The sequence below is a fragment of the Dermacentor andersoni genome, chromosome 1 (genome assembly GCF_023375885.2).
Source record: "Dermacentor andersoni chromosome 1, qqDerAnde1_hic_scaffold, whole genome shotgun sequence".
NCBI classification, from domain to species: domain Eukaryota; kingdom Metazoa; phylum Arthropoda; class Arachnida; order Ixodida; family Ixodidae; genus Dermacentor; species Dermacentor andersoni.
Genome location: NC_092814.1, coordinates 124,903,545 through 124,975,633, shown reverse-complemented (window position 1 = coordinate 124,975,633; position 72,089 = coordinate 124,903,545). Strand labels below are relative to the sequence as shown.

At 46.1% G+C, this 72,089-nt stretch overlaps 1 long non-coding RNA gene across 1 annotated transcript; it reads left to right on the top strand.

Moving 5' to 3' along the window:
• The first annotated feature begins 38,087 nt into the window (after window positions 1-38,087).
• On the top strand, window positions 38,088-64,778 carry LOC129380581 (uncharacterized). The gene is made up of 3 exons (XR_008608726.2): window positions 38,088-38,244; window positions 53,081-53,174; window positions 64,628-64,778. It is a non-coding gene; the product is annotated as an uncharacterized lncRNA (long non-coding RNA).
• Window positions 64,779-72,089: the final 7,311 nt, after the last annotated feature.

The window sequence follows — 72,089 nt, the reverse complement described above, 5'->3', positions numbered from 1 at the left end:
TTTGTTCATAAGAGCGATTTGTTGTTAGTCGGTTACTTGTTTCGTGGATATTACACCCTCTTGGATGATGGAATGGTTGCTTGGGTTTATCGTCCCATATGAACTCTTGATCTATTAGAGACACCTTAGTGAAGAGATGCGAGTCAATATTGACATCATGGGGTTCTTTAACGCACACATAGATCTGAATGAACGAGCATTCTTGCACTGCGCCCTCATCGGAATGCGGCCGCCACGGCCGGAATTCGAACCCGCCACCTCGTGCTAATCAGCGGAACGCCATAATTATTGAAGCACTATGGCTGGTTCCGACCCACTAATACGCACACCATGCACTTCATCCACTGTTGGCTAATTTACCTTTAATTCTTGACTTGCTTAACGTTTTCTTGTGGGTTAATATGGCCTACAAGTTCTTCAAAGTCTTTAGTACGTTTTAAGCAATGAGGCATCGCACCTAAAGGGTCAGAAGATTTTCAAGCACAATATCCCTGCTATATTTTTATAGACCCCACTGTTTCATACTCTTTTACCGCCTTTTCCCCTGAACATATCTGCAAGGCCCTTTTAACTTCATCCCTAGTTACAATTGGAACTTACGTAAAAATGAACTTCCACGAGTGATAAGGTTGTCCTGTCTAAACATGAAAAAAAAAAGACTTCCAGATTGTTCTTCTTCACTGAAACTTCTGAACGTAAATAGTAGGAGCGTTGTGCGCAAGTGTCTTGGCTTAGATCGCATATCTTCAATCCAGGATCCTGACGTCGTCGCTCATCGAAACATGGCTTCACGGTGCTGTCTCTGATTACGAATTTATGCCTCCCCAGGCGAGTAGGAATTCTTGGTGTTGGGGTGTAGCACTGCTCTTTAGGAAGGATCTAAAAAAAATTCGTGGAGACCTAAGCACTTTTAATGAGTTGTGAATGTGAACTCATTAATGCCCAATTGAATGGCACAGAGGGGGCATTCGAGTTTTGCGCTGCGAATAATGTACATAGCGACAGGTGCTGCCCGAGCCAGCAAGTAGCAGCAGCCTGCGGTGCCAACGCTGCATGCCACCGACGCAGCGATGCCCATCGGGCGACACGTCGCGGCGATGCCCTTTCCCCTCATGCAAAACCTCCGGTGCAAGCGCCACCGCAGGCGTTCCCTTTCGCTCGCTCTGCCAACGCTTCCGAGATAGCACAAGGCCTGTGCACTTCAATCCATGACATCATGCTATCTTGCCCGAGCGACGTAGAATCTAATGGGGATGCTCCCGAGTAAGCCGCGGTGATTTCGACGTCACGGCTTTCGTCACGTCTGGCTTGACAGGAGAAATTTCGGTCCAAGTAGCATGACGTCATGAAGCAGAGTGCACAGGTTATCTGGGAGGTGTTGGCTCTGCTTCGTTGAGGAGCGCTCGTGCCGAGAGAGAGGTTCATGAATACACACGTGTGCATGGTGAAGTTCAGTCTATTATTGATCTTGTTTTGATCGGAGCTCTTAAGCGCCCGCTCCTGCGTGAAGCGTCGGTGTACCTCGGCAGCGCCGGCGTAACCGAGCGAACGAGCAGAGCGAAGGATGAAATATTGAACGCTGAGCGCAGCGGGGAATGAAAAAAAGAGACCTTTCGCCCCCACGAGAGCGCTCTTTGCTCTCGCGGGGGCGAGAGCGAAAAAAGCGCAAGGAGGAAAGTGTAGGAGGAGGCTACAGTGAAAGCATGGGGCGGAAAGCGGAGGAGGACTGGAGGGGAGACGGCCTGCGCATGCGCTGAGTTGCTGGCGGCCACAGCGTCCGCAGCCGCGTGGGCGATTTCATCTGCGCTTCCAAGGGGGCCCAGGGTGGCGTGAGGTGGGGAGGGCTACGCTCGTCCGCGGCGTCAGCTGCTGCGGTCAGTCTGCGGTACCAGAGTGTGTAACGGGGATCACTGCTCCTGCAAGGGGCGATGGCGAGCGGCTACGAGTAAGGCTCGCTCCGTTGGGTGTTGTCACCGACACTGGTGGCACGATTTCCCCCCGATGAAGGGCCGCTCTCGTCGTCGGCATTATACTTTTCATGCTATTGTAATTGCCAAAACGAACATTTTAGGTCAGCGTTTATAACCAATAATAGAAACTTACCTTTTTATGACAGTTTCAAAGACCTGCTCCCTATTGAAAACTATGAAGTACCATAACTTGGAATACTTAGTTTACTTCTAAATTTGTGAACAAGAAATCTCCTTGTCTGGATGAAATCCCTAACGTATTTATAAAGCCGTGGACGGAATGGTGTTCAAAATATCTCGTAATAATCTTTAGTGAGTCGCTTTCTAGTGGTATTTTACCAAATGTCTGGAAACTGTGAAAAGTAAAGCCCCTAGATAAATAAGGTGACCAACATCATACATCTAACTATACGCCGATAGCTCTGATATATACATGTTGCACGGTACTGGAACACATGATATACGAGCCTGTTACTGAATTCCTGGATGCTAACTCAGTTCTATCACCGGTGCAGTATAGTATAAAGCGTCCTTATCTCACTGTTATACAGCTAGTTGGTTCAAATCATGAGTTCGCTTTAGCTATAAATTACACGTAGAAGTCAAGTCGAAGCTATTTTCATGAAGTTTGCCAAGTGTTTGGTAAGCTGTCGCACCACAAACTACTCTTTAAGTTATTGTGAATAAAAATATAGTACTATTCTTAATTGGATTCAATGGTGGGTAACATCTAGATATTTATATGTCATTTTTAATGAAGTCTCTTCAGATCTGCTTCCAGTTGCCTCAGGCGTTGCCCAAGGTTCCGTGTTGGGTCCGTTATTGTTCTTTTTATGCATAAATTACATTGCCGATGGACGTAATGTTCGCGGCAAACCTCCTTGACTGGCTGCTTTTTGCAGCTGCCGGCAGCCGGCGACACAAATTTATGCTAACGCCGTTGCTGCAGCAGCTCGCATCCCTATAAGTGAAGGCAAATTCGCGCTTTTTCTTAAAAACCATGCAATTAACTGTGGTAAGTGTTACGCTAATAGGCGTAGGCTCGAAAATGCAATCTTTCAGCAAAATTTGAGCAAGAACAGTGCAGCGGTGAGCGCAAAACCTTTTTTAGATCAGGCGCAATGAAATATGCAGGACCCTATGTGGTTATATGCTTCGTGGTTGGTGAAATGAACAAGCAGACGACGAAGACGATGACATGTCAAGAAGAGCGGCTACAGCGCATTCATGTTTTGAAACAACAAGAACGACAACAACAACAACACCACCACCAACAACACCCGCCGTGGTTGCTCAGTGGCTATGGTGTTGGGCTGCTGAGCACGAGGTCGCGGGATCGAATCCCTGCCACGGCGGCCGCATTTCGATGGGGGCGAAATGCGAAAACACTCGTGTGCTTAGATTTAGGTGCACGTTAAAGAACCCCAGGTGGTCAAAATTTCCGGAGTCCTCCACTACGGCGTGCCTCATAATCAGAAAGTGGTTTTGGCACGTAAAACCCCAAATATTATTATTATTATTACCACCAACAACAACAATGGACAGATGCCATGCGCACTTGGCCAAGGCAGTGAAGAAAAAGGAGCAGGCCGAAGTGCGCGTGAGAGGACTCGGAGGGAGAGGGCGCGCATGGTATTCGTGGTGGGAGTCTAGCTTGCGGGACTATAGCGGCCAGCTGAATTGCTGGCCAAAGGTCGCTGCAGGCTCCCACCTGGGCCACACGCACCTCATCGAGATCCTTCCTGTAGCCCGGGTTTGGCGAACGTCGCAAGCACGTCCAACCCAGGCCAAGCCAGCGTCTGCATGGGCGCTCGCCCAAGCTCCGGCTGGCGAACGCCGAAGCAACGTGTGCGGACGTTGCTTTCTCCATCAAGCCCGACGCTCTACATCGACTGTCGCTGCCTCCTCAGGGCTGCACTAGCGTCGAAGCTCGCTGCCAGCATCTCCGTTAGACCCACAATGTGCCCGCCTTATGCACTATGATCCGGCGACACTTTTCTATTATACATTATTGTGCTCTTTGAACTTGAACATTAACGCCTAGCTTGTTCTCTACCTTGTATATTATTGTGTCCTTGAGTTATTATACAGTTTGTTCTGCTGCATGTCAGTATAGACTTCCTATACGCTGCCCTTATTATGTCATAAACATTGCTGATTACGTTACCCTGCTTATGTTCGACAGAATGCGTCCTGTACCGGCCAATACGAAGCCTCCTTCTTGCTGATTTGATGCTCAATCTTTCTACTGTGTGTGATAATTTCGGATGTCACCAATTCTTCTCTTCCCCTTGTTTATCAGTTTCTCCAGTTCAATGAATTCGGCCTGATGACTATCGTGTCCTGTCGTTAATCAGGTTCGAAGATTATCATGCAAAATATTAAAGTAATATTCAGTAGCCTGACAAGGAAGCACGAGTACATCATTGGTGGTCAGCTTATGACAACGGTGAAGGACGTATATATTTATCTATGTCAGTTGGTCACAGGAGACACAAATTATGGGAATGAAATAAAACTGGGCGTGCAGTGCTTACGGCAAGCATTCACTGGGATCGAACGGCACTTTAACTGCTATCCTTTAAGAGGAAAATATACCATGTGTCCCAGCCAACATGGGCCAAGCTGTTTAAAAAAAATGAAATACGCACGGGATGCGAACACAGGACCAGCGGTGTTTGTTAACAATCACCTTGAGCACGTTCGTGAGTTTTTGTTATAATTGGTTGCTGATTAGCCAAAAGTAATTGCCTATATATAAAATTACTTGCATAATCGTGTAAGCTAAAATGTAAAATTGTCTATCGAATTTGAAAATATCATGTTCAACAATTTCCAACTCTCTACTTTTACCCCAATCATTTTTTCCGCGTTTCAAAGCTTTGGCGCAAAAGGCGAAAGGGAATAATAATAATAATAATAATAATAATAATAATAATAATAATAATAATAATAATAATAATAATAATAATAATAATAATAATCAACAACAACAATATTGAATGGATTATTTCTGGTGACCGCGGAAAGGTGACAAGGCGGCGTACTTGTTGGTTGCTGCTACTAGCAAGGAGCCGGGGCTCGCCATATTTTTAATTTTTTTTTATTTTGTTTAGCTTTAGTCATTTCTTATTGCCGCCCTAAGCCTAAGACTTTTTGGTCCTAGTTAATTAATCAGCCTAAACTTATTGCGTACGCAGTGGCGCCATCTATGGGCAGTCGGCATGCTAGTTTGGGCGAGCGCTCCGTCTTGTAGGTCAGGTACATGCTCGGCGGCAGTTTCCGGCGTTTGTTTTCGCGCTCGTGCGGTCTATTTAGTATGAAGCGGTGTCTTCTACGTGGAAAAAATTTCTGTGAGACGTACTGAAGGGGTTGAAGTCGGCATGGCCGGAGTTTCTGCTGGCGTTGAGGCGGACGGGGCACGCAGCGCGATGTGTGCGCGCGTGTTCGAGCCTACAATCAGCCTCGGAGATCAGTTGTGCACTTCTGAAAATCACATTCACTAATGTCACCTTATTGCAATATTCTGCTTTAGTTCCAAGCTGCGATTTAGGAGCAATGAAACATATGCGACGATCGTAACAGCGTGGGTACCGTTCTGCTACGATAGAAGTTGTGCTGTTATACTTTGACAAGCGTTCAAACTGTTAGCTGCAGATTAAATCGCGTGACTAATTGGTTCGGTGGACGAGGTTTCCACCCATGAATGAAATAATTTTGGTTAGTAATAACAGCATACCTTACAGTGTGAATTATACTTGTCCAGAAAAGCTACCGTTTACGAACTGCGCGAGCGTCCTAAGGAGTGGTAGGCGCTGGACTACAGATATCTTTGTTCTATATAGCGCATGGTCCAAGCATGCAGCATCAACATTTATATATCTACAAACGTTGTGCGGCGTGACTATGCGAGGTCGTATCGCGGCGTTAGTCCGTTCCCTATTTTTTGTTTGTTCCTTCGAAAATGGCTCATCATACTCCCTATTTTTTTTTTTTTCGAGAAAGAGGATGATAACCGATTTTTTTTTTTTTTTTGGTTGTGTTCGTCCCTCTCTCTACGACGCACTCATCCGCATTACGGAAATTTTGTCCTAAAAAATAACCGTCGCATTCTTTTTATGCGATCCCTCTGGGATATTATGACGGCTTGGTCAGCTGGTATTGGGGGCGAGCTCCATCACTGGAAAAGCTAGCGCCACCGTCGGCGTGACATGGCTTGAGGGATCACGTGGACACAGCGGCCGCGTCGGCTGCTTCGGAAGGGCCGAAGCAAGCTGAAAACGAAAGTTTAATGTCGCACCTGCGCTGCTGTTCTGATTAAGTGGTTTGGCTTTCCCGCCTTGGGTATCTGCTTAACAACATTTGAAAGTACTGTAATAGGAAGTGGCTGCCTTTGGAGGCGTGCAGCATGGTAGGCTACTGCTCGGTGCCGCAGTGCCGGACGTACGCAACGGAGCCCGGTGTTAGCCTTATTCACACGTAGCCGCCGGACAAGAAGCTGCGTGAAGCTTGGCTCGCGAAACTTAGAACCGGCAAACAGCCATCGGCTACAACTAAAGTATGCAGCAAGCACAGACGCGAGGAAGATTTCTGCTACGGCGTCGGGACTGCGATGTTCGGTGAGTAGCAGAAAACGCGCACTGAGACGCTCGTCCGCGCCCGCTGCCCGGCTAATGTCATAACGCTTTGCTCTGTGAAGCTGTTGATGCTAGATACTGGCAAGTTCACTAGAATGGAGAGGGAGTAGTAAGAAGCACATTTAAAAAAATTCATGGCATATGGTCATATTTTTGTTATGAATTAATGTACTGGATTACGAAAAAGAAGCATCGGGAAATCCACGCCGAGAAGACTGATAAACATACAGTGTGCGGCAACTTGAGAAATAATATTGAAACGTCCAAGAATTTAGAAAAAAAAAAAGATTGAATCGTCGCGACGGCACATCACAGTCGCCTCAGGCGTCGAAGTCTCTATAAAGAAATTATTTTTGAACGCAACAATGGTTGCTCGTGTACTGTCAAATGCTAATATTGCCACGTGGTAGTGACTGTGAAGAAAGCAGCCAAAGTGAGAAAGACGAAACTAGCGTTTTATTGGGCGAACTTGTGCCCTCAAGAACAGGCTACACTCAAAGAATGGCGACAGCGGCGAACACAGTCGGCGATCGTCGAAAATCTGATCAGCGGGTCAAGCGCGTCGGCTTTTATACACCAGTTGTCGAATGTTCTAGAGTAATCGCTGGGACCCGCGTGTCTTCCACAAAGTTCTACATTATTCGCGTCGTGCACACATGCGATCAGATTACACAAGGTTCGGTCACAGACTGCGGATGGAAGCATCGATAGCATTCCAGAAACTTCGATACATGCAGGCGCGTCCTGCGCTGTGCGATAATATTTGTTAGGCGGTGAAACGTGTCGCCCGATAAAGACAAACAAGTACACGTGTCAATATTCTGCTGCCTAAAGCTCGCGGCACGGTGCGAAAACGCGGTCGCAGCGAAAGCGAAACATTGTGCCGGACATGCATGCAGACGCGCGGTCGGTCACTGCGAACCCGTGCGATCACTGCATTGAGGCTTCATTCTGTTATGCTCCATTTGATTATGCAGACAGCCCACTATAAGAGCATATTTCACATAGTTTGCTCTCAGCATCTGCCTACCTTTCACGCAAGAAGCCGGTTCGGGAGACTCCGTCGCGGCGACCGCACGCAGTGGCGTTCACTGTACGTATTCGGTAAAGAAATAGCGTCTGTAAAGGGTTCTGTGCTTTCAGTTTGCCCAAGATTATTATTTGAAAGTAAAAAAAAAAAAAAGCTTCCCTCGTTTCGGGAGTACGTACATAAATGTCGAGGAGGGCTTCCGCGTGGTGTTTTTATTGAGCGCCGTAAGCTAAACCTATGAGGAGCGCGCCGCGTTATCCCTCATATACTATACGCAAGGGAGGCGCATTCCACAGATGTCGACTCCGTAAGTTCTCGCCCCCAATACCCCCCAGGTAAACGGGAATTGCGACACGAGTGCCAATTTCTCCCCTTGCGCTTCGTAGGCCAAACTCCGTGAAAAAAAAAAAATAAACTGAGAAAAAAATGAAGCCTGCTTCCATGGCAACTGTTTTGTTGATGCGCGAGGGGGTACCTGCATTCCGCTTGTCGTCTGTTATGCGCTCGACGAGCACACGGCTATCTCTGCAGGCGGCAACGGAAACCAACTCCGCTTGCATTAATTTTTTCACACTGTTTTCCTATTTCATATGTCGTTTCCAATGCCCTTCGGCTTCTAATTTTCTTTTCTTACTCACAACATAAGTGCATCGCAAAAATGTGAAAATTTATCTTTCTATGTTCAAGATGCGCGAGCCTGCATGCCATGCCACGCGGCTATTTTGTTTCGGCAATACATAAGTAGGCAGAAAATTGTGGTTTATTCACTGTTTTTATTAGCAGCCTATCGCACAGCAAGACATTCAGTATACAATACAATAATGTAGAGCCGAGTATCTCATTAGTCAGTACAAATGGGCGCATTCTGTACTACGATATCATGCATACGTAAGACAGCTTCCTAGATTTTCTCATAGACAGAAAATTGCTACAGAGGTCATATTTGCTTTGCTGTGCACAACACAACTCTACCAAAGCAATTTGTCGCAACAGTTAGTTGTGAATAATAAAAAAAATTATCAAGAGCTGCAGGTCCACATTTTTCACGCATACCAGTAAAAAAACTTCATTTTTTATTCTATACAACGGGTATACCTGCTAATTCAAACAACATGCTATACCTAGTCAATTTTCTGCATAGCTCTCCTTGTGCTAAGGTGCCGATAAATATCCAGCAAACTATATTGGAAATGTCTATAGTCTTTTTTTATATGTGGTTTTGTTTCGCAATACAACATGTAAGATCACTATAGCGTCACTCAGATCTGTGACATTGCCAACAAGGTATCGATACGAAATTCCTCACAAGCATACTTCAGATGTTTCTTAATATTTGTCATCATCATCATCATCATCAGCCTGGTTACGCCCACTGCAGGGCAAAGGCCTCTCCCATACTTCTCCAACTACCCCGGTCATGTACTAATTGTGGCCATGTTGTCCCTGCAAACTTGATAATCTCATCCGCCCACCTAACTTTCTGCCGCCCTCTGCTACGCTTCCCTTCCCTTGGAATCCATTCCGTAACTCTTAATGACCATCGGTTATCTTCCCTCCTCATTACGTGTCCTGCCCACGCCCATTTCTTTTTCTTGATTTCAACTAAGATATCATTAACTCGCGTTTGTTCCCTCACCCAATCTGCCCTTTTCTTATCCCTTAACGTTACACCTATCATTCTTCTTTCCATAGCTCGTTGCGTCGTCCTCAATTTAAGTAGAACCCTTCTCGTAAGCCTCCATGTTTCTGCCCCGTACGTGAGTACTGGTAAGACACAGCTGTTATAAACTTTTCTCTTGAGGGATAATGGCAATCTGCTGTTCATGATATGAGAATGCCTGCCCATTCTTATTCTTCTGATTATTTCAGTCTCATGATCCGGATCCGCAGTCACTACCTGTCCTAAGTAGATGTTTTCCCTTACCACTTCCAGTGCCTCACTACCTATCGTAAACTGCTGTTCTCTTCCGAGACTGTTAAACATTACTTTAGTTTTCTGCAGATTAATTTTTAGACCCACCCTTCGGCTTTGCCTCTCCAGATCAGTGAGCATGCATTGCAGTTGGTCTCCTGAGTTACTAAGCAAGGCAATATCATCAGCGAATCGCAAGTTACTAAGGTATTCTCCATTAACTCTTATCCCCAATTCTTCCCAATTCAGGTCTCTGAATACCTCCTGTAAACACGCTGTGAATAGCATTGGAGAGATCGTATCTCCCTGCCTGACGCCTTTCTTTATTGGGATTTTGTTGCTTTCTTTATGGAGGACTACGGTGGCTGTGGAGCCGCTATAGATATCTTTCAGTATTTTTACATACGGCTCGTCTACACCCTGATTCCGCAATGCCTCCATGACTGCTGAGGTTTCGACTGAATCAAACGCTTTCTCGTAATCAATGAAAGCTATATACAAAGGTTGGTTATATTCCGCACATTTTTCTATCACCTGATTGATAGTGTGAATATGGTCTATTGTTGAGTAGCATTTACGGAATCCTGCCTGGTCCTTTGGTTGACGGAAGTCTAAGGTGTTCCGGATTCTATTTGCAATTACCTTAGTAAATACTTTGTAGGCAACGGACAGTAAGCTGATCGGTCTATAATTTTTCATGTCTTTGGCGTCCCCTTTCTTATGGATTAGGATTATGTTAGAGTTTTTCCAAGATTCCGGTACGCTCGAAGTAATGAGGCATTCCGTATACAGCGTGGCCAGTTTCTCTAGAACAATCTGCCCACCATCCTTCAACAAATCTGCTGTTACCTGATCCTCCCCAGCTGCCTTCCCCCTTTGCATAGCTCCCAAGGCTTTCTTTACTTCTTCCGGCGTTACCTGTGGGATTTCGAATTCCGTTAGACTATTCTCTCTTCCATTATCGTTGTGGGTGCCACTGGTACTGTATAAATCTCTATAGAACTCCTCAGCCACTTGAACTATCTCATCCATATTACTCATGATATTGCCGGCTTTGTCTCTTAACGCATACATCTGATTCTTGCCAATCCCTAGTTTCTTATTCACTGCTTTTAATCTTCCTCCGTTCCTGAGAGCATCTTCAATTCTATCCATATTATACTTCCTTATGTCAGCTGTCATACGCTTGTTGATTAATTTCGAAAGTTCGGCCAGTTCTATTCTAGCTGTAGGGTTAGAGGCTTTCATACATTGGCGTTTCTTGATCAGATCTTTCGTCTCCTGCGATAGCTTACTGGTATCCTGTCTAACGGAGTTACCACCTACTTATATTGCGCACTCCTTAATGATGCCCACAAGACTGTCGTTCATTGCTTCAACACTAAGGTCTTCTTCCTGAGTTAAAGCCGAATACCTGTTCTGTAGCTTGATCTGGAATTCGTCTATTTTCCCTCTTACCGCTAGCTCATTTATCGGCTTCTTATGTACTAGTTTCTTCCGTTCCCTCCTCAGGTCTAGGCTAATTCGAGTTCTTACCATCCTATGGTCACTGCAGCGCACCTTGCTGAGCACGTCCACGTCTTGTATGATACCAGGGTTAGTGCAGAGTATGAGGTCTATTTCATTTCTAGTCTCGCCGTTCGGGCTCCTCCACGTCCGCTTGCGGAAGAAGGTATTCATTATCCGCATATTATTCTGTTCCGCAAACTCTACTAATAACTCTCCCCTGCTATTCCTAGTGCCTATGCCATATTCCCCCACTGCCTTGTATCCAGCCTGCTTCTTGCCTACCTTGGCATTGAAGTCGTCCATCCGTATAGTGTATTTTGTTTTGACTTTACCCATCGCTGATTCCACGTTTTCATAGAAGCTGGTCATCATGACTGGATGTATTGGCGTAGACTTGTACAACCTTCATTTTGTACCTCTTATTGAGTTTGACAACAAGACCTGCCACCCTCTCGTTAATGCTATAGAGTTCCTGTATGTTACCAGCTATATTCTTATTAATCAGGAATCCGACTCCTAGTTCTCGTCTCTCCGCTAAGCCCCGGTAGCACAGGACGTGCCCGCTTTTTAGCACTGTATGTGCTTCTTTTGGCCTCCTAAGTTCACTGAGCCCTATTATATCCCATTTACTGCCCTCTAATTCCTCCAATAGCACTGTAGACTCGCCTCACTAGATAACGTTCTAGCGTTAAACGTTGCCAGGTTCATATTCCAATGGTGGCCTGTCCGGAGCCAGGGATTCTTAGCACCCTCTGCTGCGTCGCAGGTCTGACCGCCGCCATGGTCAGTTGCTTCGCAGCTGCTGGGGACTGAGGGCCGGGCTTTGATTGTTGTGTTCATATAGGAGGTTGTGGCCAAGTGCTGCACCAGGGTGGCTAATCCTGCTCTGGTGAGGGAGTGCGTTACCGGTTCTGGTCACCGGGATCAGGCCACACTCCAGGCCTGTTTATGCAATTTTATCAACACGCGGATTTTTTTTTTTAATCCGGTGGAAAATTGCGCGGCACCAGGATTCGAACCACGGACCTCTTGCACGCGAGGCGGGTGTTCTACCTCTACGCCACCGCTGCATATTTGTAATGTACTTCATTTCTTCTACCGTCATCTAGGCATAAATGGCCCAGTTCCAAGACAATAACAACAAATAGCGCGAAGTTATTAAAAAAAATTTAAATTATGGGGTTGTACGTGCCAAAACCACTTTCTGATTATGAGGCACGCCGTAGTGGAGGGCTCCGGAAATTTCGACCACCTGGGGTTCTTTAACGTGCACCTAAATCTAAGCACACGGGTGTTTTCGCATTTCGCCCCCATCGAAATGCGGCCGCCGTGGCCGGGATTCGATCCCGCGACCTCGTGCTCAGCAACCTAACACCATAGCCACTGAGCAACCACGGCGGGTGGCGAAGTTTTTTCTATTGAGAAATAGTAAACGCAGAAGCATGTGTCAATCGGCGGTTGACCGTCAGTAGAGGTTGGGCAAGGACAGAGTGATCCAAAAACTTATTATTGAAGGCGTAGCTTCGGGACATGGTGAAATATTTTCTAAAAGCAACGCCAGTCGGCTGCATTCAATGCATCAGGGCAACCTGCTCAGAACAATTATCTTTTTACTGGTTTTAAAGACAATTCCTATAATGCACTGAAAGTACGTAGATTACGAACTTTCTTTAACAGAGCCTATGCGCTCAGTTTCGTGCGTCTTGCTTGAATCGTAGGACAGGTGTTAGAGCTATGTTACATGTTTCACCATTGGCGGGAGGTCATCCGTCGTGATAAGTGTCGACAGAATAAAGTGGCGAAAGCATTTCAGCTTTTCTAGAACACTCGTTTATGGCACATCATGCTTTCTTTGCTTAAGATTATTCGTGACTTTGCCGGAAGGAGACGCGCCCACCCCTCCCACTTCTGCTATATTAATGAAACCACTTATGCCGATCGCTGAGCAACATTAGTACTTGCACAACTTTACTGAAGTAAGCTCAAGAAAATTATAGCATCCCAAGATCCATGTATGATAGCTATATAATAATCTTTGAAGGGCAGGGTGCAAATGTGGGAGCAATGCCTCTCTGCAGAAAGAATACGTTGCACGATGTTTATGCAAATATTGAAATATGTCGAAAGATTTTGTAGAGATAGGCTAATCAGGAGACCGCCCTAATAGCTGTCGGAATTACAAAAAGAATAAAATATCAGTAATAAAAATTGTCTTAATTTTCAAGATTTTGGAGCTTCTTTTTGCAGCGGGTTTTTTCTCACGTTGTTTTTTGAGATCGAGATTGATGTCATTTATGTGCAGCATAAGCCACGCATAGCAGAACTACTGCAGCAGGTCTGTGCGACACTGATTAGAGCAAGAGATTCCTTATAGTACGCTGCTGTTTAGCTGATCTTTCGGTACAGTGGACACACCGCGCAACTGCGCGACCACACCAACGAGCTTCGGAAAACATTTATCCATGTCCTTCCCTTCCTATTGCGATAATGCAGCGTCACCTGGCACTGCAAGAGTTGGTAGAACTCTGGGCTCACATAACACATCAACTTCTCTAGTGCTTCTCTCCTGGTAATCTTTCGGCAGCTCTTTAACTTCGCTGACTTGCGATACCTTTGTCTATCATCTCTAAGTCGGTTGATGACGCCTGCGGTCTCTGGTGAGTATATTTTCCGATTTTGGCCTCGCTGCAGCAGTGTAGAACCTGTAAAGACAGATACTTTATCAGAACATTTTGTCAGGCTAGTTGGCAAATTTTCGCCGACGTTGCACGTTGTGTCAAGGAACACTACACACAGGCACACAGGACAAGCGCAGCGGCCTGTCTATGCTTGAGTTTCATGTTCCACTGTAAGAGGAATTCCATTGGCAACACATGCGTGCCATATATCGCTTCACGTTTATGGAAAGACGACACGAAAAGCCCGTTCATTATCAAATTTCTAATGCACGCGACAACAAAACGGAACTGTTTTCGTAAAATAGTAGTTTTAATCCATGCAGCTTAGTTCTGATTATAGTTGGTTGAAGGATTTCAAGTAGGAATACACCTCCAAAATTTAATAAGCAAAGTTCCAAGTTTTATGCTTCCAATATTCATGCAACATGCTAAGCATTGCTGGCTTCTCAACAGCTGGCTGAGAATACTAGGCATCAGATTTTAGAGCCAGTTTACTTGAGCGATCAAAATTTTTGGTTCAACTTATTAAGGATTAGACAATTGAGCGTTTTAGTTACTTTGGCTTGATTTTTCTGCGAGGTACCCATAAGAGCAAAGCTAACTTTCAATAGTTTAAAGTTGCTGGTCAAGTTAGCATTGTAATTTTTGCTCCGGAAGAATTTCTGCTAAACCCTTAAAACATTTGAGCCCTGTGAAGTGTATATTTGTCCCTGTCTCATCTGAATCATCTGTCTTGCTTGCGTTTCCCTTCATGAAAACTCAGCGCTCGCTACTTTCCTGTCCAGAATGCTGTATCACGCTGATAACGCGCAAGACGTTCGTGACGATGATTGTTGTGGGACAAAATAAGCCCGAAAGGGTGTAAATTTTTTAACAGTGTACAAAGCGCCAAACCAAGCTTAGAGAGAGAGCACGGCAGTGCGCGGCAATAACTGTCTTCGCCGTATGGCGTATGCTGCAGCGCCAAGCGTGGCGCGACTTTTTAGAACGTGAATTCGCTCGTTGTCAGCGAAAACTTCGGCTATTTACCCTATAATCGGGAACATCGCACACCGCAGACAAGCAAACGATAACGAGAAACTGACAAGCATGCGGTTTCTTGGCGCACGCGGAGCAAATTTCGCTGCGTAACGTTACAGGGCACCCAGCGCCGTACACTCGTACACTCTTACACTCTTAGACAAAGGTACACCCTTTGGGGTGTATATCTGCCACACAACAATAGTCGTCATCTGCCTTGCTTGCGTTTCCTTTCTTGAAAACGCCGCGCCCGCTACTTTCCTGTCGGGAATGCAATGTCATGCTGATAACGCGCATTGTGTTCGTTCGTTCACGTTCACCAACTAGCCCCCTTCATTGCTTTACTAAATTGCGTTCGTTACTGGAAAGTACCGGGCTCGCCGCGTTAAGGAAAGAAAATGCGGACAAGACAGATGACGATTATTGTTGTGTGGCAAAACGGTGTAATTTTGCTTAGGAGTGTATCACTCTTAAGCAAAATTACACCCTTTGGGTTGTATCTTGCTAAACAACAATAATCGTCGTCTGTCTTGTCCGCATTTCTATTCTTTAACGCTGCGAGCCCGGTGCTTCCAAGTCACGAACGGCATGCGCGTTATCAGCATGACAGAGCATTCTCGACAGGAAAGTAGCGAGTGCAGCGTTTTCAGAGAGGAAACGCAAGCAAGGCAAACGACGATTATTGTGGCGTGGCAAATATGCACCCCGAAGTGTGTACCTTTGTTTAAGAGTGTGTAGCAAACGACGAGGAAGAGACAGCGCTCGCCATGCTCATGGCACTTGCACCGTCCCCTGTCAAGTGGTTCTTGTACGAAAATAATGTACAGAAGCGCAGACTGGCAACAAGTAATAACCTGTTTTCCTTACCTTCATCGATCAGGGACCACTCTTACATTTCAACAGTCGGCGCAGCCGACCACGACAGGGTCGGTCAGCGTAGTCCCTTCGTCTGAAGTGATCCTAGCAGAGGCCGTAGCTGTCATACATCTGCTCCCATGTCAGCCCCGCCAGGACTCCCCATTTAGCGTCATTTCGTCATATGTCACATCTGAAAAATGGGCAAAATGCCGCGTAGTAGGATTAAAGAAACCGTAAAAGCGAAACCAAAGTTGAAAGTACGAAGACGCGACTAAAAGATTCTGCCCTTCAAGACCAGGTTGAAAAGCAAAGCGAACCTATGTCGTCACATAGGTAACTAAAACTTCTTGTGATTCAAAAGGCAAATGGTGACTGCTACGTAACTGATTTTTTTTTTTTACTTCTGCCGTGTTCATGACCGTTTAAAGGTGGTAATGTAATAAAAAAAAAAAAAGAACTGGCCACCAGAATGCTCCCCAACGTAACCAGTTTGTGCAGCAAGCATTCAAATACCTTCGGTGGATATAAATTGCATGTTTTCTACTATTGAAACAAAAAATGAAGAGCAACCGCTAACATATACCGAAGCGAAATTTCCGCCTGCGCATGAGCTAGCGTCAATCGGCCAAGTAGCTTCAGTTTCTTACAACACCGCCGAAAAATGCGCCGTGCCAAACCAAAAAAGACATTCACTTGAAAACAAGCGCGGAAGATGTTTGGTTTGTCCTATAGCTGTTTTGATAAGCACAGCGCTTGTTTCTTCATAAGGACTACAGAAAAAGTGCACTTACCTCTCGTCCGCTGGGAAACGGAAATATTTCTCCCTTGTGTTGCTCCCCGAGTTGCCACATAACACAGTCGCGTAGCAAGCCGTGTATCCTTTCCTCAGTTTTGCCGACATTGCCGGAGCATTCGCAGGCACAGAAAGAAAGTTTTAAACTGCAGAGCATTCGAAAAAACGTGCGCGTGCACAGAAAGTCGCAGGAGCAGACGACGAGAATGGCAGCCGAAGCGATACGAGCGAAAGGGCCGCCCATTGGCGCAACAAATGAAGCGGCCAAATAAAGGCTTAAGGTGCCGAAAAAGAAAATAGCCAAAAGGGCATTTTATTTCTACACGTTATTGCATCACTTTATTTTTATCTAGTTTGAAAAGATAGAGCCACATATGCAAACGTTATTGAATTTTACTTTGGCTACCAATGTAATGGCGACGCTTTATTGCCAATACCGAAAGTAGCCCCACTGTCCACCAACTGATGTTATGACTTTACAGGGCAAAAACGTCAATTCCGAAGCACATGCTGGTTCAGCAACCGCAGTAACCGAGGAGGAGGAAAAGTGATAAGAAGAAGGCAGGGAGGTTAACCAGAATCATGTCCGGTTGGCTACCCTACACCGGGAGAAAGGGAAAGGGGGAAAACAAAGATAACAGGGAGAGAGAGGATGTGTTGAGCAGTGCCATCGGCCTCATGCAGGAGGCTAGCGTAGACATATAGTGATTTCAATTCTACTAGATTTGAAATGCGTGAGAACGATGCCGGTGTACCACAAATATTTGATAGTGCCTGCTGCTTAGATGTTTCGTGGTTGCTTAGGTTAGCCGTATACAACCATGCGCTCTTATGTTTTAGTCCCTGCGCCAAGCGATAAGATAGTGAGCAGATTTACCCTTTCATGCTGGGAATACAGTGACGCCGATTCTCTTCATTGAATTAAAATCGATATACCCAAAATAGTTCACAATACATACACACACCACGGCTCATAATGCGCGTCACACGTTTGCGCCTCCAAGAGATATTTCCGCGTACCAATGCACCGAAAGGCTTCCCTGACGACCTTGCGTTTCGTTACGTTTGATGGATTGCCTTGGCTCTCGCTTTTCTCCGCCCTTCGTTGTGGGTCGGGTGTATGTTTCTTGGGAGTGGATCAACTGTTATTGCCCTCTTGGCGTTTGTGCATAGTTACGTCTTCTCTGGTGGCATGAAGAGGGGCTGTATGCCTGCTTCTAGTAAGATCTCGGTGCCCGCCCCAGTTGGAGGAGTCGATCCGTGCTAGTGTTTCTAGGGAGGCTTAGGACCTTTTTTAATCCTGTTTTGATTAGTGCACCGATTTTGTTCAGCTCCGTCTTCTTCCAGTTGAAGAACGGGGCGGCGTAGGCTACGTGGCTAATGAGGAAGGCGTGAAATGCTTTCATGAGGTTGTCCTCTTTCAGTCCCTTCCTTGTGCTGGTGACCCATGATATGACCCTGGTGAAGTTGAGGGTGCTCTTTTCGATGCATTTCAGGGCTCCCGCGTTGTCATTGCCGTAAGCCCCAATGACCATGCCCAGGACCTGGGGATGCTTCCTCCGTCCCTGATGTATAAGTGAACTGGGAGGGAGCTAAGGGGCTGTCTCTTCCTGAGGCCTTGTTTGCACAGGAGGAGCTCTGATTTGCTGGGGGAGAGCTTCAGTCCCGTGTTTGTAAGGAAAGCTTCCGTGGTGTCCAGCGCGTGGTGTAGGTTCTGCTCCAGAGTGCCTAGCGGGCTGCTCGCGGACCAAATGGTGATGTCGTCCGCATAAATCGCGTGCCCTACTTCCGAGACTTTCGAGAGCTTGTTGGAGAGGTCGTGCATTGAGAATCTTGAAAAGAAGCGGCGAAAGCACTGATGCTTGCGGGGTACCGATGTTGCCTAGTGTGTGCTTTCTGCTTCTGATTTGTCCGACGTTTATGGTGGCCGTTCGGTTAGACAAAAACGATCTTACAAAGTTGGGGAAATTTACTCCGAGATTTAAAGTGGAGATTTCGTTGAGCATGTGTTCATGCCTGACCGTGTCGAAGGCCTTGGTTAAGTCGAGCACCAGGATGCCTTTTACATCCATGAATTTGTTGTCTATGACGGTGGTCCTGATGAGTAGCATGGCGTCTTGCGGGGATAGTGATTTTCTGAAGCGTATGAGATTGCGGCGGAATAGGCCGTAAAAAAAAATATAGGCCATAAAATCGAGCACTGAGACGGGCGCACGTCGAGACTTCATTCTGGAAGCCAACTTACTAATCATGAATTCTAAATGAACTACGATGTGCATTGTAGAGCTTCGTGTCATAGTGAGTCTCCTCATTATGGCGGCTTAATCTTGCGTTACAGCAGCACATAAGCTTTCCGACACCGCTAACGTCGTGCGACAACTTTCTTGTACTCTGTTATGGGTCCTCGTTTGAGCTGTGGGACGATCTCTACCTACAAACTACTCTCTCTTCATGCTTACATTTCGCGCAGACAAGCGGACTATACGCACCTATAACAGTGTTGGTAACTGTTTTGTGTATGAAAAACTCGGAATTTTGTGTTTCTTATGTATTATTTGCTCGTTGGCGTCTTCCTTCTTATATGTTAAGCCTTAAATTACCGCCTCCAGTAGAGAGTCAACTACCGAAATTTTGTTAAAAGGCAAACCAATCCCCTATCTTGAAAACAATATGATATCTCAAAAGCTCACTAATCTCAAAAGCTCTAAAATCGGAGTGAACTTAGCCAACGCCCCTTTAGCAATTTCACCAGGGCAATTTATTGGCTATTTACGTCGCTAAAGATGTCTCTAAAAGGTTGCTTGCACTCCAAAAAGGTAAAGTTGTCGGTAAGATGACCAAGATCTAGCTAAGTTTAGAAATTTAGCAGCTTCTTCTCTAAGTTACTCACATTGAGCTACAACCTTTACTGCTAAAAAAAAAAATCTACTTCATAGGCATGCCGCCAGAAATGACAGGTAAGTCGACTTATGGCGAGGAAGAGCTAGAGAGGAAACGCCCGACTGCCTACGACGTTCCTTCTTGTAAACTGAAAACTGAAAGTCGACATCTGCGTCACCGGAGCACCGGCGTCAACCCGAGTACTATATACGTATATTCAACACCTTTTAGGCAACTGAAGACCTGCTCATTTTGATTCGTGACGCTACAATGGAGGGCTGAGAGTCCACTGAAAACCACGAGAAACGTGGTATACTTATCAGGTTTGTTAGGTATAACATGTATTATGTATCTAATACACGAAAGAAACGAAAATAAATAGGATGCCAGCAAGATTTTCTAAATCAAATATATTCAAATAGCAAAACGCAGAACCACCTTGAAAATATTAATCTTAGCATAAATGCTTGGACAAAAAGTCGCGAACAAACCCTTCCCCTCAAATAATCATCCAATAATCGCTGGTTTCCTGTCCAGACCCCCGTAGTGGATGCGCGCAATTACTTGAGGAAAAAGTAGGCAATCGAAAATAAGACGGTAGTCTTACAGTGGGAGAATGCCGCCGTCGCAGTAAATGAGTTCAGAGCTGAAGGAATCGCTGGTCATCTGGTTTTTCCCCCTATTTTTTGGTATTACGGCAGTTACACATCAACCTCATCTGAAGCAGCAAGCCCTGCGTATAGCAGGGCTAGTACCTTCAGCGTCCATCAGACTTTTTCTCTTTTCTGACCACAGGAGGAAAAGGGGAGACAAAGCGAAAGACGATGGTGAAGTCTTGATTTCTGAATAAAGCCATGTTCCGAGGCCCAAACAATATTCACAACAAAACTCTCTTTCAACAGCAACGAAGACACAACCTCGGACTGTCGAAAATGCATTCCGGTGAATAAAAGAGAAAAAGAAGGGAAGATATTCATTCAGAAGGAAGATTTGTGGTGATAATCAGTGCTGTCCTCGGCGTTTACAGAAACATTGAAAATTATTTACAGGACACTTGTTGCCGGTTACTGCGCGCACCGATCTTGATTATGAAGACCTACTGGCCTTAAATAATTACAATGCGAAAACTAGCACGTTGGGCAAACGAAGTATAAACGAAGCACGAATGTTATAGGTAGTTAGGAGGAAGACATATCTACGAGGTGGAGACCAAAGAAAAGAAAATGGGCCCATATTATAGTGAAAAAAATAAATGAAGAGCAACAAGAACGTCGCAAAGACGAAAGCCAAGGTTTCTGAGCCCGAAGCGCTTTTTTATTGTAGCGGAACTGACTGTCGGAACGAATTCATTTCTCAGCTCTCTCTTTGTAACCTGGCAGTATACACCGAGATCGGACTCGTAGAGAAAGCAGACACGAACGGCCGGGAGAGAAAGGAGCCCCACGCACATATGAGCCTGGAGAGAAGAAATAAAAAGTAGCCCGCTACGAAACGGTAGGAGCGATACGCGTCGCGGAAACAAGCACACGGAACGACTTTGACTAACTCGCCGACTGCGGAGGGGGCGTGGCTCCTTATACCAGCTCGGTCGTTGGCGTGGTCGTCGTCGTCTCGGGCGGTCGCGACGTTGCGGCCCGTGTCGGCCGAGCCGTCGTGGCGCGGTGAGCAGCTCCGAATAAGGGATGGCTTTCCTCATTTGGTTCCGATGCCGCCCTTTGATTAATTATAAAAGCGCTACGCCCCGCCATATCTCCTTCTTGTTAGTGTGTCAGTGCTACTGTCGGACTGCTGCTCCCACCCCCCTCCTCCACCCCCGCCCGCTATTTTTCCACCGAACTTTGCGCGGACACATTGCGTGTTCTTTCTTGAGCCGTTACGACTCTTTTCTCCTGTCCTTACCTTCAACGGCACATCTTTTCGAGTGACTCTTAGGAAATATGCAAGCAAAAACGAAGAAAAAAGAAAAGGATGCAACGATAGAGACTCGCAGATAAAGAGAGAGAAAGGGAAAACATTGGCCTTTCGTGGGATCCAGCAAAGAAAGACGCCAAGCGAGATTTTAATTTCGGCGCTTTTATTTTTGTTCGTCGCGTGCTGGATTTCCCCCGCTCTTGGGGCACGTTTCGGTATCTTTTGGAAAACAGAACAGTTCTCATTCTATACGACATGCCAGAAACTGCGTCTAGTGCTGGACTCGGCACTGGGACCTCGTGTAGCATGGATTATTTGCCTACCTACTAGAAGATGAATACTGAAATGCGCCCTGCAAAATGCCCGTGGCATAATGTTACTAGAATAGACTCCCACCATTAAAATACTCTACACCTGCAGTTTAATTTTGACTTTATATCCCCCCCCTACACATTCATTTTGCTCCTTCCACTCTTACATCTTCTGACGCTTTAGTTACTTAGTTGTTTTTACTCCTTACCTGATTAATCGGCACTTCCACGTGCTTGATTGTACTCGTATACTGGGTGACAAGTTTTAATGGAAACAGATTTAAAAGAAAAACAAAAAAATTAACCAATGCGATTATGCTTTCATCACTATTTTTTTTCTTTCAGCAGAGTGGACATTAAACTGTCAAGTAGCCGTCGCAGTCCGCTTGATAGTTTCCTAAATTAACTTCTTAATAATTGGTTTTAACAACAGCATTACAATGGTAGTATTAGAGAACAACACCGCTGGAATCAAAAATAATTTACATGGTTTATCCGCGTATTTATCCGCTGTTAAGATATTCGTCGACGAAAATTCACCCTTTCATGCTTCCATACCGAATCTGGAGACATATTCTCGGACGATCACTTTCGGGGATCCTATCACTTTCGCGTTGGATGATTCGAGCAGTTTTGCACAACCAGCCAATTGGCTGAACGGGTTTCGTTCGACCAGTCAATCAGCGCGCATTGAAAGTGACATCTCCGAAAGTCCGAAAGTCCGGAATTCTTCCGGCACACAGGAACGGCACCTGAAGAACTGCCCACGTGATGCTTCCCGCCTCGTTTGATTTCTTATACGTCAACGGTTTGGCCGCTTGTATGTGTGTGCTATCATTTTGTCTATCGAAGATCATGTCTCGGCGACCTACCATCGCATGCGGTTAGAAACACTGGACGACAGATTGGACGCCTTAGTAGGTCATTGCAGCGAGCTGCTCCACGTCATGTCAGCGTCGAGAATAACGTGGGCAGCACTCCCAGCGCTGTTTTCGCATGCTGGTTTAGTATCGGAACGGCAAAAGGCGAATTTTATTGCGATTAGCATTCTTGGGCTACTTTGCGAAGTTTTTGCTTTGCGACCACTTGGGAATCACACCCACGTCCCACGTCACGCGGGTTGCTCAAGCACAGCAGCCCGACATTTTAGCTAACTGCGCGACATGGATGCACTGGGTATGTGCTGCATGCTCTTCAATGAACCTCTTTCAAACCAGCTTGGGTCACTGCGTATGTCCCAGTAGGTATGCGGCCAGCGAGGGAACAAATGTGAGCGTTCAAATGCACCGGCACGCCACGCATCTTGAAGGCCACGGGTAGACTTGGCAGCAGCGCCACTAGATGGCGCAGCGTGTTCAGAGACAAACGCGAGAGATTATCTTGGCTGCATTACACGCCTCATGCATTACGAGTTCCTCAGCATTCGCACGCACCGATGTGCCATGCATTTGGAGGCCCCGCGTGGGCTTCACGGCGGCATCGCTAGATGGCACAGCGTGTCCATGGGGAACATATAGTTAACACTAACCCTAGAGGAAAAGCTGGGCGAAAAAAGTGGCAACCGCAAAGGCCTCCATGTTGTTACCTCTCAATTTTGTAACGCTGAAAATATTCAAAATAAGATGCAATAACAAGCATTTACACGCTCGTAGCACGTACGTGTGAACGATTCCGTATATTCCGTATATTTTTCGTATATTCTAGATCTTTGTGAGCAACATAACCTCGTTATCGTGAGTACAGGGTGTAAGTGTGATGGGCAGACCACGTGGGAAGTGGGAAACCGGCAATCGATCATTGGTTACTGATATAAGCAAGATGTGGGAATATAGGGAGCTTCAAAGTGTAATGACGAAATAAATGAGGAAAGAGAAGCAACATGCTTGTTGCAAAGGAAAAAGGAAACTGAGAAGCTGGTGGAACAGGGAGATACGAGAAGCGATAGCCGAACGACAGAAAGCACAACAAGAGCATAGGTACGCAAGAATGCACAGTTGTCGCAGGATGAAATAGACAGAAAATGGGAAATATACCAGGAGAAAAAAATCTATGGTTCAAATACTGGTTCAGGCAAAGATAAAAGGTGAAAGTGAACGTAGGTTGTCAGAAATACGTGAGGAAAAGAAGGCCGCATCTAGAACATTTTGGAACCACACAAACTTATTATGCTGGGAGTCTGGAATACAACATATCCTCGACGAAGATGGAAACAAATTGGAATGCGATGCGGCATTAAATCACATCCGAAAAATAACAGCCTAATTTTTCCAAGGCAATGACGAGGTGGTATTTTAGAAAAAAAAAAGAGCATGAAAGAGAACGAGATGGAAAAGGAGCTGGTGCTGACAAATTTAAACTGGAAGAATGCCGAAGAGAAAATTCCTAAGTGCGCAACCACATGACTAGACCAGGTTCCCGGTAGGTTTATTAATGAACTAGGACCAAAAAGTAAGGAAACCCCGTTGAAAGCACTAGAAAAAACCTTAAAAGACAGACGAATACCAGACAGTTGGCGACAAAGTAGAATGAATTTAATTTATAAAGGTAAGGGAAAAAAATATAGAATTCACTCATACAGACCATAGACATTACATCTGTAATATACAGGTTAGGAATGCTGGCGATTAAATGAAAGGTGCAAGCATGGGCAGAGAATAAAGGCACATTGAGACAACTTCAGAATGGCTTCAGAATAAGTAGGCGTCTGATAACTTATTTTTTCTTACTCAGTGTATTGAAATAACCAGAAGAGAAAGGAGACCGCTATATGTGGATTTTTTAGACATTACCGGAGCGTATTACAACGTAAACCGCTATATATTGTGAAATATTCTGGAAGGGGAAGGCATATATGCCTTCCCCTTCCTATATACAGTCTGTATATACAAGCTGTGTACAGTCGTTGCTTATAGGCAACGACTGTACACAGCTTTTGAGGGAGATTTACGTAGAAAATACAGCTTGCGTTGAATGGGAAGGGATGAGGAGCGAGGAGAAAGTTGATATCAACAAGGGACTGAGGCAGGGGTGCCCTTTATCCCCACTGCTCTTTATGATGTGATGTACATCGTCATGATGAAGAGGGAGCTAGAAGGAAGTAATATTGGGTTTAATCTCTCCTACAAGCAGGCGGGTACAGTAGTAGAGCAGCAGCTTCCAGGTTTATTTTATGCGGGTGACATTGTGTTGCTAGCTAACAAGCAAAATGATATGCAACGTCTGGCTAATATCTGTGGATAGGAAGGCGAGAATTTGTCTCAAATTTAGCGTAAAAAATGAGGCGTTTTTTGGTATTCAATGAAAACAGTGAACAGGAAGTGTCAATAAAGGGCTAGGAAATACCTCAACAATATACATACCGTGGTATATGGATAAACGAAGAATATATATATATATATATATATATATATATATATATATATATATATATATATATATATATATATGGAAACACAGAAAAAAACAGTAACAGCAAAGGGGAAGAGAAATGCGACCATAATGAAACAGAGCGGTATGGGGAAACAATAGGTATGAGATGCTCCGGGGCATGCAAAAAGGTGTAATCCTTCAGGGACCTACATTTGGAAATGCGGTTGTTTGCTTGAAATCAAGGATACAATCAGGACTCGATGTCAACCAAAGGTCAGTGGGACGCCTCTCATTTGGCGCTCACGGGAAGACTGCAAATGAAGCTGTGCAGGGTGATCTCGGCTGGACAAGTTTCGAAGTGAGGGAAGCTCACAGTAAAATTGATTATGAAGAACGACTGAGGAATGTGGAAGAAAGTAAATGAGCTGGGAGAGTGTTCATATATCTGCACCGGAAAAAACATTGATTCACAGTGGAGGAAAAGAACTAGGAAGCTTACCAGCAAGTACGCGACCGGTATAGTAAGTCACATGGCCACAAAGACCATCAAGTGCAATGCCAGAGAGGCTGAGACAATCTCACGGGTGGCGGCAATGGAAAAGAAACCTCCCATGAGTACCTACTTAAGAGGAAAAAACGAAATAAGGAAAGAAACAATTTATGATAACTCAGAAGGAAGAACTATTACTTCTCGAAGCGAGATCAGGATGCCTTAGAACGCGCACTTATAAAGCGAGGTACGACAAGGAAGAAGAAGCCTGTGCTTGCGGTGGTAAAGCTAGGGAAACGATAAAACATGTATACTTTAGAACGTGAATATATATGCCCAGTGGTCGATTTAAGCTTTCTGGCCTCCTTGGGTTCAAGGGCGGAAGTAAACATGTCCGCAATGGAGATTAGTCAGAGGCGATTGGAAGTTTGATGGAAGAAAATTAGGGAGGTGGACAAAAAACGGAGGCGTGCAAGTACAAAGTTCTCAAAAGGGGTCAGAAAGCTTGGTGATGGGAATTCTTCGTCTTTTTGAAAAAAAAAATATAGGTAGGAGTTCCATAGGCGCTGACTACGGGGTGAGGGGGGGGGGGAGGGAGCTCCGGGGACCGAGACCTCTCCGAAGTTTTCCAGTGAAGGGAAGAGCCCCCCCCCCCCTTCCCCCGGAGATGCCGAAGCCTACCCCTGCCCCCAGCCTTTTGTTTATTTGTTAATTTTAACCCTCAGGGTTTGCGCATTACAGAGGGAAGGGGCATATTACAGGCCAAAATTGGAAAAAGCAGTGGATACAATAAGAATAAGGAGCGTGAACAATCGGCAAATTAATAGAAGGTGCAACTAAGGAAAAGCAGAAAATTTCAGGATCTCAAAGTAAAAATAACCCTTAGTGTCTTTAGCAGAGCTCTGTGACCCACATCATTTGAAGTTTCTCTTGAGTTGCCCTTATCCTTTCACTTAAAATCTTATTGTAACTAAAAGCTTACTGCATCATTGTTGGTGCGGACGTGCACAGCTTTTAATTCATACCTTCGCTTTATTTCTACAAATATGGACAATTTGAGGACAAGCGCATTAGAAGCACCAGCGGCTGTTACCTCCTCCGTATTTTTTCACTTCAGCATTTTTAAAAATTTCTACCGTGAACACCACGCACAGACACAATATACTTAAATATATGCACAGGGCAACGCTTATTATATCTTTTAAAGAAAAGGCGGTAGCCAACTAAAAATAATTTTAATGGTATGGACATCCTATGCCTAGCGAATGAATATGTTGTCGTATGTTCACCTCGCTTCAAATTTCATTGCGTGGTTTTTTGACCATGAAAAAAAAAAAAAAAAAACCCTACAGACCTCAGTGACCCCTTCGGTAGTCTTTTACCAATGGCATGTGAAATGCAGGTTAATGAGATGTGTTTCAGTATTGCTTCTCTTTCCAGTAGGCAATGCTAACGACTCATGGGAAGAAAAAAAAAGCTCTTCTAATAATTTATAACATTTATTCCGGATGGAATATGAAGACGTGGAATCGGCGATGGGTAGAGTGAAAACAAAATACACTATACTGATGGGCGATTTCAATACCAAGGTAGGCAAGAAGCAGGCTGGAGACAAGGCAGTGGGGGAATATGGCATAGGCACTAGGAATAGCAGGGGAGAGTTATTAGTAGAGTTTGCGGAACAGAATAATATGCGGATAATGAATACCTTCTTCCGCAAGCGGGATAGCCGAAAGTGGACGTGGAGGAGCCCGAACGGCGAGACTAGAAATGAAATAGACTTCATACTAGCTCTGCGCTAACCCTGGCATCATACAAGATGTGGACGTGCTCGGTAAGGTGCGCTGCAGTGACCACAGGATGGTAAGAACTCGAATTAGCCTAGACTTGAGGAGGGAACGGAAGAAACTGGTACATAAGAAGCCGATCAATGAGTTAGCGGTAAGAGGGAAAATACAGGAATTCCAGATCAAGCTACAGAACAGGTATTCGGCTTTAACCCAGGAAGAGGACCATAGTGTTGAAGCAATGAACGACAGTCTTGTGGGCATCATTAAGGAGTGCGCAATAGAAGTAGGTGGTAACTCCGTTAGACAGGATACCAGTAAGCTATCGCAGGAGACGAAAGATCTGATCAAGAAACGCCAATGTATGAAAGCCACTAACCCTACAGCTAGAATAGAACTGGTAGAACTTTCGAAGTTAATCAACAAGCGTAAGACAGCTGACATAAGGAAGTATAATATGGATAGAATTGAACAAGCTCTCAGGAATGGAGGAAGCCTAAAAGCAGAGAAGAAGAAACTAGGAATTGGCAAGAATCAGATGTATGCGTTAAGAGACAAAGCCGGCAATATCATTACTAATATGGATGAGATAGTTCAAGTGGCTGAGGAGTTCTATAGAGATTTATACAGTACGAGTGGAACCCACGATGATAATGGAAGTGAGAATAGTCTAGAGGAATTCGAAATCCCACAAGTAACGCCGGAAGAAGTAAGGAAAGCCTTGGGAGCTATGCAAAGGCGGAAGGCAGCTGGGGAGGATCAGGTAACAGCAGACTTGTTGAAGGACGGTGGGCAGATTGTTCTAGAAAAACTGGCCACCCTGTATACACAATGCCTCATGACCTCGAGCGTACCGGAATCTTGGAAGAACGCTAACATAATCCTAATCCATAAGAAAGGGGACGCCAAAGACTTGAAAAATTATAGACCGATCAGCTTACTGTCCGTTGCCTACAAAGTATTTGCTAAGGTAATTGCAAATAGAATCCGGAACACCTTATACTTCCTTCAACCAAAGGACCAGACAGGATTCCGTAAAGGCTACTCAACAATAGATCATATTCACACTATCAATCAGGTGATAGAGAAATGTGCGGAATATAACCAACCATTATATATAGCTTTCATTGATTACGAGAAAGCGTTTGATTCAGTCGAAACCTCAGCAGTCATGGAGACATTGCGGAATCAGGGTGTAGACGAGCCGTATGTAAATACTGAAAGATATCTATAGCGGCTCCACAGCCACTGTAGTCCTCCATGAAGAAAGCAACAAAATCCCAATAAAGAAGGGAGATAAAGGCAGGGAGATACGATCTCTCCAATGCTATTCACCGCGTGTTTACAGGAGGTATTCAGAGACCTGGATTGGGAAGAATTGGGGATAAGAGTAAATGGAGAATACCTTGGTAACTTACGCTTCGCTGATGATATTGTCTTGCTTAGTAACTCAGGAGACCAACTGCAATGCATGCTCACTGACCTGGAGAGGCAGAGCAGAAGGGTGGGACTAAAAATTAATCTGCAGAAAACTAAAGTAATGGTTAACAGTCTCGGAAGGGAACAGCAGTTTACGATAGGTAGCGAGGCACTGGAAGTGGTAAGGGAATACATCTACTTAGGACAGGTAGTGACTGCTGATCCGGACTATGAGAGTGAAATAATCAGAAGAATAAGAATGGGCAGGCATTCTCAGATCATGACAGCAGATTGCCATTATCCCTCAAGAGAAAAGTTTATAACAGCTGTGTCTTACCAGTACTCACGTACGGGGCAGAAACCTGGAGGCTTACGAGAAGGGTTCTACTTAAATTGAGGACGACGCAACGAGCTATGGAAAGAAGAATGATAGGTGTAACGTTAAGGGATAAGAAAAGAGCAGATTGGGTGAGGGAACAAACGCGCGTTAATGACATCTTAGTTGAAATCAAGAAAAAGAAGTGGGCATGGGCAGGACATGTAATGAGGAGGGAAGATAACCGATGGTCATTAAGGGTTACGGACTGGATTCCGAGGGAAGGGAAGCGTAGCAGGGGGCGACAGAAAGTTAGGTGGGCAGATGAGATTAGGAAGTTTGGAGGGTCAACATGGCCACAATTAGTACATGACCGGGGCAGTTGGAGAAGTATGGGAGAGGCCTTTGCCCTGCAGTGGGCGTAACCAGGCTGATGATGATGATGATGATTCCGGATGGAAACATCGCCAGTTGCATGCAGAGGTCATAAATATATGTAATTCACTGAGTAACCGAACTGAGGCCAAGCCGGATTTACTCGAAATCACAATCAGTAGCAGTCATGCGCTGTAGCGCTTATAGTCGGACGATATTATAGCAAAGTATAAGACAGTTACACGAAAGAAGATTACACCACCGAGAGACGCCAGTCTCTGGGTGGTGCGAGAGAACTCAGGCTGTGACTTCAGCTTACAATTATTCGAGGTCACACGAAGTTTCAAGTGCAGTTGTTGTTTTATATATATATATATATATATATATATATATATATATATATATATATATATATATATATATATATATATATATATATATATATATATATATATATATATATATATTGTAAAGGAGGGTGAAGGAGACAATCGGCCGTCCCCCAGAACACCTGTTTACATCTGCCACATCAGCTTCTTTAGCACCTGCCGTGTGAGCTCCCTAGCCTGAGTGCATCTCTTTCTCCTCATTCCACCATATATATCTATATATATAAATATATATATATATATATATGGATATATGTAGTTACGAAGAAAAAGCCCGATGCGCAAATGTATGTACAACTATTTACACAGGGAAAAGTTAGTGTTAATCCTGCAGGCTGGTGCAAAGGTCACAGCTCCACGAGACAGTCTACCATTTCCTCTTCGTCTACCTCTTGCTCGCACGGTCGTGTCCAAATGCACCGTAACATAACTTCCGGGGTCTAGAGCGCCGTTCCGGTGCTTGTTAAAATGATTGCGAACTAGATGAACAGTACGGTTTTAAACGGGACACGTGGACGATGTCAGTTCGTAGCTGGGACGAGGACGGCGTGTCTTCAACATGAGCGATTTCCTAACTTAAGTGACCTAATCTGCGCAATACCCGGTAGGGCCCCGTATAGCGTGGCAGCAGTTTTTCGGACAGGCTGACGTGGCGACTTGGAGTCCACAGAAGAGCGACATTTCCGGGAGGGAACTGAAGGTTCCGATGGCGACTCGTAGCGAGTCTTTTGTGACACCTGAGCCGCTGTAAGTCGATCACAGGCAATTTGGCGAGGCATACGAGTCCGAGCAACGGCGTCATGGGCGTATTCCGTGGTGTGTCGCGACACCGAAGGTAGCAAATTGTCAAAAGGCAGAGTGGGATGGCGACCAAACACAAAAATGTAGAAAGACGAGAAACCAGTGGTATCATGACGTGACGAATTGTACGCAAGCAGCGTTCAAGTAGCGGCCACGATCTGTCAGCAGCTGCCTTGGCGCGCCATGGTGAAGAATAGCGTCTTGAAGTAAAAAGTCTGCTACATCTGCAGCACAGATAGTGGACAGGGCACGTGTAATGGCACTGCGCGTCGCATCGTCTGTGGCAACAGCTATCCATTTGCTACCTTTTATGAATGTGGGGAAAGGGGCAAGAAGGTCCATGCCGACACGGAAGAGAGGCTCCGTGTTAACATTGACTGGATGAAGGTGGCCAGCAGGTTGCGTACATGGCCAGTTTAGACGTTGGCAGGGGTCGCAAGCCACAACGTAACGTCGCACAGAGCGGTAAAGGCCTGGCCAGAAGAAGCGAAGTCGAACTCTGTCGTAAGTGCGGAAGGTGCCAAAGTGTTCGGCAGTGGGTGCGTCGTGGAGCTCAGCAAGAACAGTAGAACGGAGATGACGAGGGACAACTAGCAGTAAACCTGGTCCATCAAAGCTGATGTTGCTTCGATAAAGAATGTCGTCACGGAGCACAAACAATCCGGTTGAGCGATCTGATTTTGCTGAAGTCAAGCGCTCAATGATCGACCGGAGAGAGTAATACTTTCGCTGCTCAGTAACGGTCTCGAAAGTCCGAAATGGTGAGAAGGCAAGTGTCGGCATCCTGTTCGTCGTTGTCATGAGGTCTAGAAGCGTACGGTGAGGGGCTAGTTGGTATGACATTATGCGAACAACGAAAAACTGCGCAAAAAGAACCACACGACACAGGCGCAGAGTCGCCTGTGTCGTGTGGTTCTTTCTCTGTCTTGTTCATTTTTGCGCAGTTTTTCGTTGTTCGCATGTTGTCATGAGGATCGACGGGATGACGATTCAAGCAGTCGGCATCCAGATGTTGGCGGCCGGACTTGTATTATTATTATTATTATTATTATTAGTTTATTATTACTATTAGTTTAACATCTTTGTTAACGACTTCCCTTTGGCAATTTCGAAGTGTTCAGTACTCCAGTATGCTGACGACACTGTATTATTAGCGAAACACCTTTCTTATAAAAGTCCACTGAAATGTTGCAAAATGACTTGTACAAGGCAATGCTTTGGTTCTTTAATAATGGAATTGTTGTAAATGCCCAAAAAACAAAACTTGTTTGTTTTCGCTCCCCACTTAAGACTACTGTTATTAACGTGCCTCTCTACTTGCATGAGTCAGACTGTGTTCATTGTAAATGTGCGCCTATTCCATACGTGGATTATGTGAAATATCTCGGAATCTATTTCGATAGTAATTTATCGTGGCAACATCACTTATCACTTATTTGTTCTAAACTGAGGTTAGTAGCATAGCTGTTGTTTAATGTCAAAAGTATTGCACCATTGACTGTAACAAAGATTATAGCACATGCACTAGGTTACAGTGTGTTGAGGTACGGCATTACAGTCTTTGGCTTTTGTTCGGATCGTTGGAGATGCAGGTTAGACCGGATTATAAAAAAAACATTCTTAAAAATGTTGCATACAATTCTCCAATAGTAACATCTGCAAATATCTTCCGTGAACTTGGTCTACCGAACTTCCATTCATTACTTATAGAAACAGTTGTTAAACATTTCTGGAAATCCGCTTTCAAACAAAAAAAGTGCCGCCGCAAGAGAGCTTAGAAAACATGTCCGTTATGCAGTTCCTCGTTCAGCCACAAGGTATGGCGCGGCCAGACGCTGTGCTTATGTGCCTATAACAAATTACCAGAAGAAATTTTTAGCGCGACATCAAAAAGCACGTTCAAACACTTCTTAAAGCAACTACAGTAAAATTAACCTCTTGTTTGCATCGCAATATTTACCTCTTCAACTTTTGTTATATGTGGATAACCAAATGTTATCTTGTTCTTTTTCAAGTTTTTGTCTTTCGTTTTATTTTTTTTATTTACTTATTTTTTTCTTCATGTCTCATCAATTTATGTATATTTTTTTGCCTTGTCTATCATATTCATTGGCACGGTCCTACAAGCCAACTGAGGCTTACACCGGCCTGCTTGTGTTGTTTTGTATATTTTGTGGCAACAAACATTATTATTATTATTATTATTATTATTATTATTATTATTATTATTATTATTATTATTATTATTATTATTATTATTATTATTATTATTATTATTATTATTATTATTATTATTGAAACATACAAACACGCAAAAAAAAAAAAAACAGGGAGGGAGCAAGCTAACGACTGCCACCGAGAGGGGCACAACGCCTGCTTACTTTTCGGGACTTGTACATCACAACGAAAGAATACTCCTGAAGTCTGAGTGCCCAACGATCAAGGCGGCCAGTCGGGTCTTTCAGTGACGATAGCCAGCCCAGGGCATGGTGGTCCATGATTACAGAAAATGGGCAGCCAAACAAGTAAGGGCGAAATTTAGCCACTGCCCACACCTGAGCGAGGCACTCGCGCTCGGTGATGGAAAAATTGCGCTCTAAACAAGACAAGAGGCGACCGGCGTAGGCAATGACGCGCTCGACTCCACTTTGCTGTCGGGCGAAGGCAGCACCTATGCCTTGGCCACTGGCGGCTGTGCGAACTTGAATTGATGCAGATGGATCACAGTTGCCTAATATCGGAGGCGTTGTGAACAAGCTAATGAAGGTGTAGAAGGCGTCGGCTTGTTCACGGCGCCAAAAGAACGCAGTCTCCTTCTTGAGAAGGTCAGTCAGTGGCCGGGCGATATCCGCAAAATTTTTAACCAACCGACGAAAATAGGAGCATAAGTCCACGAAGCTGCGCGCATCTTTTGCTGAGCAGGGTACAGGAAAGGTCTTGACTGTGTGAATCTTATCAGGATCAGGATCAGGATGTATACCGGCAGCACTGACAAGGTAGCCAATTAAGAACTTTGACTTCGCGGTGTCTAAAATGGCACTTAGAAGAGTTAAGTTGAAGACGAGCTTCCCTAAAGACTTCAAGAATAGCGGCCAAGCGAGTGAGGTGGATGTCAAACGTAGGGGAAGATACGATGACATCGTCCAGATAACATAAGCACGCGGACCACTTATAGCCCCGAAGGAGAGAGTCCATAATTCTTTCGAAAGTTCCCGGGGCATTACAAAGTCCGAAAGGCATAACCTTAAATTGGTAAAGGCCGTCTGGTGTAACAAAAGTGGTCTTCTCACGGCCGAATTCATCAACCGAAATCTGCCAATAACTGCATCGGAGGTCGAGTGAAGCGAAGTATTTCGATCCGTGAAGGCAGTCGAGAGTGTCATCAATTTGCAGGCGAGCGTACACATCCTTTTTCGTGACCTGGTTTAGTTGACGGTAGTCGACACAAAATCCCCAGCTCCCATTCTTCTTTTTCACCAAGACAACCGGCGACGCCCAAGGACTCGAAGAGGGCTCAATTACTTTTGGTTAGCATCTTGTCTACTTCAGCTTGGATAGCGTGGCGTTCTGCGTGAGACACGCGATAAGGTTGTCGGCGGATAGGACTAGCATCACCGGTATCAATCTTATGGGTCACAACGGAAGACTGTCCCAGCGGGCGATCCTCCAAGTCACAGACGTCGCGATAAGAAACCAGGAAGCGACAGACATCGGTAGCCTGTTCGGAAAGCAGGTCTTGAGTGATCATCTTCGAAAATATGCCTAGATTGGACGTTGCGGAACTGATCGGACAGCAGGTGGCTGCAAACGAGCACAGAGAGAGAGAGAGAGAGAGAGAGGCAAAGGAAAGGCAGGGAGGTTAACCAGAAATTATCTCCGTTTGGCTACCCTGTACTGGGGGAGCGGCAAGGGGATGCGATAGGTGAGAGGGACAAGGATAAAAAAAACACACACGCACACACACGCGCACACACACACACACACACGCACACACACGCACACACACACACGCACACACACACGAACACACACGCACGCGCACACACACGCACACACACGAACACACACGCACGCGCACACGCACGCACGCACGGGAACCGAGGGTTTCTATTTTTGTTAATTATAATCATGTAAAGCCAACAGTCAATATGAAACCAAGGCAAGTATAGGCAAAATTTGGTGTGGTTGAAATTGAAATCTAAAAAAATAATAAATATGGAAATGAAAGTGGACGAAAAGGTAACTTGTTGGCGATGGGGACCGAACCTACAACATCCGCATTGAGCATGCATTGCACTACCAATTGTGCGACGGCGACTGCTATCAATCCGTCCACTAACGTGGGTATTTATGTTTTACTAGATCTAGCCCTGGGAGTGTTCGCCAGCGCCACTCATAGTCAAGGTGTAGTAGAGGCGCGCCATACGCACCCGGAGTAGAACGCCCCTCCCCAGTCCCTCCTCGTTCCCCGGTGCCTTGCGTGCGATGGAAGACTGCGCGCTACCTCCCCACTTTCGCGCTCGAGGTTGAGCCACCATCGTCGGCTCACCCTCCCACGCTTTCACTTTCAGGTACAGCATACTACGCGTGACGACGATTTTATCGCACTTGGACTTTACGGAACATCACGGTGACGCCGACGACGGAAATGCGCCTAGAGTGTCCATATAATTGCTATCGCAATAAAAAGATCAAGCACGGGAATACGCGGCTCTGCGCCGCAACTGCGATGTTTCCTCTCTACCGCGAATGCGCGCCCCCACATTTACCCGCGTCTTTCGCGGAGCTCCGTTAACGGAAGTCGGCGCCGCTGCGTCCAGACTACTGACGCCGTCCTTCCACCCCCTCTCCATCCATGTATTTCTTCTTGGCATTAAGCAGTCTTGGAATGGAAGTGGGGGAAGGATCGCTACAAAAGCGCGAAGCATCCGGGCACTTGCGAGTATAGTGCCCGCTGTGTACGCATTATCTTTCTCTCTTGTGGCCAAGGACAAACAAGGCGCGCCGTGGGCTTAGTTGTTGCGAGAAGCGAGTCCAACGGAGTTCGAGTTTTTCCAGTTTAGTAGGGTTCGTCAGCGCAGTTACCATACCCGTTCAACGTTAGTTCGAACCCTCCGCTGTTTTGCTTGGGCGCTCAAGCCTTCTTTCGGAAGCAGTGGTGGCTACCGTTCAGCGTGATTTGGCATCATGACACTGCTCATTCGCTAGTCGTGCTGCTAATCTACGCTTGTGGCATTGCCAATCGTGAGTGGTACTACTGCTGCCTCTGTGGAGCAACCGGCCATTCCAAATGCTCAGTGTCCTGCGCAACCTTCGACAAGAACGAGGTGAGGGGGACTTTCAGCATTGCTCTCGTGAATTTGGAAGAACGTCGCCGATCAAGATTTCGCGCACGCACTGGGTGTCTTGACGGACGGAAAATGCAAATAGCAGGGAACATGACGCCGGCACGGCGGCCGCCGTCGCGGCTGCCAGCGATGCCGCGCAGTGCAAGTTTGCCGATCGAAAAAACGAATGTGGCGCACAAGCTGCAAACCGCGCGGGCGAATCTACCCTGCGATGACGGTGCAAACTGCACAACGCGCACCGCTGTTCGCGCCGACAGCGCTTGTGGTTTCGGCGATCTATTCGACAAGACTCGCCCTGAACTGCAATATTTCAGCTTCATTTTTATTTTTTATTTTCTCCCTTTCAAATGTAAGAACCAGAACAGAAGCGACATTATCTCACTTGAGGGGGATCGCGCAGTGCGGCCAAACCGGATGTGCGCGCCTGTCAATGGTGATGACTGGACGGCGCGCACTATATCTTCACTTATGCTTGGGCCACACGCTCCGCTGTTCAACTTTCATTTGACGCCGATAGCACGTATATAGGGTCATCGACGAAACTTCAGTCGATTTCATGGACCAAACAGCACTTAAGAATCGCCTATCGTAATGTCCGACACCTCAATAAGCATTACAGCGAGCTTGACCTCCTGCGCTTCTATAGTAAATCGTGGATAGGTGGCATTACGTATAGTCAAGCTTCTTCGCGCACAATAAAAAAAAATGCACATGCGCCACAGAAACAAAAGCGTGTGCGCACCGCATGCACGTACGCATGCACGAACAAGAATGTGCATATACTTTAAAGACCCCTTATGCGCATTTTAGATTTAGGCGAAATAAATCCAACACTGCCAAGGTCGAGCGTCATACTTATTTGGTTGGTTCTCAGAAGACATCGTGATGAACAAGAAATAAGGAAGTTTCTTCTATATAAACGACTCTCGTGCATACTCATTTCGAAATTTTTAACCTTTCTAATCACTCTACATTTCCTATACAGGGTGTTTCACACAACGTGAGCCAAACTTCAAAAATGTGCAAATGCCATGTAGCTGGACCGGACCAAGGTAACATTTGCCGTCGCTTGGAGATACTCAGATTATTTTTTGCATTCCGCCTAAGTAGATATTATAATTAATAAATTATCAAATATTATAATTAGATGGAAAGTGTCAATGAGACAATTGTACAGCAACATAAAAGACTCCAGATACAGCCTTCTCTTGCTCAATACGTGCTACATAAAAGTGTATTTCCGACCGTGAAAGAAGCCTGCGAATACACGCAAATTGCCTCGAGCATTTCGTTCACACCCCGCCGCGGTTGCTTAGTGGCCATGGTGTTGGGCTGCTAAGCACGAGGGCGCGGGATGGAATGCCGGCTACGGCGGCCGCATTTCGGTGGGGGCGAAATACGAAAGCACCTGTGTACTTAGATTTAGGTGCACGTTAAAGAACCCCGGGTGGTCCAAATCTCCGGAGTCGCCCACTACGGCGTGCCTCATAATCAGATAGTGGTTTTGGTACGTAAAACCCCATGATTAAATTATTATTCTTTAGTTTCATTCAGTTTTTTCGCCGCCATGTAGTGTATCGACCTTAAAGAATTCGAAATTCGTTAGGTTAAATTAGTTAGGAAATCAGAAATTATAATAACGTCACGAAGCAGAACTAAAAAAAGAAACAGTAAAAAGAAGCACACCCTCAGCCTGTTCCTTCGCCTCGGCGTGACTTGGAAACGAGGGCGCTTATGTATCGGCCTTATCTAGAAGACGGCTATTTGCTCGGCTGGCAATGAATCGACGATTTTGCTAGTCACCTGGCCAGACAGGTCGTCGGCACTCCGGATGTCTGACAGAGATAACTGTTCCCGCGAAGCTACCGCTGAAGTTTTCCTTTCTTTTTTTCCTTCAATTTTTATTTGTACACCACTGTGGCCGCGGGCTTTCGTATAATCAGAGTTTCGTTTCGTGGGATTCCTATAGAACCAGCGTGATGCATTGAGAGGAAGCTTTAGCTTGGGCCAATAGAGGAAGGAAATCAACAAGAAGGGACGCTAGGCGAAAACTGGCAACAGGAACCACGTCACGCTTTCGCCCTTTCCCTCATAGCTGACGCGCGAGCATCGGAAAAAATGAATTTGAAATGAACCTTACAATGTTTTATATATTTTCAATTCTTTCCCGCTAAAACTAAAACGTTTTGCGTAAAATAGAAGTTACACTTTGCGAGCTATTTTTACTGCGTCACCTAGCGACAAGCCAATGACGCGCCAGATGCATGCGCCATGCGCTAGACACGCCACCGAAACGAGCGAGGCCAGCTGCGGATGTGAGCGCTCGTCTGTTCGGTGACCTGTCTTTTTTTGGATGTAGCCTGTTTTCTTGGGATCCCGGCGTATTCGGCGCTCCTTCTGCACTTCGGCACGGCAGTACTACGCCACTGGACTATGGCAAGGTGAAAAATTTTGTTTGAAAGTCGTCTGCGCTGCATTTCAAGCAATTTAGAATTATGCGGCACGGCACCGTACGTTGTGACGCAGTTAGCGAAAAAAAAGCTCTGCAGTTGTGGCCAGTTAGTTTGGCGTGTACAGAATCTTTCTGGGACATGTTTGTGACGCTTTACCAGACCCCGAACATTATTGGAACTTATTTCGGTACTTTTTTGGTGCGGTCGCCACACCCGGTCTTGTGACGCAGTTAGCGAAAAGCAGCTCGGCCGTGGTGTTGCAGTCAGGTTGGCGTGTACAGAATGTTACTGGGACAAGTTTGTGGCACTTTATATGGTCCCCAACATTATTGTAACTTTATTCGGTACTTCTTTAGGCTACTTTTTGGGCACGCTGGCCGCACCCGGCCTTGTGACGCAGTTAGAGAAAAGTAGCTCGACCGAGGTGGCGCAGTTAGGTTCGCGTGTACTTCCTCTTACTAGGACAAGTTCGTGACGATTTTTATGCCCCCCCATCTATATAGACCTTCTTTCAGTGCTCACGATTGTCGAAAGCGCGAAGAGCGCTTGCTAAGAGTGATAACACGGGAGTGTGTTGCTTACGTCGGCAGAACGCGCAACAGATAATGCCGAGCAGCTCACAAACCAGGAACTTGAAGCTCAAAAATTCACCCCTCTAACCGACCTACGCATATGTCATGAGCTCGAGTGGAAGACATTCTGCGAGCGTCTGGCTGGGAGCCTTTGTTGTGGCCACCTCTGTGTACTATCAGCGTCAAATGAAATGTGAACAGCGGAGCGCGTGGCCCAAGCATAAGTGAAGGTGTAGTACGCGCCGTCTAATCATCACCATTGACAGGCGTGCACATCCGGTTTGGCCGCGCTGCGCAAGGTTGCCGACAGAATGAATGAATTTGGCGCACAAATGCCAAACCGCATGAGCGAATATATCTCTAACCATGACGCTGCAAACTGCACCACGCTCACCACTGTTCGTGTTTCATTTGACGCCGATGGCACTTATGGTTTCTGCGAACTGTGCGACAATACTCGCCACACACTGCAACATTTTCTCTTCTGTTTTATTTTTATTTCCTCGCTTCCAAACATAAGAACCAGAGCATGAGCGAAAATATCTCACTATAGGCATGTGTGCCTTCGATCTCGCTGTCAGTCTGTAGCCCGGTCCGTTCCATCGATGGGCGTATCGCTGACGACGCCGTTTCCGGTAGAGGCCCAGGGTGGTCCACTTCCATCGCACCCGAACAAGGCTCGACGACTAATAGATAAGATTTCACAGGAATAGCTAGAGGGAGAAAAACCAACACTTCGCCAAGAGACACTTCGTCGTCCGTCTCGGCGAGAAAACATACATTGTTATGGGAGAAAAGCTAGTTCAAACGCGAACGCATGCTGTTTTGGTTGATCGACCCTCGAGGATGATGATCATTGTTGGCATCCCATTTGAAACGAGGTGGTGGCAAATAGTCAGCCAGCTTGCTTGATTTAATGAAGTATACTATACATGTTTTTCATCCGAGTATTTTGTGTACATCTCCTTAATCTTTTTTTTTTCTTCCTCAAACTTCTCTATCTACCTTGTACCGCTCCCTATGCCTGTAACGGATCCATCGGAATGGCTGAGAGTGCTGCCTGTGACACTTGCGGCAGCGAGGAAACAATCGAAAATATCCCCGGTTATTGTCCTCGCTACAGCTCCCAGAGACAGTCGCTCGTGACGGCGTTCGCACCCCTCGATGACCGGCCGCCTTCTGCGCAGACGATATTGGAGTGCCGGCTGATGCGACATTCACACTAGAAGGCAGTGACGGCGCTATTCAGGTTCCTCCGGTCAAGTGACCTGCTTGAGCTACTGTGACGCTCCTGCGTTCCTTTGTTTTTTTTTCTGATTTTCCCCTCTCCGACTCTTTTCATGTGCGTGCACTTTTTTTCTTTTAATCTTTGTCTCCCCTTCGCCTTCCTCAATGCAGGGTAGCAAACAGTATATCTATCCTCCGGTTAACTGCCCTGTGTGTTATCGTACAGATTTTTCTCTTTTAATTTCTTTCTTCCCATTCTTGTTGGTCTCCATGGTCTTTTTTGTTCCCATTCTTTGCATCCAATTCGCTGTCTCTGTTTCTCTCACTTTCTTTTTGATGACTCCTGCTTGTCTATTTACACTTTCAACTACACTGTACTTGGTTGTCAACTTTCTTGATTCAACTGACCTCGCGCGGCGCTCCCTCATGAGCGTGCCGTAGTGGTTACTATAACCTTGAAAATAACAAATTCTGTAGACAACGCTACTGCTTTTGTATTTTCAAGGACTTTGTCAGTGCTGACGACAGTATTAAGGATTGTGGGACACTCAGCATCGACAACACTGTCAGCAACGTGACAGTTCAACGCTGAGGCAGCGTTTAGATATGTTGCCGTCACTTCGCCGCATGCTGGTTTAGTAGAGCCTCAAGAGGAAGAAGCAAAAGGACGTTACAGCATACTTCAGGCAATAAAAAAAGATATTTCATTAATTTGCTGCCGTTTGCTAATTCGACCTTTCGGATACTTCGATCAAATGGCGCGATTACACAATGGTCGAATTCACGAGAGTCGACTGTACATGGATTTGCCTAAACGTCGTCCGTATGGCTTCAAACGGCTTTGTGACTTTGCAAGTCGATATTTTTCTACAATGTATTGCGTGTAATACATTACACAGTTCACAATAATTACGCATGTGTGCAGAGACTGAGTGCCTTGCTGCGTGTTTAGAAAACTATGAGTGGTTGGAAATTTAGAATGCTAAAGCGCAATAAATAGAACCGACAACTGGGCTTCCTGGTAATGATTCATTATGAGGACAGTAGCGCAAGACAATATGAGGACAGTAAACGAAACAGCACGGGCACATACGACTGTGCCCAGTTGCACACAACGCAGCTGTAACTTTACAATGAGCACGCGCGTGAAGAGAAAAAAAGAAAAACTCAAAACGGAAAGGAAGGACGCGATAGATAACTACCCAAAGTTTCGTGGGTCATTTGGCGTCTGTTAACCGTCCGTGACCCTCATGATAAGGTGCTCTTTCTGAGTGTGCGCCCGGGCACGTAAGAAACCTGCAAGTAATCATTACAGCAGCATTACATTACAGCAGAACTCGTCACATGATGGCTGTCTACGGCAATGCGAATAGCATACGAACAATGTAGCGATAGACCGTATTCCGGAAGTGACATTTGTTCAACACGTGTAGTGCTAATCCGTTACTTTCGTTGGTTCGGCCATATGCCACATACTTCGATATGGTCCCTATTTACTATGGCCGACGGAGTGACGACGGAATGACGAATAAGGAACGTTATTGATGCGACGACAAAGGCGGTATAACGACAACGGCATGATAACAGTGAGATGTCGATTCTTATGACGATGGTGCAAGGACAACAGCATGACGACGACGGTATGATAACCAGATGAAGAACCTGGAAAGAACGATGGCACGACTGACGAGAATCGTATCTGTCTGACGACGCCGCAGTGACAAGGCATGCCAGCGGCGGCATAATCACGACTGAATGATGACAGCACGATTATGATAGAACGACAAATAATAATGTCGATGGATCGACGAAGGTGGTATGACGACGCTTGTATGACAATGGAATGACGTTAGTGAAGCGACGACGATGGTGAAACGACAGCTTGACGACGATGGCTCATAACGACGGCATGACGAGAGTCGGATGTGGCAGTTACAATGATGGCGATGTATATTGACCGTCAATGTATGACGAGGACTGCATGACGATGATGCAGTGACAACAATGGCCTAATGGCAATGGGATGATGACGAGTGTATGATGACCATGGGTCAATGATGACCCTATCATGAAACCTATATGACGTTGGCGTGACGATGACGGCATGAGTACAATGGCATGACGATGACGGTCTGACAATGAATGCATGATAGCGACTGTCTGACGGTGACGGCATTACAAGGGCGACATAATTACGATTGAATGACGAAGACGGACGTCGATGGAACGGTGAATGTGGTATGTCGACGACGGCATGACAATAGGATGACATTGCTGAAGTGATGACAATGATAAAGTAACAGCGTGGCAATAACGACATTACGATTGTGTGACGACGATGGCGTGATGATGACGGCATGAAGAGTCGAATGACAAATCTGGAATGACGGTGATGCAGAGACCACAATGGCATCACGACCATGAACACATACGCAGTGGCCCAAGTAGACATTTCCAACTAGGTCGGGGGTAGAAGGCATGACGATGACGGCATGATGAGAGCCGGATGACAAAGATGGAATGACGATGGTGCGACGACCACGATGGTATCACGACCACGAGCCCATGTGACTAGTGGCTCAAGCTATTAGAGAACTTGGGCCACTGGGTGCGGGGTTTGGAGGCATGGCGAGAGTAAGATCCCGAAGCTGGAATGACGATGATGGAACGACGACGGCACCACGATGACGAGCACATACCTAATGGTCCAAGCAAGTAGACAACTTGGGTCATTGAGTCGGTGTAAGAGCGTGGATGGTTGGATGAATAGACCGATAGATGGATAGACAGATAGATAGATAGGCTCAAAACAGCTGAAGTGGGGAAAGAATGCTATCCGCATTAAAAACAGTTGCAGAACGCACGCCATGTGAGCATCTCACCCGCCGTGGTTGCTCAGTGGCTATGGTGTTAGGCTGCTGAGCACGAGGTCGCGGGATCGAATCCCGGCCACGGCGGCCGCATTTCGATGGGGGCGAAATGCGAAAACACCCGTGTACTTAGATTTAGGTGCACGTTAAAGAACCCCTGGTGGTCGAAATTTCCGGAGTCCCCCACTACGGCGTGCCTCATAATCAGAAAGTGGTTTTGGTACGTAAAACCCCATAATTAAAATTTTTTTTTTAATTTCACATTAGGTCCGTGGTTGAAAGGGGACAGCAGACACTGGAGAGCTGCCTTTGAATCACAAAAGATGGACCGTGAATGTAGTGATTTGGGACCAATAAACTCCAGAGCAGTCCAGATAGCTGCGAGTTCTGCAGCCATCGATGATGTAACGTGAGACGTCTTGAAGTTGATGGTGACGGATTGAGCGGGAAGTACCACTGATCCAGCTGAACTTTTAGAGGAGACAGAACCGTCCGTGTAAACGTGGGTCCGTTCGTTGTTTGTCATGTAGGAATGAAAGCATGGCTTTTTTAAGGCCGAAAGATGGCATCTCCGTTTTCTTTTTGATGCCGGGAATGACAAGAAGTGCCTGGAGTGGATGCAGTCACCACAGCGGTAGGGATGGTCGTGCTGCAGGTGTGAAGTTTGACGGTAAACGTCCATGGTTGGCGGCAATAATTCTGCTAAACACTGAACGAGGTCGAGCGGCAGGAAGTGAGGTGAGATGATGCGATGGAAGTCGGGCGAAGCGCCTGATGTGCATCCTTAAGGAGTCGACATGAATATACGTATTGATGGGGTGGTCATGCGCGATGGCTATTGTTGCTGCCGTTGATGCACACCTGGGAAGGCCTAGGCAAATTCGCAGAGCTTGAGCTTCTACAGACTGGAGGGCTCGGAGGTTGGTCTTACCGGTCCCACCTAGTACAGGTGAGCTGTCGCGTAGGAGACTCAGGAACAGTGCGCTATAGAGTTGGAGCATTGCATTCACAGACGCACCCCATGACTTTCCTGGGTGAACATGGTTGTGTGACATAATGGACACTCCAAAAGTTGAACAGCATGGTGTCGTGAAGTTTTTGACAGATGAAGATATTTCCCAAAAAGTAATTAGTCACCGTATGGCTGCCGTGTACGGTGAGCATTGCATTTCATTGGTCACTGTGAAGTGTTCGCGCAAACGGTTCAAAGAAGGACGTGAAACTTACAAAGACGATCCAAGACCGGACCAAAGCCACCGTGCAGTCACCCCCAACACAATTCCAAAGGCTGGTTAGATAAGAACGGAGGATAAGTATCGATGAATTGGCGGGGCGTGTGAACATCAGTCACGGTTCGGGTCACACCATAATTCATGAATATCTCGGTTATCGGCGCTTGTGTGCGCAATGAATGCCGAACACATTGAACTACCGCCAGAAGAGGGAGACGTTCGGCGCCGCCTTGACTCATCTAATCCGGCATCACAATGAGGGTGACGACTTTTTGTGTGCAATTGTGACCGGGTACGAATCATAGTGCCGCTACTACGAGCCTGAAACACGACGGCTAATCGTACAGTGGAAACATTTGAATACACCACCCCCAAGAAAAGCAAAGGCCGTCATTTCTGCCGGAAAGGCGCTGTTGACTTCTTTTTTCGATCGTCAGGGGCCATTATCAATCGAATTTTCTAAACCTGGAGAGACTATCAATCGTTTACGATATTGCGAAACGTCGGATCCGTTGCGTGTCGCAATCAAGAACAAATGACGTGGAAAACTGAGGAATGGGGTCATCTTGCTCCACGACAATGCCCGTCCCCACGTCGCTGATGTGGTTAACTGGCAAACTTCAAGTGCAAAACGCTGCAACATCCGCCATACAGCCCACACCTGTCGCCTTGCGACTTCCACATTTTGGAGCGTTTCAAAAAACACCTCAAGGGAACCAGATTCATGTCGGACGATGACGTGAAAGAGTCAGTTACAGACTTCTTGAAGCAGCAACCGAAGAGTTTCATGAGAAGGGAATCATGCGACTCGTTAGTCAGTGGGACAAATGTCTAAATGCTCATGGAGACTACTTTTAAAGAAAGTACCCTGTTTGTCATATATTTGCATTGGCTCACTTGCATTTGACTCGCCCTTGTATATATTGCAGAACTCCTGCTTTTTATATGTGCTCCCTGTTGCGACTACAATTTCGGAGCAATTCTCAACATACACGACCGGTGACAGCTGCTCTTGGGCAATACATTCTAACAAAGGACAGCGTCATTGAGATTTTTCTCTGGTCGTTGCAATGCAGAAAAATGTAAACAAGGCTCTTCAATGACAGAGAGAGAGAGAGATGCAAATGATAGAAAGGCAGGGAGGCTAACAAAGTTTTAATAAAATATTTGTCCTCAACTTCATTTCATGGCCTTTATATTTTTCAGATCAGCCGCATGCACTACTTTGCTGGTTTCAAACTGATATAGTTATAAAGATCGTGTGATATTTGCTCTCCTTATTAAATGTACAGAAAGCATAGAAGCATTGATAACAGTTATTTCGGGCACAATTTTTGAGACATACGAGTACATTCTTTTGTGAAAAAATTTCGGGCACAATTTTTGAGACATACGAGTATATTCTTTTGAGAAAAAAGGACTAGTCAGTAAGACGAGCAACTATTTGCAAGTTATATTTACAACAACGGTTGCAGCGCTGACCGGTTGTATTCACAGCGCGAGCCCAGTTCGTTCTTCCTCTTCTTTTCTGGAGTGATAGCGCCCACGCGTCTCGTTCAAACAAACATATACCACACGCGTGTAGCAATATTTTACTTGTCTTAACAGTGCGTAGCGTTCAAGAATTCGTTTGCAGCATCTTTGGCAATGGCAACGCAGTTATTAATAATGTTGAATGTACTTGATCCCTCGAAAAATTTTAGGAGGCAGAGCTGAAAAGTGAGCCCCCCCCCCCCCCCCCCCCGACGAAATTTCTGGCTGCGCCACTGGTCCGGTATGTTTAGGTTTTCAGAAGATTGTTGGCATTGGCATTCGCCCTGCAATCAATTAGTGTTGCGTGCTTTTAGTGCGTGCCCTTTTACTTACCGATTCTCTATGCAATTTTAATGGTGTTGCATTATTACTCGTGCAACGCATCAATCTCCATCTACAGTGCACAATTCGTTTGTTTAATTGACAGTTCCACGTTCGTATTTTGAGCCTCTCTGTATTTCGGGACACAACATTAAATTTAGTATCTATTTTCCTATCTGGGCACTGTGACGTAGAGACAAGCTCTTCAACTTAGGAACTCAGTTCTTTTGCGCAAAACGACCATTCAGGCATGCGTGTCTTCGCTTCCCTTCCCGCACACCAAGAAAAATAAAAAACAAACCCCGTCAAATAAAGATTCGGTTGCAAGTGCCAAAATGAAACAAACGCCGGCGCGAATCGTTGTAATTAATCGACACGACGGTTTGGTAATAAATGAAGGCCAGATTGCGAAAAGAGCTCGAAAAGAAGATTAATGATCAAAGCATTGCTCACATCCTGAGCTAAGTGGCCTCGGCGCTTTCTTTCCTGCCGGAACGAGAGCGGCTGCACTGCAGGCATGGCGCGCGGAACAACAGCTGGCTCGCTTTGGCCGCGCTGTGCCGGTAGATGTGTGCTGTAACGGTGGCGTCACTCGACTTGGGCAACTGGCCAAATGAAGTCGGCTCGCAAACACTATGGTTTGTATGTATGTCTGGGCAAGTGTACGCCACAGGTAGAAACAAACGATTTCGCTTGCCGCAACTGTAAAAACGGGCCAGTTGTGTTCAGTGACATTTATATCAAGTGCACGCTCCTTTCTTTTCCCGCTAGTTGTGGTGAGTCATGTTATTTAGCGTCACAAATTGATTGATAGATTCATTTGGATAAAATTGCGAATGTTGGCAGCTACTGTCGGCTTCTCCACAGACAAGATATTCTTAAATGATTAAATGATCATAACATGAGGTGATATGGAAAACGTTCATGCACTAAGGCACTTTTCGCAAACATGCTTACTGTGAATATAGAACAAGGGTCATTCCACGTGAAACTTCCCGGACGCTAAAAGCGAACATCGCCGATTCTCATGGAAAAAATTGAGCTAGTTGATGATTTCGCGAATAAGGTATATAATATATACTACTTCTACTACTATTACTACTACGACTACTATTACTACTATATATATAATATATACTACTATTACTACTATTACTACTACGACTACTATTACTACTACGACTACTACTACGACTACGACTACTACTACGACTACGACTACTACTACGACTACGACTACTACTACTACTACGACGACTACTACTACGACGACCACTACTACGACGACTACTACTACGACGACTACTACTACGACGACTACTACTACGACGACTACTACTACGACGACTACTATTGCGACGACTACTACTATTGCGACGACTACTACTATTGCGACGACTACTACTATTGCGACGACTACTACTATTGCGACGACTACTACTATTGCGACGACTACTACTATTGCGACGACTACTACTATTGCGACGACTACTACTATTGCGACGACTACTACTATTGCGACGACTACTACTATTGCGACGACTATTACAACTATTACAACTATTACAACTATTACTACTATTACAACTATTACTACTATTACTACTATTACTACTATTACTACTATTACTACTATTACTACTATTACTACTATTACAACTATTACAACTATTACTACTATTACTACTATTACTACTGCGACGACTACTATTGCGACGACTACTATTGCGACGACCATTATTACTACTACTATTACGACGACTATTATTACTACTACTATTACGACGACTATTATTACTACTACTGTTACGACGACTATTATTACTACTACTGTTACGACGACTATTATTACTACTACTGTTACGACGACTATTATTACTACTACTGTTACGACGACTATTATTACTACTACTGTTACGACGACTATTATTACTACTACTATTACGACGACTATTATTACTACTACTATTACGACGACTATTATTACTACTACTATTACGACGACTATTATTACTACTACTATTACGACGACTATTATTACTACTACTATTACGACGACTATTATTATTACTACTATTACGACGACTATTCTTATTACTACTATTACGACGACTATTATTATTACTACTATTACGACGACTATTATTATTACTACTATTACGACGACTATTATTATTACTACTATTACGACGACTACTATTATTACTACTATTACGACGACTACTATTATTACTACTACTACGACGACTACTACTACTAATACTACTACAATATATATAATTATGTATCCAAAATCAAGAAAGGGGCTGACAGATGGAATAGTACACTGTGGTAGAGCTTGTAAACAGGGATAAGGTGCCCCAGAAAGGCTGGCCAACGTTTCGATAGGAGGACCTATCTTCGTCAAAGGCGGCCTCGTCGTCCTCTGCATGTTAGTTTTAAACGGTTAGTGCAGTGACGTCACGTGCGGGTGTTGTCGCTCGCGGCTGGTTTTAAAGGGAGAGACTTCAGAGAAAACGAGCGCTGTCGTCCGACGTCTGTGAGCTTCGTTCCCAAGAAGTGGGGACAAGAGCCGAAGAGTGGGAGCGCGGGGAGAAAAGAAAAGAAAGAAAGACACAGAGAAAAAAAAACAGAAAAAGAAAGAAAAAGGAGGGAGGCCAGGGCGACACCAAGACAAAAAAAAAAGAAAGGGAGTGAGAAAGAACAAGCAGAAAACAAATTTTAAGAAAGACGGGGGCCTGGCAGCGCGTTGGTGATGCGGGAGGTTAGGAAGCATTTAGGGGTATCGTTGGCGGCATGTTCTTGTGGCAATTGAAGAGACGGTCAGGCGGTCAGTGCGCGAGTAACACAAAAGAAAGAAAAATGAGTTGAAAGAGTGACTTGAGTAGCATAGCACCAATACGTCGAGTAATTTTGAAGTAGTTAAGATGGCGACGAGGAGTCTGCGGTGCAATGTATGGGGTGACTGAAAGGCAGCGGCATGGTCTTTCAAGGGGCATTGTCCCAGTCGCTCAGCGTAGGTGTCGTTACGGCGGCATCCAGAAATGGCGATACCCTAGGTTGAGGTGCCGAAAAAGGCATATTGACTTCGGAATGTGTTGGTGAGGTGGTTTCAAAAAATATGTATAAAGAAAAAAGAAGGGAAAAGAGAGGGGGGACCGAAACCGGAATAGCAAACAGGGAGGGTGACGTGCGCAGAAGCGGGCGGGGGCAAGTGTACATGGGAGAATGGGTTCGTACAGTTGATATAGGCGTAAAAACCTGAAAGAGTATATTAAATCGAGTAGTAGGCAGGAAAATTTTTTTTTAACAGGAACCACCCAAACAGTGACCTTCAAACAGCCTACACCGCTGCAACCAAACTTGATCGAGCCGAGGTCCTCAAACCCCGCCCGAGGATCACAAGAACAACAACGCCTATTCTTACTACTAAATTCTCAAACGCACTCCCAAACGTGAACAACATCCTCAATAAATACTACCTAATTCTCACCAGCAACCAGAAACTTAGTAAGATCTTTCCCGATCCTCCCAGAGTAGCATACAGACGCAACACTAATTTTAAAGATGTTCTTGTACACGCCAAACTAAAGACAAAGAGGAAGTTGGGAACCAATCCCTGTGGCCGCCCCAGGTGCTGTACATGCAAACATATTCAATCTACTACTACAGTAAAAGTACAGCGTCGGATTACGCACACAAGGTAACTTCGGCTTCGGTAACCCAGGGTCGACGTTATTCGGGTCCTGGGCATGTTTGTCGAATTCAACCGCGGGAACGGAACGGCTCTCCGCAAGATCATCGCAAAGACGGACAACGCTTTCCGCCTCGTTCGCAGAGTAGCAAACCGGCACCGAGGAATGAAGGAAAACAATCTCCTCAGGCTTATCAATGCCTTCGTACTATGTCACTTTACGTACACAATATCTATGCACAACTGGCTCAGAGCAGAGCGAGACAAGCTCAATGCTCTCATCCGCAAAGTAGTCAAGAGGGCTCTCGGGCTACCCATCAGGACCCATACCGAGGATCTCCTCAAGCTGGGGGTGCATAACACTGCCGAGGAGATTGCCGAAGCCCAAGAACGCGCGCAACTCCCTCGCCTGAGCACCACAGCGGCAGGTAAACACATCCTCGAAGAGCTGGGTTACCAACCTGCGGGATTCCCGATGGTCACTACCCCGATCCCTAGGTGCATTCGAGACAAGTTCGAAGTGGCCCCTGTGCCCCGAAATGTCCATCCCGTCCATAACGAGGGCAGGCGCAAGGCCAGAGCAGCAGCCATCCTGAAACATATCACGCAACGAGACATTACAGCAAGCTTCGTCGACGCCGCGGAGTACAGCGATGGGAAGACCTTTGCCATCGTTGTGGTCGACTCTAGCGGCAAGATTTCCAATTGCGCCTCCATTCGCACTTCAGACCCCGGAGTCGCCGAGCAAGCCGCCATCGCCCTCGCCCTGCTAGACGGTCGTGGGTCCGAGATATATAGCGATTCCAAAACGGCAGTTAGGGCTTTCCAGAAGGGTTGCATCGCCAAGCAAGCTGCTCGTCTTCTTAGCAGCTCGAGTCGATATGCTCTCATGCATCATTCAATCCACTGGTTTCCAGCTCACGTAGGGTCGGTCGAGGGTGCTCCCCCGAACCTCAATGAGTCTGCTCACGAGGCTGCGCGTGAACTCACCGACCGCGCTTCCTCTGGAAGAAGCACCGACTCCCCTCCTCCCTACGGCCACAGGGACGCTCCCGCTACTCACAACGAGATTATTAAATTCTTCTGCATGTCTAGAAGGGTCTTTCCACCCCCTCACCCCAAGCTGAATAGGGCGCAAGCCGTTTCGCTTAGGCTTCTGCAGACCAGTACGTATCCGTGTCTGTCCGTTCTCCACGAGGCTTACCCGGACGTGTGTCGCGACGACGCCTGCCCCTCCTACGGGCAGAGCTCCACTCTAGCGCACATGCTGTGGGAGTGCGGGTCGACATACCCCAAGTTCATCAAGGAGGAGTGGGACTCGCTTCTGCGTAGCCCCGCTCTTGAAAAGCAAATCCTGGCTGTCCGGCGTGCCCGCGACCGGGCCAGTGGGCTAGACCTGCCGGTCCCGACGTGGGACTAGCCAGGTGCGCGACGAGTTCGCGTCCTCGCCGGACCTGCAATAAAAGTTTCTTCACTCACTCACTCCCATGTACACTTGCCCCCGCCCGCTTCTGCGCACGTCACCCTCCTGTTTGTTATTCCGGTTTCGGTCCCCCCTCTCTTTTCCCTTCTTTTTTTCTTTATATATTTTTTGAAACCCCCTCACCAACACATTCCGAAGTCAATATGCCTTTTTCGGCGCCTCAACCCAGGGTATCCCCATTTCTGGATGCCGCCGTAACGACACCTACGCTGAGCGACTGGCGCAATGCCCCTTGAAAGACCATGCCGCTGCCTTTCAGTCAACCCATACATTGCACCGCAGACTCCTCGTCGCCATGTTATGGCGTTTTTCACTGGTCGATCTGGAGCGGCCGCCGAAATCCTCGAGCGAGCACTCGCGTTTCCCAAATCCGAATCGGCCAGCGGAGCGCAAAAACGCTCCGCGGGGAATCGCACAGGAAGTCTGCGTACACGTCGCACAAACCGGTTCCGGAAACCATGCCCGACTTCCGCTCTGTGCGTTTCCACGGCAACCAAACTCACCGTCCCCCGTGTGTAATTTGACCGCGGCAGTCGCATAGTCCGTCATTTCCATGTCGCGCCCGCAAGTATTATGCATGGAAAACGTGCATAGAAGGTTTCGTATAGCACCTGCGTCACATCGTAATCGCTGTCGTCCGAGCTCTCATCGCTAAACGCGAGCACTGCAACAGCACTGAACGCAGCCATTTTGCGAAGCAATCTTGTGCGTACCAACCGGGTACCGATTCAACGCCTCCTAGATAACACAAGGCCGGTGCGCTCCGATTTGTGACATCATGCTACTTGGACCGAAATTTCCATTGCCAAGCCCAGCGTGACGAAGACGATGACGCCAAAACCACGGCGGCTCGATCGGGAGCGTCCCCATTAGATACTATGGCAGTCGGGCAAGGAAGCATGACGTCACGGATCGAAGTGCACCGGCCTTGTGTTATCTAGGAGGCGTTGACCGATTTCGCTTAAAGACGGAAGTGACGCGGGCTATTTCTGCCCGAATCCGCGCCTCGGTGGCGGAGCAAGTGAGAGCGATCCGGCGCGGAGCGAGTTGATCCGAAACGACCAGTGGAACGCGCGAACCCGCTCCAGATCGACCAGTGAAATTCTGATTCGTTGCCGCGGAGCAAGAAATCCTGCTCCGAATCGACCAGTGAAAAACGCCATTAACTACTTTAAAATTACTCGACGTATTGCTGCTATGCTACTCAAGTCACTCTTTCAACTCATGTTTTTTTTTCTTTTGTGTTACTCGCGCACTGACCGCCTGACCGTCTTTTCAATTGCCACAAGAACATGCCGCCAACGATACCCCTAAATGCTTCCTAACCTCCCGCATCCCCAACGCGCGGCCAGGCCCCCGTCTTTCTTAAATTTTTTTTCCTCTTTCGTGTTCTTTCTCACTCCCTTTTTTTTCTGTCTTGGTGTCGCCCTGGCTTCCCTCCTTTCTTTTCTTTCTTTTTCTGTTTTTGTTCTCTGTCTTTCTTTCTTTTCTTTTCTCCCCGCGCTCCCACTCTTCGGCTCTTGTCCCCCCTTCTTGGGAACGAAGCTCACAGACGTCGGACGACAGCGCTCGTTCCCTCTGAAGTCTCTCCCTTTAAAACCAGCCGCGAGCGACAACACCCGCACGTGACGTCACTGAACTAACCGTTTAAAACTAACATGCCGAGGACGACGAGGCCACCTTTGACGAAGATAGGTCCTCCTATCGAAACGTTGGCCAGCCTTTCTGAGGCACCTTATCCCTGTTTACAAACTTTATACCATAATATAATTAGGTATATATAATATACCCATTACAGAATATTTATTACCTAATATATTACGACTACATAACTTATGGACATATACGGTTACGTCGAATCGTGTATTATTTGTGCACCTTTTTGGTTCCAGTGTGCTACGTACTATTCTTTGGTCGAGAGCACAAGTGGTACACGTTGCGGCTGCATGGTCGCGGAAATGTGTCACACCACTCGTCCTGCATGTGGTGAGTAGTTCCAGTTGTGCGACGCCTTCCATGTAACATCTATTTAGAAGTATGGAATTTAATGTAGCTTTTTGTTTCTACGTGGCGCACTATATTTTGGCTGATAAATGTGAGTCGTGCGAGAAGTCCCTCTAGCCTTCGTGTAGCGTTATCAATAAAACGGGGTGTAGTTTGTGAGACGACCAGTCACGGAAAAGATGCTTCGCATCACGTGATAAAGGAAAATAGCATTTTCTAGCATTAATGGGCGTCGCAACCTCCGAGCCCACGCACGCTTACATAGTCTTGATTTCTCACTTATGTGGCTCGGGTTCCTAATCGTCAAGCCGATATCGCCCGCAATGTGCATTTGCGCGTTTTATATGGGAATTGAAAAAGAAAGAAAAACGGGAGGAGCGAAGAATTAAGAAGGTTTACAATGTGTCTTCGGTTCTTTGTCATGACTGAAATCGTGCCAGGAGCTGAGGTGTAATTAGTATACAGGGTGATCAAAATTAAGTTTTGCGATTTTCTTAAAACTAGGCGCTGCTAGGTACGTGATGTTCACCTATGCAGATAAGTTGAGTGGCCAATTATCTCTGTCAGCCGGCGAATTAACTAAAATTGAAAAAGCTTTTTTTTTTCAGTCACAGCAGTAAGCGGGCATGTTTGCATTGAAAAGTTAGAGGCAGTCATGTTTCCACACAGCTCCCCTACGCAGACTTCTTCTAGCATGCCCGTGTTTAGAGATATCTGACTGCAAATTTTAATTTCCGTTCGCATGATTACGCATGCAAGACAGTGAGGATCAGCGCAAAGCTCCCCCCTGATGTGACCGGGCCGTTGTGTGCGCCATTTATTCTGAAAACAGTGCACATGCATAGGCAAAGATGCTAACTGTTCCCCTTTCACTCTCGGCTTGCAAAATCAAGGAATGATTGAGTGGTGTGGCGTACGTGAGAGAGAGAGAGAGAGAGTGAAAGAGAGGGGCAAAGGAAAGACACGGAGGTTAACTAGAGATTATCTCCGGTTGGCTACCCTGTACTGGGGGAGGGGAAAGGGATGAGATTGGTGTTAGAGAGAAAAGGATAAAAAAATAAAAAATGAACTATACACACACAAGCACACATACACACGAACTCTTTCTGTGGGCACTGTGACGCAGCCCGCAAAGGCGCTCCTAGTGTTACGCAGTGTCACCGTGCAATCCTGCGTCACACAGTGTACAGTCACAATTTGTCAGAAAGTCCCGTGTCTTTTAAATACCGCAGCAGCGCCTTCATAGCGAATCGCGCTGATGTTCGCGTAGGCCAGTTTCCAAGGATGTTGTTTTCTGTCATAGGGGACTTGTCCAATTTGTCTAGGGTGGCTCAGAGTACTGCTCTTTGCGGGTTGAAACGAGAGCACGGACAAAGAAGGTGAGCGATTGTTTTATTGCACCCGCGGAAGTCACAAAGTGGGCTGTTGGCCATTCCGATAAGAAAAGAGTACGCATTTGAAAATCCTATTCCAAGCCATAGACGGACAAGAAGGGTGCAGTCACGTCGTGGAAGCTCAGGCGGAATACGGAGCTGTAAATTAGGGTCCATGGTATGAAGGCGTGCATTTGTGAACCCGGATGAATTCCATTGAGCTAATGTCAGGTCACGCGCAAGGGCGGAAAGTTTTTTCGCTGCGTCGGCTCTCGAAAGAGGAATGGCAACGCAGTTGACGCCGTCATGGGCAGATCTGGCAGCTGCGTCTGCTCGATCATTACCACGTATGCCACAGTGACTAGGCAACCACTGAGACATTATATCGTGTCCTTCGTCAACTATGCTATGGTGGACTTCTCTGATCTCTGCGACGAGCGGCTCATGTGATCCATGGCGCAGTGCTGTGAGTACACTCTGTAGGGCTACCTTGGCATCACAGAAGACTGACATGCATGGGGTATTTCCTCCTGAATGAAATGAAGAGCCGCACGCAGGGCTACCAGTTCAGCAGCTGTCATTGATGATACATGTGACGTTTTTAGCTGTATTTTGACGGATCTTGTTGGTCCGCTGCACGTGTTCCAATCCAACCGGACGGGGCGCACTTCAGAGAACTGCGGATAACCAGCAGCCACGTGGCGCGGGGTCAGCTCAGGGGAGTTCTCGAGGGGAGGTAATTCGCGGAACCTCCCCATGAGCTTTTCGAGACACCAGACAATGTGCTACCCGGCCGCGTCACCAGGGACGGCTCAGAGTTCTACGAAGCCCCTCTGACGTTGGCTCCGGACCATTGCACCTGTGTGTGTGTGCGGCAGGTGTATGTAAGCCCTCATCCTCCTCCAAGTCGACAGCCCTCATCCTTCTCCAAAAGAGCTGGTCTACGGTGACGTCGAACGATGACTGGACGAACGTTTCTGTCCGCTTGGAATCAAGGGGGGACCAAGTGCTTATAAGCAGCGATTGCCGGCTGCTAGAGTGTGCTCGTCGTCGTGAGCTGCGTGCTCGTTGTCGTGCTCGAAATGTACTCGTGAGCTGTGTGTTCGTAAGCTGTTTGCTGTATGTTAGTCTTGCAGGCTCCATCTGGGAGTCACGCTAGACTCTCGATGTATCTCATGTTCAACTGTAAATAACATGTAAATAAATCCTGTTCACCGAGTTCCTCTCTACGACCGTCAACTCCTTCAAATGGTGGCAGCGGCGAGATCGTCCGACGACTCCTACATCTGGTTGACAGCGGTGGGATCGTCCGACAACTCTGACACACCACAGCAGCAGCTGAACAACTTGCAGACGTGACTGAGCCATCGATGTAAACGTGTACGCGGCCACCGTGCACCTCATGTGGCGTACGCAGTAAGCATTATACTGTATAGGGCGATCACGGCAGATATTTTTTCGGCACGTTTTTGTACGACTTGAGATCGCAGCGGGACATTATCATGTCAACGCGTTAGCTTCACTGTCATCTACTAGAACTGCTTCCACCATAGCGGCGCCTCTGAAAGGACAATAAAGAAAAATCACGTTGGCATCCACTGGTGCTGGCATGGCTGCTTCCACCGGGACGAGGTATTCTACGGGGAATGTGTGTGTGTGTGTGTGTGTGTATATATATATATATATATATATATATATATATATATATATATATATATATATATATATATATAATACCGATACCGATCAAGTTGTCCAGCGCTGTTTATTCCAAGAAAGGCAACGCCCCAGCTCATGCGCGAAGTCGAAGAACAGGGAAGATGATAATGGCTATGTACAAATGAAAACGACGAAGTACGTTAATAGTGCTTGCACTAACTTCCCCCCGTCATGGAAGCGGCCAGCCTGGCCGCAGATTAGAGGTTATCTAAACGGGGAGTGAGGGGCTTCATCCGCGAGACATGAAAAAGAACATGAAGGGGCGGAGTATTTCTCCAGCATTGATCTTCGATCAGGATATTGGCAAATTCCGATGAACGAGACTGACAAAGAAAAGACCGCATTCGCTACACCAGACGGACTTTGTGAATTTAACGTGATGCCTTTTGGCCTTTGTAACTCTCCTGCTACATTTGATCGCATGATAGACAACGTACTTCGTGGTCTAAAATTCTAAAATGGAAGACCTGCCTTTGTTATCTGGACGATATTGTGTCATCTTTTCGTCTGACTTCAGCCAACATCTTCATCGATTAGACGAAGTACGTTAGTAGTGCTTACAATATATATATATATATATATATATATATATATATATATATATATGTATATATGTATATGTATATATGTAATGGTATATGCACGCGGCTCTTGCAATAACTGAGATGAATGGCAACACCTCATTAGCGATGCGGGTTTCCGCGGCTCGCCACCCAGACAGCTCACTTCAAGCTAAGCTAATCTTCATAAACATCTTTCGGCGCTTTCGCACAACAGGCTCAGTCCACCATCAGAGACAGACCAAGAAGATAATTGTCGATGAAGACTTCGAAATTGACGTTCTCACGTACGTAACGTTGACGCCACACGTCTTCGAAATGCTCGCTCATTCTCCATGATCGATGACTAGTTGAGAACACCGAGGACTCGCGTAAGAACCGCTCCCCACTCTTGACTACTTTCGCTCGAGGTAGGGTGCAGCTGGGACCCTCTACAGACGGAAGCTGGCGTAAGAGACGCGCGCGCGCGCCATCGGTCGAGCCGAAGAGCCGCCGAGGCTCCCTCCTCCGGGGGCAACAATGAAACAAGATGTCATTACGTCACTGCGACCTGACGGAAATCCCCTTTGCCTAAGGGGCCACATCGTACACGGCGAGCGAAATTTGCGCCCGTCTCTTGTACACGCCCCGGAATGCAGCCACGCGGGGCTCTAGTCCGTCGCGCTTTTTTCTTTATTTTTTTTGCGAAAGCGTCAAATGGTCCATTGAGCGAAAAAGCCGGCGGTGTATGTGACAGTGAAGAAAAGAAAATGGCACCTAAGCTCCCATTGGCTGCGACGCCACGTCATGGCTCGCTCGTGACGCTGGCTCACCCTTGTTGCCTCGGGCAACACGTACCGCTATGGAGTCTGAAGCATCTACATCGTTGGCGGCCACAAGTCGGCAGTAGCGAAACGTGACCGTCCACGCCAGCACCCTGCAGACAGAAATCAGTATCCGATAGATTGCCCATAAGTACGGACGCAGCTTAGGAACAGTCGCAAATGTGCTAAAGAAGCATAGGTGCCATCCGTGCCATGCTTGCCTTCACCACGCCCTAAGTGAGGACGACTTGGAAAGGCCGATTGACTTCTGCAATGTACGCCTGATCAAAATTGATGAAGAAAAGGAGTTTCTACAAAGAGTATTTCGGACAGATGAGGCTCATTTTGCCGGAATGGCACCGTGAATGTTCACAACGCCCATTATTGGCCACAAAGAGAGAGAGAGAGAGAGAGAGAGAGAGAGAGGAAAAGCAGGGAAAATCCACACTGTCTGCGGCGATACAAGCACTAAGTTCGGTGGAGTGTCAATGTGTGGTGTGGCATATTCAGGGACAGGATCATTGGACCTTACTTTTTTCAGGACAATCTCAACGGAAAGGAGTACACGCAAGAAATACTACGTATTGTCGTCGACAACTTTGTCTCCGATCTCCCCTTAAATGACTGCGCCAACTACGGTTCCAGCATGACGGAGCATCAACACATTTGTCCACCTCTTCAAAGAGCTGGTTGGACAGCCATTTTCCACTACCGTGGATTGGGTGCGCCAGAGCGATGTTTCAGTCGCCGAGATCTCCTGACCTTTCTTCGCTCGGCTTTCTTTGGGATTATGTTAATGATCGAGTGTATGCAACAGAGCCCCCCTGACTGTTAATGACACGAAGAGCAGGATAGTAGTTGTCTGTGCGAGCATCGGCCCAGAGGTACTGCGCAGAGTTATCGAGTCAACGCGAGAGCGGCTTACGCGTTGCTTTGCTGTGGAAGGAAATCATTTTTAACATTTTTAAAGCATTGACTTCTTGATGAGTGTAGTTTTTCCAAGAAAAGTGAGATCTCCGCATGAGCACACCGAGTTTACAATAGCAGAACGAAATATTTGTTACCACGGCTAAATTTGTTGTTGTTGTTATTGATTTCATTAAAAATTACCTTATTTAGAAATTAGCAGTCACTTTATTTGCGTCATCCCGGCAAGGACTACGCCCGCTCGTCTAGCCACAACTACGCATGCGCATTGCCCTCTGGCTTCTCCGCTGGCTCCCTTATCTCGGCATGGCAGCTGCCGCCATCGTTACAGGCTGCGCGGTTGCGTGTTTCGACAGTGGTTCCAAGTTCTCCAATTTTCGATTTCGCCAGCCGAGAGTGAAAGGAGAACAGTTAGTATCTTTGCCTATGCCTACGCACCGTTTTAAGAGTAAACGCCGCATGCAACGGCCGTCACATCAGGGAGGAGCCTTGCGCCGATCCTCGCTGTCTTGCATGCGTAATCATGCGAATGGAAATTCAAATTTGCAGGCGGTTATTTCGGAACACGGGTGCGCTAGAAATCTGCCAAGTGTAACTGTGTAGAATCACGACTGCCTCTAACTTTTGAACACAGACATGCCCGCTTGCTGCAGTCACTAAAAAGTTAATTATTCAACTTTTGTTGTTTAGCCGGCTTACAGTGATAATTATCATCTCACTTTGCGTCCCCCTAGTCACATAAATTACTTGCACAGATGAACTTCGCATACCTCCCAGTGCGTAATTAAAAAAAGAGCGTAAAACTTAATTTTTATCACCCTGTATAGCCTTTCTACAGCTTTGTTACGGCTATCTTCACGCTTTCTAAGCACCTGGTGCAAAAAATGTTCGAGAAACGTTCAAGCCGCTTTGTATTGCCTTTTTTGTAATGGCTCAGGAAATGTTCGAAACGAGGTTGAGATAGTGAAAAGTTGACTTGAAAGTTGTTTTTCTTCGGAAAGAGTTTCTAAATGAGCATCCTGAATGATGGAGAGGAGGCACGTAAAATTCACATTTTCGATGTGTCCCTTCATGACACTATTTCGCCTTATATTTTAGTCTAAGTCATGTACATAGTGCGTAATAAAGCTGTTGCTTTTGTCGTTTGTACTGTGGTCACTGCTTATACCATTAGACCCGTTCTTGCATAGCATCATCCCAACATTTGAGTTTTTATGTTTGGCGGCTTACCGTGTTAGTGTTGTCCCAGATGTGAACATTTCGGGGAAATGAAGTGCGGGAGCTAAATGCTTTTGTATGCAATTCGGATGTCACATTATTTTCGCCTTCGGGCTAATACTCGACACGCGGAACGATCGACCACTGTATGAGCCTATACTCTCGTACAAGTAGTGGGCTTATATAGACTGCGCCAACATTCCTCCAATGTAGCGCCGTACACATCCGAAAAAAAAAGCCGTTCCGATTTATGGTTATGGGCGCTGCTGTACTGCCATTTGACCATTGGCCAATGGCAAACAGGAGCACTCTGAACAAGCTATATATATATATATATATATATATATATATATATATATATATATATATATATATATATATATATATAAAAAGAAAACCGTTCTCACGAGCGCCAACCTTAATGATGCCGCCACGGTCAGCGCGAGCAATCGCGAGACAACTTCTATCGCACATAGAAAGCGATCCTCTTCGCCCTCTAGAAAGAATCGTGAAACTACAATGTCTCGTGGTAGTTAGTTCACTGTTGGTTCGCCCACGGTTGACTATATTCTACTTTTTTATTCCGCTTCCCGTCAGCACAAGGCAGCCAAGTGGACGATTCTGTCGCGTTTCACGTCGCATGCCTTTCTTTACTTTCGCCTGTCTTTCTCACTGTTTCCTTTCTTGCGGCCCGTTGTATAGTCAGCTCTCACCTTTGATACAACAAGTAACTCGGTCGAGCGGCAGGAACATGACGAGTGGACAATAGACAACCTTTGAGGCAATGACATTAATTCAGGTTGGCTCCAGGGATCCCCGTCTATCACCGGGATTAGATCACACCTCCGGCTTTCTGTAGCAGCTCACGTGGCACAGAGGATCTGAAAGGAAGCGTTTGAGCGAGGACTATTGAAATTAACGCTGTATGGGCGACATTTGGCGTGGCCCGAATCAGCGGACGCCGTGAGTCCGGCTGACACCGCAATCAAGCTCGGACCCACAGGACTTTCCCCCCTATTCACCCTCTTTTATCCTCCGGGGAGGGGGCTAATGAACGGCGCCTAATCAGTCCCAATTAAGGTGGTCGCCGGCACACGGAAACACACTGGCCACCGACCGCGACCCAATTTCTGCCGCTGCGGGACGCCAATTGGACAACGGGCCCGTCCGGGTGCGTAGGCACGTCTCCGGCGCGGCGCTCGTCGGGCTGTTAGCAAAATGCGTCAACCGTAAAGAAGGCCAACGCACGATCTTAATGGGGCGAATGGGTAAAGTACAGAAATAGTTTGCTTTCTACGTTTGTTTTGGACAGTGCTGTTCTATACCGAATGTCTTTTATAGGAAGACAACTTCTACAGCTTGCCACGTGACAGCACCGTGGAGCGTTACTGTCATGTTTTAATCCAGGTGGTTTTAATCGCGTACACTTAATCTACAGCTTTGAAGGTACCTGTGCCATCACCTTTTTTCCATGTTTGACCAAAACTGGTCTTTGAGACGTAAAGTGCGAAAGCACACATCCTCAAACTAAAGACGCCTGCATACGGTGCCTGTTTACAATGGTGCAGCGCGACACGTTACTATCATTTTCGCGCTAACACACACACACGCGAAGACGCCTTTAATACACTCATACATCCTCTGCCCCTAGAGGGCGCCTACACGCCTTACTTTCTGCATAGAATCAAGGAAAATTCGTCCGCTTCTGCATCCACTGTAACACCCCGGATGCGCCTGTGGAACACCTGCTCACCTCGTGCCCGTAATACGAGGGACAGTGGGAAATTCTGAGCAGGCAGTTGAACCGGCTTTGTAGGCATTCTTTATTTGTTATCGAAGGTTTTCGTTCTTTGGTCGGGCTTGGACAAAGAAAGACACGCTGTCACAGCCATTCACAACTTCCTAAAGGCTCATTGACTCTATACGCCTACATGACACCGATTTTCGTCTGCCGACTAATGACGACAGCGTTTTCCGCCCTGTCGGCGCCCCTCTCACTCTGCACCTGCGCCAACAGCCTGCAGACGGATCGTTGACGGTCGTGTCGGCTGAGCGTCGGCTGAGCGTCGGCTAGAACTGACTCGTCCGCAGTGTCGGGCGATTTCCTTTTCACACTGCAACGAGACGACCATACACGACTAACATGGCGGTGCCTTCGAGGCGAAAGCCCGTCGCTTCGGTTCTAAGAAGTCATCATCTTTCACTGTTTCGTACTATCGTTCCCAACAGGTACCTGTATTTGCTTTCGGTTTGAGTAACGATCCTTCGACAACAAACTATTAGAGATAACGTGGCGTTGTCTGCGAGATCCAGTCTCGTACTCTTACTCCATTAGGCCTAACAAAGGCAGCTATATAAGCTGGACATAGCCTTCGAGATTATAAGCGTTGTCGGACCTCAGAGGCGATGCATTATGAATGCTTGCTTGTTTTTTTATACTTAAAAGGAAGAGGTCCGGACGTCGACCCAAATGTTTTTTGCTCGATAGACGGCGCCACAAGGCGCATTTGTGTACATGTGATAGCCTCCTGTATAGCTTCTGTGCCTGCCGGATCAACTTCTGCTGGGGTGCCAATTACATTGGAGATCTCCGGCGCGCTATTTGAATCGCCCGCAACCGCTGCTCGAAACCATTACTATGTAAAGAGTGCAAACAAGGTTTGTCGTCCGTCTGCTGCCGCTACTCGGCGACAGCGCGTATCATGGTTGCGTTGCGCCTGTTGAGGAGGGAAAGAGATAAGTAGAAGGCAGGGAGGTTACCCAGAATAACGTCCGGTTGGCTACCCTACACCGGGGGAATGGGAAAGGGGGAAACAAAGATAACAGGGAGAGAGAGGAGGGAAGGAAAGAAGGAAATTGCGGTGAGTTCGCTGACGTGTGTGGTCTTACAGAACTTGCATTAATAGTCACAGATGGTCGCACAAGCCCGTCGTCCTTAGGAAGCACAAAAACGCCTTCACCGCTTTATGGGCCGACGGGCGATGGGGGCGGTGTTCCAGCAGCACCTGCACAGAAAGCGGCCGATTGTCCAGTTTTTGGAAAGCTTTGGCAAGTTCTTGTCTCTCTGGGGTGTATCGGGGACAGTGGCACAGCAGGTGGTCGATGTTTTCTTCGGTGCCACAGACCTCGCATGCTGCACTGTCAGTCACTCCAATTAATGTAGAGTATGCCTTTGTGAAGGCAACTCCTAACCAAAGGCGACAGAGAAGCGCCTGGTGAGGGTTATCGCTATCCTCAATATGCTGACTCTAGCCCTATGTAAATGGCGCCTCCATAGATGACGGCCGTTTTGGGGTCATCCAGCACGCACAGGCTATGACCCAGACTACACTCGACGTGCCCAGGATGTCCTCAAATTGTGCAAACGTCCTCGAAGTTTTTACGACGTCTTCGGAACGTCCTCGGGATGACATTCACAGGTTAATCCTGAAAACTTATTTTGCAGGACTTGTTAAGGATGTCTGATTGTCCAAAGAACGTCCACTGCAGGACATTTTGAGGACATTGAGTTTTGCATTAGAAGAAACCCTGAAATTGATATTTTTACGTTTGTTTCAGTTAATGAATGAAAAATTAGGTGCTATACATCATGTGACGTCGTTACTACGCCATGGAGATTTTGATTTTTTTCGTCGAGTTAAACTTTCATCAACTGCCCGTGATACCTCACCACTGTTTTTGATTGAACCGTATTTTTGCAACTTGTACCGATTTGAGTACCTGCGGGCGATATCATTGGTGTTGGCAATGAACGAGTGAACCAGCAAGGTATCCCGCGATGTCAGCGAGCAAGCCACCCCACTTTCTTTCCTTGCTGGCACCGTCGTGGCTGGCCCATTGGCTTTTTCGATTTGAAAATTCAATCCAAACTAGTACAAGCCAAGCGCAGCTTTAAAGAAAAAAAAAACATGGCAGCGGACAGCGGGTAAGTCCTCATATTTTTCAGGGTTGCAGAAAGTGGAGCGCAGATTTGTGCAGGGAAGAAATAGTCGCATAAGCGCATGTATTCACTTAGCGAACAGCGTGGACTCGTGGCTTCATTAATTACATAGTGAATCAGACGGATTCGCGCGACTTTGCCGTGGAGCTCTTCGTGTCGGATGGAACGGGTGCTGGAATTCACGGTGTCGCTTCGGTTGTAGAATAAAATCACCAAAGCTGCTACCTACAGGTTTGTGACATTTTATGCCGGGTCTCGAAAGTGGGCAGTTTCAACGTGGTGATTTCGGCGTTTCTGAGCATCGCTTCTCTATTGTTCAACGCCGCTGTAACATCACTCTCAACCTCTCCGCTACCACAAGTGCCTCTCTGCGCTGTTTTTTCCCGACAATAGTTTTGTTGCAAACGTCCAAGCTATCCGACATCTTAGCACTGGCCGGCGGGAAATATCGCGCTATGTTGGCAAGCCAGATACAGTTGTAGTTAATATCCTGTTCTAAATCATGTCGCGGCTAAGAAAGTGAAAAGTATTTTCACTTATCATGTCAACGCGTTAGCTTCACTGTCATCTACTAGAACTGCTTCCACCATAGCGGCGCCTCTGAAAGGATAAAGAAAAATCACGTTGGCATCCACTGGTGCTGACATGGCTGCTTCCACCCGGGACGAGGTATTCTACGGGGAAAAAAAAAGTGACAAAAAAAAAAAAACGCATTAAGCGGATTGAATTTGCCATAAAGATCAACATTCCATCACCAGCAATTGCTTTGGTGCTTCATGCAATAATCTTGTGCTTCATTGCTTCCATGTGTGTGGCATAAACTCTTTCGTTTGTCATTTCTCTGTATTTGAATGTAAGTTGTTTTTGACGATGTGCTGTTTATTATTTCTTTCAGTGTCTTCTACGGCCTCTCGTGCTTCAGTGTTTTTGGGTAGAGACACTGCAAGCGGATAATTCCCCTGGCTTTATCACGCTTCTTTTAACCTTTCTTGTCAGTGTGGCATGCGCCGTTATGAAGTGAAATCAATAAAATGGCTTTGTGTGTATTCCTATGGGTGTATGTTTTCATTTCGTGTGACCCTCTGCAACAGGGCTCAAAAGTATGCTCTGTCAAGCAGTAAGTGCAGGATGTAGTTTTAAGCCTGAATTTCTTGCTTAGTGGGCGGAAAACGGCTTACTTTAGTTAATAAAATCACGGATTTTTACTGGGCGCAGCGAATGCTTAGGCCTTTAAGATGTCCTCAATGCGTACTGAAAACATCCTCGAATGTTTTTCTGAGGATGTCCTGAGCACGTGCTGAGGCCAGACAACAGGACTTGATAGGGATGATTTGAGACTCGCGAGGGGACGTCCTGAGGACGTCCAAACGTACTCGGTTTTATGTCCTAGGGGTGTTATTGTGTTGTCTGAGTAACGGCTCTAGCTCGACGCAAGACTGCTGGCAAGGGCTGGCGATCATGCATTTCAACTTCGGAACTGTGTTTTCAATAATTTCGAGCGCCATTAAGTATACGTAAAAGCGCATCTGCTGCGGCAATCTCGTCGGTGCGATGTTTTCGCTTTGCAGCCAATTTTTACGAAGACTGGCCGAATGAGTCTTCGGACTGGTTTTGTCGGCGTCGCGTCACAAAATGCTGTCGCATTGCCACGACTCGCTGTCTTCGGGCACGTCGGCGGCGTTGTCGGCTTAATGTGACAGTATGCCTCTCAGCGACACAGTTGGCTGGCTAGTCGACAGATCACCGGCGTCGTTGTCTTGTTCACTTGTCGGCATCGCTGTCGGGTCGGCCTAGTGTGAACGAGCCTATAGGACTTTACGCAGTCTCCTTGTATGAGGATCGACCTGGAGGCATTCGTCCTCTCACTTCGCGCCCCGCGCATTTGCAGCAGTTTTCTCTACTTTCTTTGTGGAATGTACGTTCCACTTCTTACATGCGTGCAATGTTTGTAGTCACGCGCCTTATTCTTCGCCGCTTGCAAGGTTCCTTTTCGTTTTATTTTTCGTGCAGTGACTAAACATGCAGACTGTTCTGGCGATGCACGCTGTGACTGGGCGTTACCGTGTAAGTTACATTTCATATTTCAAATATCTTTCATTTTGGCCTTTGCTTTTTTTTCGCATTCATTAGTTTCTAGAGTTTATTTCTGTTTATTGAGATAGCCGTCCCTTCGGTAGCGTATTTTCACACGATCTCATCAGTTAGTAAATAACAAGCGCACGAAAAAAAATGGACGACAAAGAAAATGCAAATAAACCGATGTAATTTCGAAGACAATATGCACCATTTGTCAACCAAACTGCGCGCGCTCGGCTAGAAAACAGGAACTTTCACATACAGCGCCTTATCACCCGTGATCAATGTTACGATGTGTAATGTTGTAGATGTAGTACTCTGCAAAAGGTGTTCGTCGAGCGCTTAGATGTATAACGGGGCTAGTTGGCTGAAAGTGTCAATTGACCCCTCCTGGGATGATGTACCGCCTATATCTGGGAGTGGCATTTAGGAATGTGTATTTTTACCGTACAGGAAGTCTCGATAGGCCAATGTGGGACATTTGAAGAAACGATTGAGCACCTGTTGTGCATCTACCCACAGAGCGCTGCTGAACCGGCTGGACTTGAGAATATTTTCTGAGACGAAAAATTCTTGAATCATTTCCTCTTGGTATTTACTCTCTCTTAGCAAGTTTTTCCGCCGTAGTTGGAAATGCATTTACGAACCCAGGGGCCGCTTGCATGAAAAATTGCCACAGCTTTCACGCTGTCATGCATTTTATCAATGACGCCCATGCTGGCGATCCTAGCAACTAGAAAATAAGGGGAATTTTCGTTCTTGTGCACGAACACTTTAGCGCCAGCTGTCAACATGAACCACCAGCGCAGTTTCTTCCCTTCTACTGCGGCACCAAGAAGTTGTTTATACCATACCTCATAATGTGTTCGTTCACGAACAGCTTTGAGAATGTCTTAAATCACAGGGCTTTTGCATCCAGTCTAGTTTTCTTTAGTTTGACGAGAAAAAACATCCCTCTTGGTTTAGCGTTGGAGGCGGACGATAGTACGGAAGATAGTTTAATCAAGCCGAGCAGTGGGCACTTGGTGGCAGATGTGGATATAGGCTTCTATGACTTCGACCTTAATCCGATCGCCAATATACCTCACAAAGGTAAACGCTTCGCTTTCAAAAGGAATGCCATCTATCTGGGGGTTATTTGAGCTTTCTTATTCTGACTTTGTTTCGACGCAATAACATGACACTCTCGGCTCGAAGGTTGGGGTTCATTTTTAGCAGCTGTTGTGTTTGTGTTTTCAACTCAGTGACTTAATGAAGGTAGTCATCGATTCTTAACACCACTACAAGCTCTCGTCCTAAGTCTTCGATGGCCTTGGCCTCTTTAGAATTCGCATAACAAAACGATATATATCCGTGCACTTGAAAAAAAGCAATAGGAAGGAAGGAAGGAAGCAAGCACACGGCAGCGAGAGAGGTTCGACCGTAGTGAAAAGGCTCTAGCAACTATAGTGCATTAGTGACCTAAATTTGCTATATCTTACAATACATTGCTCATTAGCAGAAGTAAAGCTGACATTTAGATGCCCCTTCCCAGCGCGCAGCTACCGAACTGTGACGGGTGCTTGTTCCAGTGACTCATTTATGCCACTGGTTGTCAACCGCCCGGCCCTTGCTCAACAGGCACAAATTCGTCGCCTGTTATAACACTTTGCAGTTGACCGCGGATCACTACAACGTGGTATACGGAACAGACGCGCGCTTCAGCTGCATTCCGGAAAAGGGATATAGCACTATTCGAGTTTTGTTGCGGACTGCAATAGCAAATACAATATTTAGATGCTACTTCGTAGTGCACTGCTGTCGCTCTGTCAAAGGTACCATGCAGAGGTCCTAACTTACTGTGGCCTACCATGTGAAACAATGATACCTTCATGTCTAACTAACGATGCGCATTTCATTGGCAAAGAGAACAGAGCAGCTGCCCCGACTATTATTGCTTTCTCTAAGCACATTCGCGTGTCTCGCCGATCTTATTCTCTGCATATCATGTGACGTTGATTGGCGCGAATTAATCCGAGGCGAAAGAAAAAGAATCCGCGTGAGTGCGGCCTGCGTCTGTCACAAGAATTCTTTTTCCGCCATTGCTGGGGTAGAGAGCCAATAGCCGATGGCCAAAAGAGAAGCCACCCTACAGTATGCTATTCACGCTCGGCTAAGCGCGCCGTACGCCTTGGGTATTAGATATCCAAGGACTGAGTACAGACTGCTGAATAGAAGTGGTTGAGCGCAGGAAAACACGAGTACAAAAGAAGGTACATTAGACGCGCTGGGGTAGGGGTCCCTCGCAACGGTCGAAGGCGGTCGCCTCCTACGACTGCAATAAATATTCTTGGACTGGCAACGACTCGCGTATTGTTTTCCTTCGCTATTTCTCCGAGCCAACCACGGACAAAACAACACTGTCCTTTTCTGGTTGACCGCCATTCTCTCAAACTGGAGACATCATGCTACAACAAGTTTCAATTACCCCAGATCTGGGACACGAAACAGCAATTACGCTAATTAAGGCCCGTATTCTCGCGTTGTCGCTAGTTGGCCGTCTCGTCTTTTGTGAAACTATGCAGCGCTGCTTTTCGGCTCAAGCCGATCGGCGCTTTCTTCGATTGGGTAAGGATAACGAAGACTTTCGAAGCAACTTGTTTCTCCGCTCATCCATTGTGCTCGACGACAGAAAAAAAGAAATATGCTATGAAAACTTGCGCAACCCACATTAGAAGTCAGAAGTGTCAAAACCGAGCCATTTTTTTTTCAACGCTAGACCATGTCGTGTTATAGCTGCGGTATCTTCAGACCTGCCGTGCTTGTGTGAAATCCAGCGTCGTACCTTTGATTTCAGTGCCTGCGTCTTTTGAGTTACTATGTACTTTATCAGATGAAACTGGTACTAGTTTACAGAGGGGATTACTGCTAGCCGGAGCGCGACTTTACGTTTTATAGCGAAGCTGTTAGCCCCTCGTTAGTCGGGATTTTGCTTTGCCTTGAGCAAAAAAAGAAGCACTTTTTTCGGTTCAAATCTCCTTTGGAATCAGGCATACAACACACAGCTCAGTATTCATTTCAATAAGAAAAAGCACAAGACAAGCGTCAAAACCGCACGATGGATGATAAGGCGCCTGCGAACAATGCGAGGCACGTTCCTTCTCCCCGCGTGTTTCCCGGTAAAGATTACAGTTGCATAAGCTGCTCCGGTGGGAAAGGGGCAACAGCAGCATACGAATCAGTGAATGACGATACCAAACTTTATATATAAAAGGGAAACCTGCCTAGCAACTCATTGTTCATTGCAAGATCGCTATGGGTAGACCACGAAAAGACTCCCGAAGAGCAGCGTGAATACGATGAGCATCGAAGAGCGCAAAATCGTAATGCTCAGCAACGGTATCGTGCTAAGACTAGGTAGAACAATAAAGCATTTCATGTCGCCATCGACGGCATTTGAGTGGTTTTCGAACACTTTCGCAGGATTGGGATGTCGAGTCAATTTTTTTCATTTAACACGAACCATTACGTACTTTGTCTCAATGATGTAAGAAACTATTGAGCAATATCTACTGCGGTGTCAATTTATGGTTACAGAAGCTGTCCTTTGTCGCGTCCAGTAATTTGCCCACTCTCATTCGCTTTATTGGGAGGCAGAGTGGATAAACTGTTTGTGCTGAGCATGCGTATATCTCCGTTCCCTCCACCTCGACTTCACGAATGTGGAATAGATTTCATAGTTCCCAGTATACTCAGACCGGTCTGTGTGAGCTGTGTCACTCGAATTAAAAAAAAAAAAAAAATGTAACATTCAAGTGCCACATTAAACTCGGTAACCTCACTCCTACACTTGTTTCAGCGCACACTTTCAAAAATGTTAAATAAATGCTTGTAGCAGACAGCGCACTTCTAGTCCGTGATCTGGCCTACTCGAAGAGGCGGACATGAATTGTACATAAAATTGATATGAATTATTGACTAATTAGCAAAGGAATTAAGCTTTTAACTAATTATTTTATCTGTAAGCATTTATGGTACTTACAATATTAATAAACTGACATATTTTTTGCGTTCCCCATTAATATATTTCTCTATATTCTGTATCTCGCGCTAGGAACACTGTATTCTAACCTCATTATTAAGCTTATTCTTGTTTTTATATATTCTATACCAATTGTTTTATCATTGCTTGCATATTTCTATATGGTTGTCTTACTTGTGCTAGACAATAATCGTTACTTTCTATGCCTGTTCTTAATGCATACGTACTGCAAATCCGTAACCTGTTTAGTTAGACCGGGCTCTTCTCTCTGTGTGCCATTCGTATAGGGGGCACGTACACAGTCACGCCTCTTGAAGGCTCTTTGTCCGCGCTCCTAAAAATTCTGTGAAATTGGAATAAAGTTTGCTTGCTTGCTTGTTTGTTTATAAATCTGGCTGCAAAAGTTCTCCTGGTAAATATTGTCCCTTTTCACTCACAAGTACTTGCTGTAAACTACTAGAACATATTGCTTACTAACATGGAAGCCATTTCTTTAGCCAAATTTGTTTTTTTTTCTCATGCGCAACATGCTTTTCGCAGATCGTACTCCTGTGAAATACAGCTCATATCCTTCACCCATCGCCATATTGTATTCTTGATCGACACCATTCATCGATTGTATATTTCTTGTTTTCCAAAGCATTCGATAGAGCGTTTTACAAGGTGCTCATTCATAATAAACTGGACCAATGAAATATTCACTCCAACCTATTAGGATGGATTAATAATTTCTAATTTCGCTACTACAAACGGTCATCGCTCCCTTTTCAGTAAAGTTAATTCAGGTGTACCGCAGGGATATGCGCTGGGTTTTCTTCTCTTTCTTATATACATCAACATCAATGACCTCCATTCTTCAATAAGCTCCAATATTAATCTTTTCGCTGATGTTCGTGTAGTTTTTTCGGGAAATATATAACGATGAAGATGTAAAAATGCTGAAATTTAACCTTAATGCTGTAACTAACTGGTGTCAATAGTGGCGCATAGAATTAAATAATAAAAATGAAGTTATGCGTGTATTCCGTAGTTTAGCGGTCCCTGTACCTACTTAACTAAATAACATTTCCTTAGATGCCGTCAACTCCTATAACATCAAGGAGGAGGAGGAAAAGGAAGGAAAGGTAGGGAGGTCACAGACGCACGTCCGGTCTGCTACCCTACACGGGGGAAGTGGTTTAAGGAAAGAAAGGAGAGGGAGGGAAGAAGGTGCTATCCGTGTGAATGCGTGCGGCTGCCCATCACTTCATGCCTACAATTGGTCACTGAGGCGAGTCGATTTCATGAATCGTAGCAGTGCCCGCATCGCTTTGTAACCCTGCGACGCGTGGGGCTATGGCCCAGGAATCTTTCTCTCTGAAAGTGGTTTGCTGTCTAATCGGTTTAACACACTCCGAAGAACGTCGCGTTCGATTTCATAAATATTACAAAAACACAACACGTGCTCAATCATCTCTTCAGTTGCGTGTGTCACAGATTGGTGTGTTGGACATTTCAATAAGGAATAAGTAAGCTTTCGTAAAAGCCACCTCTAACCAGAGGCGGTAAAGTTCCGTCACGGCGGGAGAAGTGCGATAGAATCTACAACTTCAATGTAGGATCCAGCCGGTGGCGACGACAGTTCGAGAAAATCGGGGTATTACAATTAGGTTTCAGTCTTGGTTTGAGCAAGTAAACGAAGGCCCCTCGCAGCGTCTGTCCTTGGTACGGGTATAAAGTATAGCATAAGGGTAAGGACACCCTACAATATTAAGGTGGTCACTGCATATTGATAACACTATGATATAACAAAATAACGCTAGCCGCAAGTTGAGTTGCTTACACCATAACGTTTTCGGTGCGCTTCCTTCATTCAAACGTACGTTGGGGGATATCCATAGCAGTCTTCCTATTTTTCTCAACCTTTCCCTTCCCTTCTCCCTTGCCCCAGTGAAGGGTAGCCAACCGTGCTCAATTCTGGTTAATTTCCCTGTTTTTCATTTTTCCCTTTCCTTTCTCTCTCTACTTTATAAAACCTTAGTACGGTCAAAACCTGATTATGCTACTTAATTCGGGGACTCCTGGGCATAACTTAACCTCTTCAACTATTTCAGAGTAACAGCGTGAGTTTCATTATCTCTAATTATTCGCCTACAGCAAGTACAACCCTAACGAAAGCAAGCCTCAAGATATCTAATCTATCAATTTGGCGTAAAATCGCATGTTTAACCATGTTTAATAAGTTGTTTCCCCCTTCCAGCACATTTCACCACGCGTTGAT